At 38.6% G+C, this 56,289-nt stretch overlaps 1 protein-coding gene across 1 annotated transcript; it reads right to left on the reverse strand.

Moving 5' to 3' along the window:
- Positions 1-3,855: 3,855 nt before the first annotated feature.
- PDK3 (pyruvate dehydrogenase kinase, isozyme 3) lies at positions 3,856-39,205 on the reverse strand. Its single transcript, XM_010021414.1, has 10 exons — positions 39,069-39,205; positions 30,169-30,240; positions 21,615-21,799; positions 19,431-19,520; positions 15,884-15,961; positions 13,681-13,757; positions 12,363-12,464; positions 11,645-11,755; positions 6,146-6,259; positions 3,856-5,056 (listed from the first exon to the last, which is right to left on the reverse strand). The coding sequence occupies exons 1-10, from the start codon at positions 39,176-39,178 to the stop codon at positions 4,913-4,915; spliced, it is 1,083 nt and encodes a 360-aa protein (XP_010019716.1). The 5' UTR covers positions 39,179-39,205; the 3' UTR covers positions 3,856-4,912.
- Between the last annotated feature and the right edge of the window lie 17,084 nt (positions 39,206-56,289).

Below are 56,289 nucleotides of genomic sequence, written 5' to 3' on the forward strand. Positions count from 1 at the left end.
ACAGGAAGAGTCCTGTTCCGTAACCAATGTCGGGAACAAACTGACTTGATTTCCACCCCCGTCAGAAACTCGTATCGTATAACCCAACACAAGTTCAGCACACTGTTAAAAGCTCATCCGAGATGGCAAGTGTGAAACAGCTAGCAGGACCCTCACATAAGGGACAACCCTTGCTTAACAGCCGAGAGCCCCAATAGCACGTCACTTGGAAACATGCCCTCCACTGCCTACAGGTCGTGATCTACAAAGGGTATGAATTACAAAGGACTGTCAATCTGGCACCTTTTGGCAGTATTCAGTTCAAAGGAAAGACTTTAATAAAGCAAATAATACTAGTTTGACAATGTCAGAATTATCACAGACATTGATCCTTCTGATACTACATTTGAAAAAAATCTCTAGATTTAAGAAACAAACAAGTTCTCTATGCAGACTTCTGAGATCTTTTAAGGCAACATAATGCTGCAATTAAAGCACGCGGACTATAAATTTTCTTATTTATTTTTAATTAGAAAGCCACTTCAGTTACAGAAATCTTCACTGTTTCAAATTAATGTCAACAGCTGAAGTAAGTCCAGATCCTGAGAACAGATCCATTTAAGTGGGATGACTCATACACTGTTTACCTGTGCAAGTATTTGCAAGATTCAGCCCTGAAGTCGCTACATTACTTGTAACTGTGCTCCTCATTTGTGAATAAACTCACCTTTGAACTCAGTAACACATCCTTCTGCCATGTGCCATCATATTCTCTGAAGTTCTGCAAAAGCATGTTTATATACATCAATTCATAGGCAGGTGAGTTCATCAGAAGAGGTGAAGAGCTATTAGAAACCACAGCATGTAAATGGCAGCCAAGGAAACACGCAAGGAAACACTGCACAGTCACACATGGTTACCCTCAAGAGACAAATACTAACAATAAACGTAGAGGCTGTTTTCTACAAAATTTATACCAATCAAGACTATTTTGCACTTTGCAGCACCTAACATGTATGGATCTAGAAGTGCTTACTGAAAGGTGGCGGGGGAAGTATCTTCCACATCAATGAGGTTAAAATTCCACCCTAAATACTAAGTTTGGGTGGAAGTGAACAGGAGATTGCACTGCACTGCACAATCACTCCTGCTCACTTTTTGGAGAAAGCGAACTGCTATTTCAAAGCAAATTCTACGTGCCACTGAAGACAAAGAAAGTATGTTATCCAGTTGGAGCAGCAAGTATTGCCTACACAGCCAAGAAGTAGCTTGAGTTTTCCAAGAACACGACAATTAATATCCGTACTCTTTAAGCATGTGCCAAGGGACCTGCTTTAAACACTGCCCAAGAGGTAGCAGTCAGCAGCACAAAAACTTCCTCAGTACTATCCTAGGTCACCACAGTCAAGTACAGAGGCAAAGACTACATTTGAGTTGAAAAAGAAGCATTTCAGTATCTTCTGAATGTTTCTTATCAAGTGTAGATTCTGAAAGACCCCTTGTCAGCCTCAAAACAAAGCCTAGGAGAGCAGGGAGCACAAACAAGTATATGATTTCAAGATACTGAAGTATCTATTAATATTAAACTAGGCAGGGGGTTATTAAGATTACGCACAAGACATAACACCAGAAAAATGCACAGTGGACAAAAAAGTTGAACAATTTGTTACACTACAACACATAGAAGTTGTTTGTAAATTCTCAGGAAGAATCAAGGAGCAAACATCTCTTGCTCAGTTTGTTTCTTTTTATCACCAAACACAACAAATACAAAGCATTTTCACTGAAAACACTTTTTCCCTACTTATGTGTCTTGTAACTCAAGACAAGCAGGTTGCAACATTAGCAAGTCATACATCTGAAATCTGTAAAAAGAAACATACTTTTATATCATCAGGAAGTTTGGTATTAACAGCCTCAAGATATTAAAACAAATAATTGGAACAAACTCCCATCAAAGATAGAAATAACTGAACAAAGATCAGTATCTGAAGTTAAACGACCTATACTAAAAATCCACTGAAAAACCCTCTCCTAATCGAAGGTCTGCTGCTGGTGTTTCCCAAGACAGTTTTCAGACTACTGCCCCTATGTAGAAACACGGCACAAGGATTATAAATGAAGAACAATTTATGGCATACCTGGGACCTGCAGTAAAGCACCGGCTGCTTAAACAAGGTTGGAAAGAAAAGTGGCTTCTCATATTCACCATAATGCCCACAAACAGACCTTGGGAAATGGAAAGAAAATACATTCCTTGCGCTCTACCTTCCTGCTTCAAGGTGTTAGTACAGACTCAAGGTTCTTGGAAATAAGTGCTATTTTGGAGCACTTCAGTCCTGAAAGCCAGCCAGTTGGTTTTGTGAACAAAGTGGTGAAATGACTAATATATCATAATATCTTCCACAGCATCTTCAGCTTTCATTCACTGGCTTCCGTGGTTTATACTCATTTCATGAAAACAAGTTCAATATACCTGCATCCTTTCTTTCTGGTCCCTCCTCTCTTCATGCATAAGGAGACAGCCAAAAAGAAGCACCAGGTCAGGATTTACTGCTTCAAAATATGACTTCTAACAAAAGTGAAAACTAGCTTCTTACAAAAACTTAGCAGATTTTAGGAAATGTTCTTGGAAAAACTGACCATACACTGGGAAACAACTGGGAAAATACTAGTTTCATCACAAATTTCTATTTTTAAGCAAGCCCTCCTCTGTGGTCACTACAAAGCATACACAATTTGAAATTAATTTAAAAAACAGTAAGAAGTTACGGGTGAGGGCACAAGTCAAGTGACTAAATTTTAGTAGTTGTGACTTCCAAGTGGTGTATTGGTCAAATTATTACTCTGATTTCACCCAGCAGCATAGCTGTATCGCTTCAGTAGCAATTTGCCTTCTCTGCAGCAGTGGGAAATTATTGCTCCAGAAGCCACAGGCGTTACAGCCTCTCCGTGCCATGTAAAGATCCACTAGCCAGGATCAAATGAGTCTGGTTCAGGAACAGAACAGCCCTATCAGCACGATTCTTCTTCCTATCTGCTGGCAGAGGGGGCTCAGAAGGGCACAGCTTAGCAGGCAACGAACCTGACAGCCTTCAGCAGCTGTCCTGGTATTTCCACCTCCAAACAGTATGGCAGCACTTCAGAGATGTGTATGGGAGCACACTCAAAACAACCTGGTGCTCCACCGTGACTCACCTGTACAGTGTAGAGAAGCCCACAGAGCCTCAAGCCCTGCAAACTCATGAACTAGTCACATACAAATTCTTTTAACTGACTGCAACAGATGGAAGTCAAGGGTTTGTAAGGTAAGGACTCTAACAATGGGGATATGTGAAGTTTATTGCTCAAAGCATGTTGTAATCCTTTGATGAAATGTGCTATTTAAGTGCAAACTACTATCGTTGAGTCAAACTAAGATTTTTATTTTTTACAAAATACCTAGGAATTCCTCAGCATTTCCCTGTTTAATAGATCAATTCTTTATAAAAATAAATACTGGGAGGACAAAAGGGCCAGTTACCCCACAATTTTAGTAAACAAGTTTCATTTTTCCATGCTAAAATCTGCAATATCTTTCAAAAAAAAAAAAAAAGTATCAAAACACTTATGAGAAACTGAGGGTGCATCAGAGTTGCTCACAACTCATCTACTTTATTCCCACAGCTAGGAGGTCACCAGAACTTCTAAACTTCACAATTTTTTCTAGTAGGCCATAGTATCAGAAACATTATTTGGCAAAGACTTGGTTAGGAACAGTTTCCTAATAGTCAGCAATAACCCTTAGAATAAATTTAAAGGGAAAATACTTAGGGGTTTTCTCTTTGATTTTTTTTGTTCCTTAAATCAGGTACAAGCTACCTTTCGTCCCTCTCATTTCTATGGTATCTCCAGTTTCATGTATTTAGACCAATGACACTTTCCAAAAGCTGGTGTACAACATCTTTATATACACTACAAATTCAGGTTACCAGACTATAGTCAGACATTGAATATATAAATAACTTTGCAAACTATTTACAGGTTTTAAACTAATCTGGTTCCAAGCAGCCGACACTCTTAAGGCAAATTCATTTGTATGACTGGCTGTCTGGCCTTTCAGCATTTCTTTCCCCTCCCCAACCAACCCAAAATGATAGGCAATAAACATGAAATTGAATTACCCCCTGCCCCTGGATTAACAGAATTCCTTATACGGAGAGATGATCCAACTACTTTCCACAAAACAAGGAAAAATGTATAGAAATGCTTTTCTGTGTTTGTGTGTCAAGAAAATCATGAAGGTGCATACCAAGAAGTGGAAAACCCAGTGTCTTACAACAACATAACTTTTGAATGCACTTGACAAATGGATCTGGAATTTGGGGAAAGCATCAGTTTAAAGCTGCACAACCCTTTTTAGAACTATGCATTTAGAAGCTCATTTGATACAAGATCTGAAGAGCTCAAAGGGATTTTTTTGTAACAGGTGACACTGTGCAATATAAAATGCAGCAGAGTGGAATTTCAAACATATGTTTAACTACATTAGAACTTTTCTCTTATATCATATTGCTGTGCAAGATACTATTCATCATTTAAAGGTATTCTGCACATCTGGCCAATCCTTACCTTGGAGCAAAAATCAGCTATTTCAAATAGTATCTTTTTGTTACAACATTGCATTCTGAAGTGCAATCAGTGCAATCCCTGTTGTCAATGCATGACTGAAGCAACCAAGCATATTCGGGTGAAGTAGACAGGATTCACATACCAAACATGCTTACTGCCTTTCTTTAAGTCCCAATTATCACTTTGTTCTTAGTATTTTTCAATGCCCTGATTAGGTCTTTGTTTGGAAGTAATTAGCTACTGCGGTTTGAAGGATTTTGGAACAAAGCAGAGACTTTATACTGAATGCAGAGGTCATCTCTAAGAGACAGAAGGTGGCAAATTATCGATTTGCTTTATATTTAGAAGCATCTCTTGGTTCACTGCTAGGATTGCTCCAGTCATCTGCTTCAGGTGTGGTCTTGTAGTGTCGCCACGCCGACTTATTAAAAACGGGAAGTCTTTCAAATGATTCACTTGAAAGGGCCTATGGAAAAACAAAAGCAATGGTGAGATATCATCACAGACACCAAGAGCAAGATGATACTCTGGGGAGTTCTACAGTTACAAGTTCTGTATTGAACAAGCATGTCAATTACCCAAGTGTTACATGTCACAACACTGTTTTGAAAATACTTTAGCTGTGACTAATCGCTCTACTCACAGTCACAGTACTAGTCAAAGTAAAGTTAAAATAAAATAGTAGCAGTTTCAAATATATTGCTTCTTTCCAAGGAGCAAGGTCTACAAAAATAGTGAGAAAAATGTTTTGGTCAAAAACATTTTAGGGAGATTTGTCATTGACATGGGGCAGACAACTAGTCTAACATTTCACTTGTCCAGCAGACTTGGACTCTGTCAGCACACTGATCTGGGAGGGCTGTTCTAGTGCAGCCCATCAGCACGCCTTTTTCCACTGAGAAAGGCCATACCTTTTTCCTCCACACATACATGCACAGGATTAAACCCATCAGAAACTAAGGTTAGCACAGGATTCCACAACTCAGTCACTACATACAGCAAGGCACAGTGACAACACTAAGTCAATAACCTGCATGTGAGCTATATGCTATATTCTTTTAAATTCCCTGATGAAACTCAAGCAGTTAGTTTCAACCTTAAGCCCCTAAGGAGCCTGGGATCTCCCAAAACATGACAACAGGATCAATACAGTCTATTGCACAAACGTCAAGAATTGACTAGAAAAAGAATATGAACTAGTCAGAAGTTAGTCAACAGTCCTGTCAGCTTTGTTGTGGTCAGAACTGTTAGGATCAAAGCATTAACCAAAATTATCTCATCACACAGTTCTTTGGAAATTCAGCACTGATGATGGACTAACAGAATGCAAAGATCCAAAACTGGGGACTGAAAAGTGAAAGCAAACTAGTATTAGTGCCAGGTTAATACTTGAGTTTTAGGGTTCTGTGTAACTGATTTAGATAAGATATAATGAAGATAGCAATTACCAATTTTAAAACAAACTGAAGAGTGAAAAGAGAGAAAGGTCACTTATTCAGCCAGCTATAAACAAATTGCATCACATTACTAGCTTATAAAAGGGTCAAATTCATACCTTCAAATAAATTACAGCATCTGAACCAACACCTTCCATGGAGTACAGTTTAAGGTCACCTTGAAAGTACCTAGCGTACAGACGAGAGATTGGCAAGCCGTAGCCAAATCCAGCCTACAAAACCAAGGAAATAAAAACATTATGGAAAGTTCAAAAAGCCACATATCACTGAAAATAGATGATACCTAAATATTACATTTGCATCAAAATCCTTTTCAAGCTTTATTACTCAGCCTACACTGTAAGCTGGTCTTCAGCCTTTTGAGCAATCTTTTTTCCCCTCTCAGCATCGTTTTTTATTTTAGGTACCAAAAAGGAAAAAATATCAGCATCCTTTCTTAGGACTAACATGACCATTTTGCATTTTCTCAGAGAGGGATAGGTGTAACATATAGTACATGCTGCCTCCAATCAAAGCAAACTGATGCTCTCTTCTTCTTCCTCAATGATTGCCACTGTTATGACACTCCATTCTTTCTTTGGTACAAATCAGGGGTTTGACAGCATGTTTGTTCTCCCCCAAGCCTAGGATTATTGTTCTCAAATGTCTCAAAACTTAGGAGACTACGCAAAAAAGCCAGAGACAACTCTGTTTACTTCATCTAGGTCACGCCATGAAGTGATTTCTGATGCCATATTGCAGTACAGATCAGAAGACCACTGCAGAAGACTACACACAAAGCAATAATCCTCGCTGCTGTTTACCTATCTAGCAGAATATCAGAATTCCACAGCACTGAAGGATCTACCGAGGACTGTGACCCTGTACAGACCACACAATTTTCAAAACATAACAGATAACAGGTACAAATTTTAGATTTTAAATTTGAAGAACTAAATATTCACAAGTGCGGCTGCCACAAAGTCAACACCTGGCACCTTTTCCAACCCGCTCCTGTCAGAAGTTGTAAGAAAAAAACCCAACCCAAACCAAATCACCAAGCCTCTCTCACTGCAGCCAGCGAGTAAGACTGAATTACACAACACCCCTTTCAGATGACTGGATATATGCTGAGAATCACAGTGATCAATTATTCACCCAACCACCCTCTGAATTTTTCATAACAATCCAAAGCAATAAAGGAAGGATTCCAGACACACAAACATTTGAAAAGAACGATATACAAGGCAATACAATTTTTCTGTACGGAGTAATACAATTTTTCTACGAATGTGGATTACAAGAAATCCAAGAAACTCGTTCCACTGTAATATTTCTACAAAGACAACCTGACAGAAAACTGAAAATTATGCCCTTAATCTTCAAAACAAAGCCCTCACATGATACCAAAACCAGGGTAGACCAAGAAAAGACTTGTGAGCATTATATAGAGGTATTATGTAGTATCACTTTAGAGGAAACCCCTTGAGGGAAGGATGAATATTTAAGAACTTTGTACTACAATATCCATCTGTCCTGGGTTCAGCTACAGCAGTCATTTTTTCTCCTTCTTAGTAGCTGGTGCAGTGCTGTGTTTTTGACTTTCAGTCTGGGAACAACACTGGTAACACCGATGTTTTTAGTTGTTGCAAAGTAATGTTTACTCTGACCAAGGACTTTCTCAGTCTCATGCTCTGCCAGAGAGGAGGGGAAGCCAGGAGGAAGCAGAGGCAGGACACCTGACCCAAACTGGCCAAAGGGCTATTCCATACCACAGCACGTCATGCCCAGTATATAAACTGGGGGGAGTTACCCGGAAGGCCCAGATCGCTGCTCGGGTCGGGCTGGGTATCGGTCGGCGGGTGGTGAGCGGTTGTGTCCTTTTCCCTTGTTATTCCTCTTATCATTATTATTGGTAGCAGTAGTGGTTTGTATTATACCTTAGTTACTGGAGTGCCGTTATCTCAACCCGTGGGAGTTACATTCCTCTGATTCTCCTCCCCATCCCTCTGGGAGCATGGGGAAGAAGGGGTGGGGGGAGTGAGCGAGCGGCTGCGTGGTTCCAAGATACCGGCTGGGCTTAAACCATGACACCATCACAAATTCTCTTGCTGTTATCTATTATCTCTACAGTATCTTTTGACCTCTTTGCCTTGTTTTTACAGAAGTCTAAATTTAGTGATCTTAAATTGGTTAGTTTCTTACTCAGCAGTTCTGAGCAACATGAAAAACAGAAATGCCAAAGATGCCCTTCCCTACTCACACTACTTGTCAGTGTCCACTTCCACAGTTAGAACAGTTGCTTAGCGGCACTTCTTCAAATAACAGTGTGCTTTAAGCACATAATTCTCTGTCTCTCATTAGAGATACATGCATCACTTTCAAACATCTGGTCTTGAAAACCAGATGCATTTCTTAACTTCTAAAAAAACGAAAGCTATTTGAGTATCTCAGAAAGATCTAGGAAAAATAGTTCCAAAAGCTGACTTACATCTTTTCTGGAGACCAGATAATACATTACAGGAATTAAAAAGCACAGCAACCAAAAGGCAAACTGTAGATAGTACATACCTCCAGGAACAGCTCAAGTGAAGGGCAGCATTAAGCAATCCTGAAAACACATTATATTTTCCTCTCCCCAGAATTACACTTCCTTAAAATCCATGCCCAACTTCTGTTTGCCTCCTGCCCCTTCCAGCAAAGTCCTTTTACGCTCTGTGCGAGCCCTCATCGTTATTTCATACTGCTTTCTTCCAAAAATGCCCTGTCCACCTTTTCTCTACATTGTCTTCAGGGTATTTTCCAAAACAGGTAACTTACAAGAAATACAAAGACAACAGATCCCAGGTAAGTACCTTGTTAAGGCAAGACCCTGCAAAAGGTCTATTTTGTAAAAGACATTAAGAAGCCATTACTAAGTAGGTCTGTGCTTAACCTGAAGGACAGAATATAGTCAGTGATGGCATATCTGCCTTGAGAGGGAAAATCTTTTTAGAGCCAATTTCTCATTAAATATTACAGTATGCACTATACAAATAGAAAATTATTACATTTCTGTGTTAGTGTCTACAGATTTAATTAAACTTAAGCCACATTTCTCCCACAATAAACAAATGCTGCCGGAGAGAATAATTCTTTAAGAAAACCTAATTCTCATTACACATTACCATGTGTTTCTAACGTTTTCACTATGCGTATAGCAGTACAGAAGAACACAAGACCTAAGATCTGAATGCTTCCATGCTCACAAGGTTTCTTGGAAGTTTTTAACAATATCTGCAATGACATTGAGAAAGAATTTTCACTCATCAATAAAAAGATCCCTCTCTTCTGCTCCCCAAGTCCATGAATGTTTCATAAACTACACAGGGGATCATACAGCAAGGGAAGAGTGTGCTAGAACAGAAAAATATGACTACACTGCACTGCAATTTAGTGTATTATCTAAGCCAGAATGACACAAGCACATACCCACCTACCTTCTGGAGCACCGTAATTCTCAAGTGGTTTGGTCTTTGGCACTAAGCAATTAAAAACCTCTCCTTCTCTATGAACTTTAAAGAGGATGTATGCACAACCTTTCTGCTGAAGCATTATTTCCAGACTAACATACAAATTATAGTTGGATCTGGGCCATAATATGTAATATAGCAAGCTCCACTACCCAGTCCTTTTTTCTCTTACTGAAAAGATATGCCACAGACACCCAGTTCTTGATTTTTGTCTTTCTGCACACACATGTAAATAATGAAGCTTAACAATTGTTCTTGACATTCAGTCATATACAGGCATCGGGTCAGACTCACAGGGCAAAAGCTGCCAGGTTCACAGGAAGGGGGGGTACCTTGCAGGTCTGACTACAGTGACATACAGACAGAAGAGGAAAGCAAGGCCTGAAAATGGGGTACAGCAAAAGAATATTAAGCACAAATGCCACTGAATCAAAGTAAGCGGTCTTGAAGATGAGGAAATAAATACAGGAATGTACTGCTAAAGATGCACAGGGGAAAAAAAAAAACCCACAAAAAATAGTAGTGTCAATCCTAAAAAACACATTTTACAATCAGAGAGCCATAAAGGAAGAGATATTTTAATAGTGAATACAACTGGTAATCAAGGTATAAGTTTATAGTGAGAACAAGTTTCAGGAAATCCTTGTAGGCTGATATAGTAAATTGCTGATCAAAAGTGAGACAGAACAAAGGCAGATTATGAATCAAGATTCTACCATTTGTGACAAAGAAAAAAGGCTGTGTGTGAATTAAGGCCTGTCCCCTATCACACATCCCATTCAAGAAAATTTTCTATGAAAAAGCATAAGTTTGAAATATATTACTAAGGTGTGTTGTAGAGGTAGGAGCTGTGAAGTATTAGTATCAACTCAATGCAGACACAGAACTGAGATTCACACCTACTGTGGTGGCATCAAACACTGGTGAAAACAAGGCAATACACTTATGTGCCACAATGCTACGAACTGTGGACTAATAGTACCAAAGACTTTCTGCTAAAAATCTAAAAAGCAATTCATTATCTCTGAACTGGTTTTATCCTCAGCTCACTCTTAATTATTTTGTAACAGAAATAGTCACATTCTCTCTGTGCCATATTTTAATAGCTGCCTGAAGGCACTTCACACACAGAAGTATCAGCAGGGGAAGGAAAAAACCTAACACGCAAATAAACCAAAAAACTTACGATTATGCTACATGAGTGTTCTTAAATAGGGAAAGGAAATTTCTCAAAACAATCAGCTTTTTTTCTACATGTCTAAAGATAAAGGATTGCATCAGAAGCTATAGAGAACAAGAATGAGAAGAGGCAATAGAGTGTAAGTATTAATCCACTTATTTGAAAACCAGTCAAATGGAACAGTAGCTGTATCATTTCTACCACAATGAGTCAATATGTAATTTAAACAACATAATTTAGAAATAATAATTTAATTTTAACACTAATTTAGAAAATTATGCTTGCTAAAAGTATCTACGTGTTCAACACTGAAATAATTTTATGCTTAGAAGAAACTATGGGGAAATTTGGTTGAAATCTGATGCTGATACATGCAGAAGGGAATATCACATGAGATATTTCCAGCTGAACAGGAACATACCAACTGTGCATATCACATGCACGTTTGGGAAACTCTTAATTTTTAAATGTGTTTTTACAGTCCATAGCTTATATGAAAATAATTTTCAAAGTTCAAATACAGGCTTGCGCATTACCAGGAGGTGCTTCTCAAGTGCTAGAATTCAGACAGTGTGGGCTCACCCTTTCAATACATTTATTACAGGAAACTTAGATCAACAGTAATTTACACACCAAAGAGGAGCTCATTAGGTTAGCCACCTTCTCACTAATACAGCACTAAAAATCCTGTCCACTAAGCTGTGAAAATATTGTGCTTATGCAGGCATGCTTGTTTCCAAGAATATAATGTTAAGACAAAGAAAAGCTGGTTTCTATTCCAAAGATCATGTGATGATAACAGAACCCATTTTCTCTTGTTAAACAATTTCTTCACTGGAAAACCTGATCCAGTAAATTGTAGTGAAAGGAAACATGCAAACAGAGTAGTTTAATGGGACATTTAAACACATACTGCAATTGCTTACCAAAGGCACAGCTCTCGAGGGCTCCAAACTAGGCCTGGGTGCTGTTGAGTACATGTAGTTAAACAATCTGTCTATTTTTCTTAAAGGTACACCTCCACCTTTATCACTTATCTAAGGAATGAAAAGTTAAAGAGTTTTAAACATTATGTTCGGAAAAAACCCTGCGCAAGTCCAGTAGCATCACGTAAATGACTTCAGAAATATCAAAGGAGCAGCTAAGGGCTTTGGGTTTGCCTAGTCTGGGAAAAAAAGGGGTCTGAGGGGTGACCTCATTGCTCTCTACAGCTTCCTGAAGGTGGGAAGGGGAGAGGGAGGTGCTGATCTTTCCTCCCCGAGATCCAGTGATAGGATGCATGGGAACAGTTCAAAGCTGCATCAGCCAGGGGAGGTTTAGACTGGGCATGAGGATGCATTTCTTTACCAAGAGGGTGGTCAAACACTGGAACAGGATTCCTAAAGAGGTGGTCAATACTCCGCCTGTCAGTGTTCAAGAAGCATTGGACAATGCCCTTAGCAACATGCTTTAACTTTTGGTCAGCTCTTAATTGGTCAGGCAGTTGGACTAGGTGATCCTTGTAGGTCCCTTCCAACTGAAAATATTCCGATGTATATGAAGTGTCAGAACTGATACAACAATTAATTTGCCTTTTCAAATTACAAGTCATACTATTCTAAACCTAGCAGGTTTATATGCTGCATATTATTTTTAGACATTTACCTTAATAGACAGATCTTCTTTTCCCAAAGTGACTAAGGTTTTGATTGATGGATAGCCTTCTTTTTTACCTTCATGCAATTCCACTGTAGCTCTCATTGAATTCTACAGATAACAGAAATAACTGGTTTTGATTCTAACTTTAACATAAATGCTTTCTGTGACAACTTAGAATTTGCATTTATTTTGTTGAATCTAGATACTTTTCCCTGCATTTGCATACAAGAAAGAAAAGGCCATATTTAAAACAAATTCAAGAAGTGCTTTCAAGTCAATGAATTGTCTACTTAAACTTTTACATCAGAACTCCATTATACATTTACCTATTTAATACAGAGTCAGAGAACATAAAGCAGTGATTTCCACCCACCCCACCCCTCCTCCCCACTGTGTGAAATCAAGTAATTATATATAATGGATGACAACATCCTTCACCTTGCGGAACACCAACAGTGATGTTCACCACAGAGAACAAGATTGCATTTTCTCAGCCTGGGTCACACAATTGTTAAGTTACCATCTATCAATCTGACTTTATCGTATCTATTAGCAGGGTTTCCACTGCCAGTCCATCACAGATGAGCAATACTTACAGCTACAACTTACTGATTTCACACTGTTGCATGACTTATACCAAAACATACCTAGAAGTAATGTAGAAATTCTCATCTGTTCTGCCCTAGAACTAATGTAACAAATGGCAAAGCAGGGGAAAATTTAAATGAACATACATGACAAATGTATGTAAAAAAAAAAAAAAAACCAACCCCACAATACCATTATTTAGGAAGTTTCTCTGACCAAATGCATTTTTTTCCCCCTGAATTTCTGGTGTTCAATTGCACCACTTAGAGACCACCTGTCTTACTCAAAAACATACAATAGCTCTCATGTTCTATTTTCACTGTTGTTCTAATTATTCAGAAAACACAAATAAAACCAAAATATGCTCTTTACACTATTCAAAGACATAGAAGCTGTTTTCATAATAAAGACACTGACCCTAAGCAGTCCTCAAATATGCAGTAAAGAAGCAAGCTTATGAAAATTGCAAAGTAATGAGCATACCATCGAAAAAACCTATCATGAGTGTTTAAAGTTGCAAAAGTGCTTAAGTGGGAAACCAGATTTTTTTTTCTTAAGTACACAAGGGCATAAAAGAGAGGACTCTAAGCTTTTACAGTTCAAACCCTTTTTGCTTGTTTAAAGATAAGCTTAAGAAGCAAACTGAAATGACATTTAAGAGCTGTAACTGAGCAGAATCTCAATTTCAACAGTAGCGTAAGTTCACAAAACCTTCCAAATGATAAGTGCAACCTACCTTGAATAACTCAAATAACATATGAAATAAATGAGAAGGTACATAGACTACTTGAATAGGCTTGTTTGGAGCTTTAGCTAAAAGACAAAACAAAACAAACAGGAAAATTTTTTTAAAACCAGTATTTTGTAGCATTTCTATCTACAGAACTAACATGAACCTGTAGCCAAAAACAAGTATGTAAGCATGTTCTAATTCTCCATGTGCAACATTAGCCCCATGAAGTAAAACCATAAAATTCAGTTACTCCTTTCCCTGAAGTAACATGTTCTAATGATGATTTTCAAAGACATCTATGTCAACAGACTTTTAGATATGAAACTTCAGGGAACAATGGTTGGTTTCATACTGACAACATATGCCAAGAGAACTTTCCCACTAGAATGTGAAATCTTTTTTTCTTAACACACACAATATTTAAGCATGGTATCTGCTGCACAGAAAGATTATTAAATCAAAAAAACACTAAACCCACAAAACTGCTTAAATAGTCTAAAAACAACTACTAATTTTAATTAAAACACAAAGTGTAAAGTACTCAAAAATTTTCAAAATGTATTTCAAACACTATCACAGTTTTCTTATCCCAAATCATAACTGAATTATTTGTCCACTATTGCCCTGCTGTTAGTGTTTCTGCAGAGGTGTACAGTTTGGCACAGCTCTGAATGCTAGAGTGCTGACTGATTTGGCAAGAAATACTACAGATGCATTTAATACATTCCAGGACAGTCTTGGTGCTGAAGATGCAGTCTCTGAATATCTACTGGCATTCAGTTATACAGTCCTAGCTTGTCAGACTCAGCAGAAGTTCAGGTTGAAGAAAAGTCTTTGAATATCTGCTTCATAAACTGCAGAAAAAACCAAACATGCACACAGACTGATGTGTGCAGACAGATGTGACTGGAGTCATCTTTACCATTTTTGGCACTGAGGGCTGATTAATACCAGTTATTACGTCAAGAGACACAGTAGTGAAAACTCCTAGGAAAAGGAGAAAACCAAAACAATGCTCTGCATAATTAGTTGCAAGGCAACTTGCTGTTTTATTATGTTAATTTCGTCAGAGTCCATATTCCAGTTCTCTTATACAGCACCAAAATGAAGGCAGACCGATTCGCACTGCTTTAAGGCATAGAGTATACACAGAAAACATGTTACTGCTGCTCTTGTGAGCTCATCTGCAAAGCCACTTTCCTCATCTTGATAGTAAGCTAGTTTAAAGGAAATAAGTATTTCTTTCCTCACTTCTTTTTTTGAGATCCACCAGCTTCTTTTCTCTACTGTGGATCTTTTTATTTAGGCCTTCAAATGAATTTCTGCATTGATTCCTCTGCTGCAGCACTCTACTTTTAGCTCCAAAATCACTCAGTTTTGGAGAGGGAAAGGTTGGGTCCTTTGGTTTTGGGAGAGGGGGCTGGTAGTAATGCATCTGACTTGACAATATTGCTTTGTGTAGAGAAGTATTTCTACAGTATTAACTAGCACTTTAAGCAACATACATTCCCATGTATCACTCCAGTGAGTGTTACCCGTTTCTGAGACTTTTGCAATTCTACTGATGAAGTTTGGAAACATCTTAGTCTTATCTTTGGATAGCTATCTAAAATTTGCAAGAGGATCGCTCAAGATGATTTATTTTTCAACTTAAAAAAATAATCTACCATTTGTCAATAGAAATTATGAACAAAAATCTATTCTCATTAATTTTGCAGTGCTGAATTTTCACCTTTGCAATCAACTTGAAACAGACTTTCATGTAAGAAGTTTAAGGACTTAAAGCATAGGCTACACAAAATAAGTAATCTAATTTTCCCACCTTACATAGAAAAGCCCACCACTAGTGCAGAGACTGACAGTGGAATTTATAGACAGATTCAAAATTAAACAAACTTCAGCTCTATTAAAAGATTAATTAGAATGCAGGCGTGTTTGCTTCCCAGTTATGAGGATTCCTGACCACTTTATTTTCCTTGAAGTGACAGCAAATATAGCAGCTAGCACTCCACATTCAGCATCAAGAAGTAAGCATACAGCGATGAGAAGCTCTAATTCAGGTGCCCATGTAGACACATTAGAAGAAAAGTAACTGCAACACAGGACTGCAGAGTTCAAATTGTAACTTACAATTATTCAACAAAACTAGAAGTCACAGCTATTAGAAATGCTTTTTCCCACATACATCACTTAATTTCACAATTACCATTGAATTCTTCAACTTCCAGCTCAGGTGCCACCAGATAGTACTGTTCACATAACATCTTAGCTGTTTCATAAGCATCTACAAAACAACAGAACACTGATTAAAATCACCCAGAGAGGATTAGCAAAGTTCATCCTGTATGTGAAAGACGACAAGCAGAATGTTCACTTTAGTAACTAGTTTACAAGTGTGAAACTGGTATCCACTCTAATCGTTTTCTCTCTGTATGATTACAGCCCTTTTGTCAAGAAAGGGCAACGTCTACTTAAAACTCTGCAAACAAAAGCATGTTAGTAAAGACAAGCTATTTTTCATCTTTGTTCAAGGCTTGAAAACCAGAAGGGTATAATCTTAGGCTGACCGTAACATCTACTTATTTGTCGTGTGCTGATCACAATTTAATGCTTGTTCTTTCCATCTCAAACAAAAAAAGGATGACATTGCAACCACAAATTCATTTTTTCCAAACACAATGCTGTTTACAATACTTGATTTTCAAGGTCTTTTTGGGGGAAAGCTGGAATCTAAGATTCTTCATTCTTTCCTACTGAAGAAAAATTAAAAGCCTCCTCAGAATCCAAATCAGGGTTTATGTATTGTCAAGATACAGCAAGAAAGTTTAAGTCATCTTTTGTTTGAAAGCTTTCTTACTGGTTCTAAATATTCACTGGTATCTCATTTGCAAAAATATTTTAGAAACAAGCAGCAAGTGTTAGCTTAAAGAAACCACAAACTCAAGCATGTTCTAGCTGCATTGCTTAAGCTACCTTTACAGAAGTGGCTTCCTTGTAATAAGTACAAGTAAGTATGGGATATGAGCAAGCACACAAAAAGAGGGGCAGTTCTGCAGACAAAGAACTTTGCTAAGATACCGTAACAATGGCATTTGACCTCACCCCACATGTACCTTCTTACTCCTGTCCAAAGTGACACTACAAAAGAAAACAGTCACTGCCAAGACTCAAAGCTATGTGACAAGCACAAAGAAAGAGAAATCACTAGTCCAGAGAAAGAGCTGGTTACCTACAATTGCACTCCTTGACAATGTCTACAGAAATCATCTATAGCATGCCCTATTATCTGAAAACCATTTCTATCAGTTGTTCTGACATCTGCAGGGCTGCACATATCACACAAGGCTGACACCAATGCTGCTGGAGGTCTAGTAAAATGGGGCTAATCAATACTGGAACTTTTCTTGATCAAGTCCTGGGAATGTCTCACAAAAATCAGCTATCCAGTAGGAATCTTTTGTGTCAAGATGGTCAGCTCCAGCCACTTTCTAAAGGGTCTTGTCATTAACACAATAAAACGTGTCCTACTAAAAAAGATCAAGATCCCATTTAATACCCAAGCAGTACAGAGAACCACAGCCTGGGATGTGCACAAGTTAGGAAAAAAATACGCAGGAACAGCTACATTTACATGACATTCTAAGATTATCTCAGAACTTCCATGGCCTTAGAACCAATTCTGTGCTTTAGAAAAAAGGGGAATAAGAAGCACAGCCACAATCTTTACTCAGTCATCAAAAGCTGAAGACAGCAATAAGCTAGTATAACCATAAGGCCGTCTACACAGAGACAGAAATGTTAGCACTTTTCAAAGAGTTTCCACATCATAGAAGTAAAAATTATGTGGATCCTGGGGGCAGGAGTTGGATTTCTATTGTGGAAAAAAACTTCAAGGCCTCTAAAAAGCAAATCGGTAACTATGAGAATAAATTAAAAAGCCTTAATCCACAGATGTGGATGCAGACACAGCCACTATACAAACCCAGAAAGAATCAAAAGGCTTTGAATAATCCATTTAACCTCCCCAAATTCTGTGCCAAACTCTCATTCATTTTCAAGGAGCAGACATGTTACCGCTCTTGAGATGAACAGAAAGGAGCCACCACTTCATGATCCAGTAAAATACCCAGCCCAGAGCAAAACTGCCAAAACAGTCTGAATGCAGTCTTACATTTTACCTTCCTCTCAAAGCCAACTCTCTGGCAAAGTTCTAAGAAAGAAAGAATGAAACAAACTGCAAAGTTCAAAGCATACTTCATGTTGTGGCTGGAGGTAAGTAGCAACAAGAGTGAAAGACCTATCAGTACATCTAAAATCCTGGCTCCAGGACCAAGATTGGATTTGCTATCAACTCAGAAGTCTTACTGAAAGACAGTCAGTGAGACAGAGACCCACCTCAGGCAGTTACAACACTCAACAGAGCTGCTTGAAATAAGGAGTAACTGTTTAAGTAATTTCTTCAGTGTTTCAAGGGCATCCAGAGCTTGTAGCAACCATATACAGTGCCAAAAAAATCAACATCTTAACTCTGACAAATTGCTCAGAATGCTGCCTGTGAACCAGAACATTTTGGAGCTAGCATGGTATACAGAATGTAAATTAACCCCTCACCCAATGTGTAAGGAAATGGCCTCAATCACCTTGATGCTAAACAGGCTGTTTTTACGGACTTCTTGCTTCTTTGAAAGACAACACTGCATACTGTTTATGATACCCTTGTTTTGTGAAAGATCTATTTCAGCCTCTGGCTTGAAAACTGGGCTGAGCACCTTCTGAGACTATGCATTCCTCTGTCCAAGGCAGCAACTATGAACTTGATGGTCAAAATGGATTCAAACATATGGACTAACACATACAATACTGAGGTCAACGTGGAGTAAGATCAATCAAAAGAAAAGAAAGCTGCTGAAAAAAAGGCTGCCTTAGAGACAAGAAAGAGTTAGAAGCCAAGAAGCCTTCCTAACAGCAAAAGGCATCTACATTACAAAGCAAGCTATCATGCAGGTCAAATTCTGACATAAGAAAGGTTTCCCTCTTACTTCACCAAAGGCTGAGATAAAGTGAAGGGGAGAAACACATTCTTCCCCTCCTGCAGCTGCACAAACAGCAGTGAAGGATAGAGGGTGGAAGTCACTCCTACATAATTACCTGTATTTGTAAATAGATACACTCAAGAGCGTGAACAGGATTTAAGCACACAGTATTTCTAATGCGAGCGCCATTCAGGTCACATACATGTCTTCTGTATAAAGAGAGAACGGGCTGTGGTATGATCAGATGCACATAGCAAAGAGGCGTTTCCCTGGAATATCTGTACATCTGAGGATGTTCTACTGAAAGGCCTAACTAAACAAACTGGAAAACATCACTTACTCTCAGATTTTCTTCAGTACCAGCATCAGATAAAATAAGCAGTACATGAGAACCTCCTTCTAAGTATTTTAGGGAAGAAAACATCTGAAGTTTAACAAAACACTTAAAATACTTCATCTGATATTTAAAAGGACAGATTAAGGTAATTAAAACATTGTTTACTCAGTTCCATTAAAACACCTAAAATTTCTCCATTCTCAATAATGAAGACATAAGAAAGCCTCAATAAGCCCATGGCTTTGCTGCAAGCAACTACAGAACTTCCATCTCTTCTTTTATTAAATTAATTTAAATCACTTTCAGTCTCTTGTATCTCAAAAACATACTTCTGCATATTCTAAGTTGTGATGCTTTTTTTAAACACATTAACATCATCTTACCTTTAACCACCTCTGCTACATTACAATTAGGATCAATACTTCCAATATGTTTGGGATGAGCAGGATTAATATCTCCACCAAAAAGAAGTGCTAAAAGGAAAAAAAAAAAAAAAAAGGCAGTAAATTATCTATCACACTTGAGGCAACCCAGAAAGCTTAAATCTGATGGTGTCTGAAACTTACTGGATAGTGCATCTTTTGTAAAAAGATACTCTAAAAATTGCCAGAATCCTTGTTTAGGAAGACTACCTGCCTCCCTCCTCTGTTTTCTTTTTTCTTTTTCATATTTACAGCTAAGACTAGTTAAAACAGAAATAGTGGTGTGGGGAGGGTTAAAGCAGAAAACTTACATTTCAAAGTGGGCTATCAAAAATTAGGTTACACTAAAATGTAAAATGCTTCACTCATACCATCATGTCAGAACAGAAGCACTCACAACGATGGAAGTGTTATAGTAAAAAGGACTGATGAACTGTAAGACAGCATTAAAAGCCTTTTACACTCACCTAAGCTGCAATTTCACAGCTGGCACAGGGGTGTCTCTCACTTGACTTTCTCCCTGACTCTCAGCAGTATGCTCCCTACCCCCTCCTTGCAAAAGGATCTAGCACTCACCAGATCCTTCAGGGAGAGTTTAGCTCTCAAAGAAGTAGAAAGGCTTTATGCTTTTTTTGCAGAAGTGATTTTCTACTATTTTAGCAAATTAGTCACCTCTGATACGAAACAGATGCAGTGTGAGGTGAGCAAATGACAAGATCTGAAAGCTTTTCCTATTCTGGTCATGGTGAGGTAACACAATGGCACACTGTGCCTTTCAGAACTGCACTGTAAGAAACAGCCTGTCAATGTATGAAAGAAATGGAAACTACATAAAACCTCATTTCTGCATCCTGCTTTCCAATTATTGTCTTCATCAGTGTTTCAAGATTAATATTTGCCATCATGGCAAATGGATGGATCACTAACACTGCTTACCATCAAAAAATTTTACAAGATTAACTAAACTTGAAGCATCTGTAAGTGGTTTTAAGTTTCAAGCAGTTAAATAAGAGTGTCCACAAGAAAAGCCATTTCAGTTCAATTAAGTTTAACGTTTCAGAACTAGTGCCAATTATGCTAGCACTCGACCAAGAATTCTATTAGGAGAATGTTTTTACTTACTGCTAGAACTCTTCTGTGGGAGCCTTTTAACTTAACTTGGTTTTATGCCTGTTATTTGTCTACCCAGGTAGAAGAATAAGCTGCACATTTATTTCATTTTGTGTGCTTTGCCACACTGAAGTTATTTGTACACACACAGCAAGGTATTTGTTAGTCACATTAAAAGTTACTGGAACGACACACATCTTGTAGTAAAGTACTTTCCACTACAGTATCTAGTGTCTGCATTATCTGTAGCGCACTACAGCTTCTAATAGCTCATAAAAGCGGAACACTGGGCAGACAATAAAGCTCTAGAGCTAAAAGACAAAAGATACACTAAAGAGATCACAAGACTGTCCTTAACTTTATATAGATCACTTTCTGCATGGTTGCACATATTGGTTAGTAGGAGCTGTGCAAGTAACAACTTTCACTCTGTAATATGAATATAAAAAAGTAAGTTTATTAGTAACAACAAATGAAACAGAACCTAATGACAACAGACAACTAATTCTAACATTTATTCATAAAGAGTGAATAAGAAGTACGAGAAAACAAGGGATATAACTTAAGTTTTAAGTTAGAAATACTCAACCTTTTTAGATAACTTGCTGGGAAAAAAAAACCCAGTAAAAATCCATATAGTGCATAACCTATTCAAAATTTATGGCATCACTGCATTTCATTATGGAATAAACGTCAGTTCTACAAACTATGTTGACAGACTTGTGAGCAGAAACATACAGCTACTCCACTATCATCTAAAAATAGTTTACACATCACTACCCAAGCTCTCTGCCAACAAAGTTAAAAAGTGACAGCCACACTGACAAAGCCTGACAGTTGTAGAAGAGAGCACACTGCTGGCTTGGATTCATTTCCGATAACTGCAAAGAATAAAATTAACAGGTTGCCAGAATACTTTTACTATAATTAGCACCAAATATTAAGAATTAGTCATAAGTATAAAAACAAGCTACGGCTTCAGGTTTACAAGCAATAACTAATGAGTTCTCAAAGATGAGAAAGGCAATTACTTACTGTGTTGGTTAATAAGCATACGGAAAGAGATGCGGTTCGTGTAGAATCTATCTAGAAAATACTGGATGTTACTGCTAACAAATGGATCAAAGCCGTATTTTTCCTTGTATTCAATCACCCCTTGCGCCATGGTTGGAACCACATCATTGTGCCTGTTCCTGACTTTAATTAAAACATCTAAAAAGCTAGAGGAAACAAAATTAGAAACAGATTGTTAAGACATATAATTAAACTCTACCTCTCACTTCTGTTTTCAACTCCTCCCCAAAGCATCCCTTCAAATTAAATCTCTCTTCACCATTAGCAGAGAACAAAAGGAACAAAAGATTCTCTTTTATTGCTATCATACGCACCATGGTAACTCATTCTCTAACAGTAGCTGGGAGACTGGAGAAGAAGCTTGGGGAAAACCAACCTGACTGCCCTTTGTAATTTGATAAGTTTTATGCTTACTTCCCAGCACCTCAACCTGTGCAGTGTAACTTTCAAATGCATTTCCTTTACCTTGCATGTGTCCTGTAAATTTGAGTAACAGGATGGGTAATTATCATCAGTGTGACTTGTGTTCAGTTTCCTTTTAGACCACTGGATGGCAGAGCGCATACAATGGTGCTCTGATGGGCTCTCTCTGGTATCGGAAAGTTTTAGAAGATCGCATTGCTATTAACAAGAGGCTGTTTACAAGCACACACTGACTTTGAAACAGCTTGGAGGACTTTTGTTTCTCCTACTAAGGCAGCTCAATGCCTATGATCTTGAAAGAGCTCATCCTTTTTGTCCCACACATGCAAACTCTTACATACTTGAAATATTAATTATTAATAGCTTCCTAAAGCCTAGACATGGAAAATCAGTACTATTCAAGTGTTACATGCTCCAATATTAAATAAGTATTAACACCAGAATGATTACATGATCTTGTTTTAAAAAAAGCACACAGTGAAACACAGCTTTAAAAAGAAAGTACAGCAGGGAGACTTGTTCAGCTATGCGTGTATCTACAATTCTACAGATCCTTTTTAAAGAAACATCAATGGCAGAATATTCTCGGTGGATTTATAACGAATATTAAAACGTATTATTAGAATCATAGAATAGTTAGGGTTGGAAGGGATCTTTAACAGATATCTAGTCCAATGAGCAGGGTGAAAACCACCCAAAAAGTAAAAGACTACCAGTTAGTCACATTTAAAGCATCTGCTTCCTTCCTTTCCATAACCCCTTAGTCAAGACAACCTTCTGACAGTACACCATACCATTCTTAACAAGTGATACACTCCCAAAATTATTTCTCCCACTCTACACTGCCAGCTCTAAAGGAATGTAGGTTTCGGTTTCTGTAGTTTTTCATCATCCTCAATTTAACCACCAGTTTTTGCCTGTGTGTTAACTGTTCAATAGTCTTTCAACACTATGTTGTGCATAGAAAGGGGGAAGTTTTAACTGCCTAATTCTCCAGTCTAAATACTATCACGGTACAGAATGGCTGCTCTCTTAGCAAGCTTGCTGACTTGACAGCTCATAATCTTTTAATGTTTAAAAGGTTTCTAGAACTCTTTTTATGGTTAAGTCTTGATTCTGTGTGATCTATAACCACTGAGATTTGATGTTAGTTTTCAAGACAAGACTAGTGGCTGGCTGTACTCATGCTACTTCTCTGTTTCAGAACAACAAGATGCTAGCTAAGAACACAGCAGAGAAGCAACACATCTGAAAGGCAACTCACAACACTCTCTCCTAACTGCTGTTTGCTGACAGCTTTGCTATTTTTTTTTAAATACTTCCACTATCCACAATATATACAACATGATGCTAATGTGCTCCATGAGGGCAAAGCATTCACTGACATCCTACCAAAGCGCTTAAATGCACAGAGTGTGCTGAAGGGCAAACACAGGATCAGGAGGTTCATCTGCTACAGACCAGCACCAAATCATAGCTGAAGCTTAGTGTGCAAATACACACAATAAAGGAATTCTTCATTATTGCAGTGATATGTCAAACCTCCAGTTCCATCTTCGAAGATAACTAGTTCACTCAAGTGTTTCCATCAAGCAGACACTTTTAAAGGACCAAAACACATGAAGTATATATAGGCACATGTCAAAGCAGCAAGGCAGAATTTCCTCAATCTTCCCACTCAACTCCTTACCACACCCCAACCCCACATACCCCTGAAAGACACAGAGTTTTTGCCATACTCAAACCGTGGAAGTCCATATCAAGGATTTCTTAAAATGCTCATGGGATTGGGGGGGGGGGGAGGGAGGAGAAGGGAATACTCCAGAATAGCTCTGAAAATTTTATTAAGCAATTACTGGTTGTTTCGTTTTTTTCAGAAGTCAGTGTACCGTATTCTGAAAACCACAATGAATAAATAATGCAGTTGGTTTGACAGATGAGAAATTACTAATATGAAGCTATTTTAGTCAAGTGAGCTTCAGTGGTTTCTGTATTAACAAAAGAATATTTAAGGCATTACAATTGCTGTTAAATAAGCTAAGCCTACAGACTTCTGCAAAGACAATTAATGTCACAAACCAAGTTATTATTTAACTCCCTAATGACTGTACATATTATTCTGTTTTGATCTATCATCAAAGTGCAAGAAGTCATAAGAAAGTCAATATAAAGACAAAGGGAATTTTGCTGTGTCTCTTTAATGGCTAGCATTATCTGAAAGATGAAAGACAAGAAAGTGATGAGTAGACTGAAAAATAATGCTTTTAAATGGAACAGATATGCAGTGGGGTTTTTTTGATTGGCTGCCCTTTTTTAAAGAAGTGCTAGCTGGAAGCTGAGAGTCATCAGAAAGACAGGGACAAATTCACACAAAGATTTCTCTACTAGAAAACGTAGCTACTTGCAAAGTGCAAAACTAACTGAAGTGGTATTTCACACTACTTGAAAAGTAAAAAAAAAAAATGCAGCCTCTTAATCAAATCTATTCAAATATTTACTTATTTCAAATCGCTAACAGAAGCACTATTTTAATCTTAGTGCTGCTAAAAGGAAAGTTATTCCTTGTTTACTAAGTTCCTTGTCTATGTGTTATCTCTAGACTACTGCCAGCTTATTGCTTAAGTCACTCTCAGTTCCAGGACACTCCCACACACACCCTCCCGCAGAGAAAAACCAGCAAGGAAACTCCACTGCCTGTACCCATAACTGTTCTTTGAAAGTACATGTGAACAGCACGTTTTACAAGCAGTTAATTCTTTAAAAACAACTTCTGCCTCCGCATGCTTTATTGATACCACAGGAAGTTTCCAAGACTTCTGCCAGCTTACCACCTCTGCTGAGCGTGGACACCTTATTTCAACACTCCTCAATCATACTGTTCGACAGAACACCTGACCACTCTGCAGCTTGAGGAAAGATATATGTTATCAAAAAAGCGAAAGTAACCTGACCTTTTGGCATATGCCTATACTACCAGCAGTGACAGTAATGTGGTGACACTGTAGTATGTCTTCATAAGGTCTGCTACTCAACAGAACGTAACAAAGAAACCGAAGCACCTCTGAACCTTCACCACAGAAATGCCAAGACAAAAAACCCCTTTAAAGTATTTTGTCTCATATTCATAAAGGGAACACTCATGAACATAGTATCTGTCCTCAAATTCATACACTAAGAGAAGAGATAAGTTGGGCCACTCTGAGAAACATCAGCTTTAGTTCAGTCTCTGCACTTACTCCTTCTAACCATTCACCCTCTCTACTGCCTTGTCTGTCTTTGTAGGCCAGAGAGCATAACGATTTAGGGACCACAGGACTGAAAGTGGGCTATTTTTAAACTAGATTGATTTCCCATTTCATTTCACTACATGGCTTCAAAGTCAGCTGTGCCAGTACATAGATAATATCTGTTATCCTGTAATCCTCAGAAAGAGTGCCCAAATTCTGAGAATACCAGAGCAGACTCCCCAGACAGAGATATAACACAAGTAGCACTGAATTGATCAATTCCCCTGTTTTAGGAGGCATTAATTGAAGTAGTACTGCCAACACTGATGCAGCACATCTGTGGCTATCAAAGGTCTTTAAAAGAGCATTTTAGCTCCCCTTCTCTCCTGTGCCACTGTCACTTTGATTAGCTGTAACAGAAACTAAGGTCCATCTCAGCTGGCAAGAAGACCACCAAGGCACTCATTTGATTTCCAAAACCTAACTGCTCTGTAAGCCTTCAGGTTGAGTGCTTGGGGTAGGCACTACATTCAGCTCCAAAGAAAACCTGAAGTACTTCCATCCAGTCAAGTCTCACAGCTGAAGACACAAAACTGAAGGAAGAAAAGACAGGCTGAGAAAGTTGCGGCTGTTCAGCCAGAAGAGAAGCTGCATGGAAGCTTGACATGAGCATGAGCTGCATGAGGAGCTTGACATGAGCAGGCAGTGTGTGCTTGCAGCCCAGAAAGCCAACCGTATCCTGGGCTTCATCAAAAGCAGCGTGACCAGCAAGTCGAAGGAAGTGATCCTGCCCCTCTACTCTGCTCTCATGAGACCTCGCTTGGAGTATTGTGTACAGTTCTGGTGTCCTCAACAGAAAAAGGACATGGAGCTGTTGGAGCAAGTCCAGAGGAGGGCCACGAGGATGATAAGGGGGCTGGAGCACCTCCCTTATGAAGACAGGCTGAGAAAGTTGGGGCTGTTCAGCCTGGAGAAGAGAAGGCTGCGTGGAGACCTCATAGTAGCCTTCCAGTATCTGAAGGGGGTCTATAAGGATGCTGGGGAGGGACTCTTCATTAGGGACTGTAGTGGTAGGACAAGGGGTAATGGCTTCAAACTTAAACAGGAGAAGTTTAGATTAGATATAAGGAAGAAGTTCTTTACAGTGAGGGTGGTGAGGCACTGGAATGGGTTGCCCAAGGAAGCTGTGAATGCTCCAACCCTGGCGGTGTTCAGGGCCAGGTTGGACAGAGCCTTGGGCGACATAGTTCAGTGTGTGGTGTCCCTGCTCATGGCAGGGGGGTTGGAACTAGATGATCTTAAGGTCCTTTCCAACCCTAACTATTCTATGATTCTATGGAGACCTCGTAGCAGCCTTCCAGTATCTGAAGGGGGCCTACAAGGATGCTGGAGAGGGACTCTTCATCAATAGGCAATGTAGCAATAGGACAAGGGTTAATGGGTTTAAACTTAAACAGTGAAAGTTTAGATTAGATATCAGGAAGAAGTTCTTTACAGTGAGGGTGGTGAGGCACTGGAATGGGTTGCCCAAGGAAGTTGTGAATGCTCCATCCCTGGCAGTGTTCAAGGCCAGGTTGGACAGAGCCTTGGGCAACAGGGTCTAGTGCAAGGTATCCCTGCCCATGGCAGGGAGGTTGGAAGTAGATGATCTTAATGTTTTCCAACCCAAACCATTCTGTGATTTTGTGAGATAAGAGCCATTATGAAACATCCAAGTCATGTGATACCACACAGGGCACTCCGATGACCAAAAGATGCAAGAGTGGGCTTCTGTAATATGAAGTATATAATACATAGTATTAGTATGTAATAAGCACAATCCTACAGCATGCTCAATGCAGGAATAAGACAGCTAAAAGGAACCAAGAGATGAATGATCCAACCTCTTTTCACATGCTACTATATGCAAGGTACTCAGAGATACACCAGAGATACTGCTAGGACAAGAAAGCCTGTAGTTCAGATGACCAAGCATACCTTAAGAGTGAACTTCCTCATGTCTTTTTCTAAGCAAACCAATCTGGTTGAAGAAAAATACTATTCCTAGTCATGCATCCCTAAATAATGACTCAAAGTCCCAGATAATGACTCAAATTCTGTATTAAATGATACATGCAACTACAAATATTAGAAAAGTGTTACGTAAATACAAGTGAACTCAGATAAGTGGTTTGTTTTGGTCCCCTCTCCATCCCCCCCACTGCCAAGTAGTTCATTAACTAGTAGAGTTCCCTGTATTTCTCCACTGACTGCAAGGCATAAAAGTAGAATAGAGCTAGACAGCAGCAACATGGAATACTGGTACAGGAGTTGAGAAATTTTTAGATTTATTTATCTGTGGGTTATTACAAGATAAACATGGACACAGTTAAGAGTATTTTTTAAATAAACAGTTTGCAAAGAATATTAAAATGGTAGCTATTATGGCTCAATATCCAGTTAAATAGCACAGCTTTCACAAAGCTAGGAATAGATAACATGCAAAGAGCAGGAAAGTAAATCTGACTTTCTAATCTTAGGTAGCCTACCGAATACTGGCAAGAAGACAAATGTGCTCTTTAATGAGTCTTTCATCTTTTTTCCCCACAGACCAAACTCAGTATAAAGGTAACTCTTACTGTCCTAATCCATACCTGGACTACCTTGGAATATAGAAAAAAAATTCCCCAGTGTCCTTATGATATGTACTTTATTACAGAAATACAATAACCACAAGATTTCAAGTATGTTAACAGTTATACTGAAAGAGTAAATATTTGGTTCACCATCATCATTTGGTGCATCATACTAATATAGATCATCTCAAACAACATTTCCAGTTGCCATGAAACAATATCACGAATGTGTGTTATTCATATGCCAGATTCAGGTAATTAATTTTTTAAGTACGAACAGACTGAAAACAGATCTCCAAGAAAACTGTTCATCAACATTTTAAAACATATCGTGATCTACCTCTTGCTTATAGGTCTAGGTCAGCTTATGCCATCTCAAAAAGCAACAGACACCTAAGTTTTGGTAACTTAATCCCACTCAAAATGTTCTTTTAAGTCAAGCAATAGGAAAACTTACTACTGAACTAGTCACAAACAGAAATTCTTGTGCCAACAGCAGAGGCCGTAAATACAGAATAACAAAATGTAACAGCTAGAGGTAATTGAAAAGTTCATCTAATTTATCCACTACAGAAGAAAGCTTGCCTAGAACATCAATAAAAACTAATCTATTCCTAAAAGCTTTTAAAATTGAATGCTCTACAGAGAATACTCCAATTTTTATTATTTTATTTATTAAATAAAATGGAATTATTTATTCCCATTCTGGAAAGCATTCTGCTTTTTCAGAACAGACTGAAACCGTCTTTTTCAGTCTGTTCTTGCTAATACTAGAATTTATTATTTTTTTCCCTGTGTACAATCTCAACTAAAATAAAAATCAGGTATTTTTTTAATTCTCCACTTCTTCACTTTGAGCAACCAATCATCCTTTATTACGGTGACTTTTTCTTTTGGCACACTCAGACTTGCAGTGTCTCACACTTCAATCACTCTCTTTTCCAGTCCAAATAAATGCCTTCAACATTACTCAGAATTGGAACTATCCATGTCTCCAACTGTTGTTCCTTCATATCAATACTATCCACGTGTGTTTTAACTGCTTAATAGGTAAGTACTCAGAACTGAAGACAGTATTCCTGATTAGGACTCGCACTGAGAAAATAGTCACTTTCCCCGTGTTCAATAACACAATTCACTCAGTTTATAAACCTTACAGCTCCTTCTACAGTTCTGCCACGCAGGGAAACCGGTACTCATGCAATTCAGTTTCTCCTGTGTGTACTGCTTGATACTTAAAGTGTAAAGACCTTGGATAACATGACCACAACCAAAAGAGCGTAACATCTAAAACACATTATCTAATAAAACCCTTACTTAGCCTAACATTTCATACCAGTTAATGTGTCTGCAACTACCTGAAGGCAAAACATAATTTCTGCACAGCACAGGCCACATCTTCTACAATCAGAGCATTTGTTGGACTGCAAGATGCTTTATAAAATGCTTCCTATAAAGCGCTGTAAGATTTTCAGAGCTTAAAAAAAGATAAGCAACCCTAAGAAAACTAATTAATGGAACAAAAACCCTGCAAGAAGTAATCACCTGAAACAAAGCTGGCTGCTATACGGTACACAGTAACCATACACCTTCGTGCTGGGAGGGGTTGTTTTGCTTTTTTGTTTTTAAGTCTCTAAGATGTTTGTTATACCTGTTCTCACTCACATGTCGCTGGGGGTTTTCTTAAGCATATAAATTTCAAAGAAACATTCTAATGACAATTTTAATACAATTTTGTTGATAAAGAAAATTGGCTAAGCTTTCCTTCCTTCTCAAAACATAAGCAATATTATTCAGTGAACACCAATAATTGAAGCCCATTAAAAAAGCTTTTTAGATAAAAACAGTGACTGACACACTGAATGTTTTCAAATTGGGGGGGGGGGAATCAAAGTATTAATGTGTTGATACACATTATATGCAACAGTACTAAGCTCAATGTATCCTAAAATTATATTTTAATCCTAAACATTTGATATGCAAGTATCATCTCATGCATGTTGTCTTCTCCATACAGCCTTGGAGGAAGTATTTCACACTATTTCTTAAACTATCAGACTGCGCAAATGCAAAATATGTTGTTCAAAAGCATAAGATTCCTATATCCTGCTCTAGATTACAATTTCGGCCTTTCCTGCACAAATTCTACCTTACAAATAAGATTACTGTTATCCTGTAGTATAAAAACATTTGATGGTTTTGTGACAGATTATTTTAAAATGAACCATCACAAGAAAACAGATTACTCACTCATCCAGAACATGAGGATCCTCAGGACTTTTATTTTCATATTCTAAAAGCTCAAGGAAACTCTGCATGTACCTGAAATAAACAAAAAATATGAAGAAAGAGTTACAATAATTAAATTACTTTTTTTTTTTTTTTAAATCATCTTAAGACTATAACCTCACCTGAAACAACAGCAGTGCACAGCCCTCTGTAAAGGCTTAAATGAAGTGGGATACTACAACCAAGGGAAAGAAGCAACTCCAATATATTATATTGAGTTGTAAGTATTATTTGTGACCCTACAAGTCGGGGAACCTGCTATATAAATCAAGCTGAAGTTAACAGGGGCAAACCCCCTCTTCAGGTAGGTCTGTAATTTCGCACATCTTAGTTTGCCCCTGGATCTTGATTTCCTGGTCATCCACTTATTATAGATGCTAGTTTACTCTCACGCTCCTCAGACAGTGATCCAACCTTCTTTCCAAAATAAAGCTCCAGGGAACACACACCAAAAGCCACACTAACAAGACTGCACCAAGCTGTACTCCAGAAGAGCACACTCCATCCCACACTCCCACATCTCCTCACATCATACCTCAGGCCACCTGACACAACCCTCAGTTTCATAAAAACACCACTCGCACACAATACAGCTCTCCACTTCAGACATTTGCACACACGATATATTAAAATGCTTAGAGCCAGAGATATACCACACAGCATCAAAAAAAAAAGATTTAAGGCAAAGCATAACTCAACATCAACATGGCCAGCCTGTTCCATAGGAAACTAGCCCAGCACCACTTTAAATGTCACCACCTCACACTGCTGGGCCTGAGGAGCAGGCACCATCCCCTGAAGCAGGTGTATCAGCAGTCCAGATACAGCTTTAAAGATTACAGAAATGGGACCTATTTCTTTAAGTAAATCACACAAGGTATCAGTCACACATAAAAGGTAGGGTGGTTTCAACGTTATCGGAAGGAGTTGTCATTCCTCTCCCTTTTGCCCTCCCTTCACTCCTGGTTAAGTACTATGAAAACATCAGCACTAATCAGATGTGTCTCTCAACAGCTGTAACTCCCTGCAATGGTGAAACAGCAAGCCAGATTGATTAAAAAATTCAAACCTTTCTCTCACATGAAAACAACTCACAGAAACGTCTAATCAGCTAAAGCTAGCACAAGAAAGGAAAGATGACCATAAAGCCTACATAAAGAAAAAGCAAAACAGGTGACCTTTTTCAGTAGGCAGCAACCCATGAGACCAGCTCAACAAAATGGCCTGTGCAGAAGCTCAGTGCCTACAAGACTGACCCTAGTCACTGAAGCTTGGACAACTTCACATTACAACAAAATCTCTGTTGGTTGTAATGGCAATTCTTTAAGATCAGCTTAAGGAGGCTGTGAAACTTCACCCTCCATCTTCAAGCCACATCAAAGCTTAACACAGTACTGCTGTCTACATGACTCCCTCCAGCTCCACAGGGTGCTACTCCAACCCCCATTTCAGCTGCATGATGTGGAGGATAGAGGGGCAGGAAAAGAATAATCAGGACCATCAGCAGGGAGAGGGACTGAGTTTCTAAGAGTGAATCAGAACCAATCTCCCTTGAGAATGTGCCCTTGCATGTGCTCAGCTTTTATTAATTATCACTGAGAAAGGTTGCTTTAGTCTGAACTCAGCTGCCTCACCTGCAAGACTTAACATGTCACAAATTATGGTCACCCACTCCTTTGTTTCAGAGAGGTACGTATTCTTCAACATTACCTGTCTCATATGAATCAAGGTCAATCAAGTTAATCATGGGTACAGGATGGGGGAAAAAAGTACCGTTATTACAGTAAGCAAAACACAGTAATAAACAATCAGCAAAGAAACTCCAAAATGAAAGATCGGAAAGTGGCGGGCAAGGCACTGAGTAATTCAGGGTGTCATTAGCTTAACTCCATACAGGCAGTAAGATGAGTTTTTTACTTCTCAGCAAACTAAGCAATGTCATGTAGAAGCAATGCTTAAGACCCATTCCTGTGCCCAATTTTGCTCTGCCTCTAACGCACGCATGACAGTCCACAAGAAGTCTTTGCTACCTACTTCACCTTTTCCTTGATGGGTGATGAGAACGTATCTAAATAATTCAATCTGTAATTGTCTCCAAGAGGAAACTGACTTTCTGGACTTTTTCTGTGGAAAGGGAAAAGGGCATAATTCATGTGACATCCTTGCAAATACGTTTAGTAATGGAAAAAAAAGCCATGTAACTTAAGACCACCAGCACTGTCAGACTGGACTAGTTCCCTCATGCTGTGGGCTGCAATATAACAAAAAAGCTAAGATCTTCCTTTATTCTTCTATAATAAATAAATACTTGCTGTCTTATATTTGCTTGTGTGGCAAAAGGAAATTGTGCAAAATATTTCATTCTATAGAGAAAAGCAATCTACTCAAAAAATACCTGCATGATTTCCACGAAGTTGTCTTACTCCATTCCTCCAATATAGGTTAACCTCACCACTCAATTGCTCTATCTACATTAACATTTTTATTTCCAATCTAAACCTGCAGTATGGTTTTGAAATGACCCCCAATAATTTTCACTTAATCCAGACCACTTATATCTGCAAAGTGGTTTTGGCACTTCTCACAAGAAACTAAACAGGAAGCTGCTGAAGCTGCCCACCAAATGTGTAAAACCCAAGGCAGCCATCATGACCAGAACCAATGAATGAGCCAAAATGCTACAATTTCTCCAGCATAGGCATAATACATGCCAAGAAGTGTACTATGGACTGTCACAAGTACCCTCCACACTATAAAGTGTTTCTCACTTTTACATAAAAGACTAAATGCTGCAGGTGTCAGCAAGTTTGCCAGCAACCACTCCTCTACTCCTTATGCTTCCCTCTCCCATCCTTTCAAACCTTCCTCCTGGTTTGAAGTCCTTTCCCTTCCTACTTCAATTTCTGTTGCCATCCTCCTTGCTTTGGGGTGGCCTTTATTTTTTTTCCCTTATCCTCCCCGTGTTTCCCCCACACCCCCAGTCCACTCTTCTACACCCATTTTCATAAAGGCAACAATAGCCCTTTCTGCCTCCCACAACACCCCGAGCTGCAAGCCAGCTTTTCAAGGAAATTAAGAATCACAGAATTGTTTAAGTTGGAAGAGATCTTTTGAAATTACCTAGTCCAAACTCCTACTCAAGCAGGGTCAGTTGAAACAGGCTGTCGAGGAGGGTTTTGATTATTGCCACAGGAGACTTCACAGCCACCCTGGACAACCTCCTTGTGATGTTTGATAACCATCACTGTAAAAAAGGTTTTTCTTATGTTCAGACAGAATTTCATGTGCTTTAATTTATATTCAATGTCTCTTGTCCTATCACTGAGCCCCACTGAACAGTCTGGCTCCCTCATCTTTATTCTCTCCCATTAGGTACTTACGCACACTGATAACATCCACCTCCCCACCCACCCAAGCCTCTTCCCCAGGTTGAAGAGTCCAGACTCTCATCTTCTTCCCATATGAAAAGATGCTTCAATAAATCTGTGTCATGAGAGAAAGGACAGCTTTCCTCGTAGCAAAGTCAGAGGAGTTATTAGGAAGCTGCTTGCCCCCATGTGTCATCATATAACATTATGGAAGTTCTGTTTCTGACAATCCAGTATAACCGCCACACTTGAGAAGCAACACAGCAGGTGCTTTTTACTGCATACTTCCTACCAGAAATCTCAAACATCAGCAATCCTGTGCTGATCCTGAGGATAAAACATGAATGAGTATTTTTGGTACTGAAGGTAACCAATACCCAATTTTTGTGCTGTGTGGATGTTCAGTTGGTTGCCCACAATTACTGGTATGCTGTACTAAGATTCATACTCTGTTATGGTCCTAAGACTGCAGCCCCTGGAATAATCAAATATCTCTACTCCCATGTTGAAGAATCAGCACTTCTACTAGAGTATCAGTGAGGGGCAAGCCAAGTATTTCTCTCATCTAATGCAGAAGTAATTGAGCAGAAAACTCCCTCAGTCAGAAAAAGACCAAAGCACTTCTCAACCAGAAGAAAGGGTGTCAAACATGGCCACCAGTCTTCAGCACAACCAGCAAGTGGAATAGCTTCTGAAGTCATTATGCTGCAGGCTCAACATAGCGCCAATGAGGTACTGAGAGTTTCTGAAACAAAGGAAAATTACACAAACTAAATGCTCTAAGGAAATTTCTGTATGTGCTAAAGTAACTACTCTCTAATCTCCGTGGTGACGGTGACACTATAGACACAGGCAATGCTTTTCCTTTAGTTACCAACAATATTTTGATGTCTATACCCTGTATATATATATATCCCAAGTCTCTAAAAAGAAAACCTCAGAGCTGCAAATGCTGCCCATCTTTTATCTAGTTGTGACTTCCAGTTCTTACACAAAATTAATTCTCTACCCCCCCCCAAAAAATTAAAAAAAACTTAAAACTCAGGTTAGCTGCAATAAATAATTCACAACACTGTCTTACCCAACAACCACATTACAATCTGTGTAATTGTGACCTGTCAGCAGTGCAGTTCACTCCTATAATAAGCTAGGGTGTGTAAAAACAATCATTCCCCTTTCATACAATCTATTTCCTTAAATTGTCTTTTGATTTGAACTGTGTGTGCAGATATGGATAAATGAAGGTGGCAACTACTGTTTAATCAAGCACTGAAAAGACCTTGTGATGTTTTAAACACAATCTACCAGCCAGCTAGTAAAGCAGAAAAGTACCAGAATAATGCATTACTTGCTATAGTACCAGTAAATGAGTACAGTTATACAGGACATACCTTAGAAAAAAAGAAACCAAATCACCCAAAAATGAAACAAAACAAAATATTTTGCTATCTTCAGTGTGGGTGAGTCATCAAAAGCAGGAATCAAAACCTATGCCCTTCAAATCTGTTGTCCTTCTGGTGTTTAATTTTTTATCACAATACACTACAATTCATTGGGCAAGTTCTTTGGTTTCAAGCAGCCTTTAGCCTAGTTAATTACTGCCAGGTAGACTGAATTCTTGTTAGTCTGCCAAATGCAGTAATTCTAGAATGGCACATTTCACACATAAAATCACTATAAATGCTCAGAATGTCAGCTCCAGGTTTGGTCGTTTCATTTGGGTTTTTTTTTTTTTAGAACTCATGCAAGATACTTTTGCTTTTTGTGTATCTGTATTTCAGCAAGATTTTCCTTTAGGATTTAACAGCAAAGCACTGAAAAGATAAAACATACCTCCATAGTAACACAATCTTGTTAGCATAGTCTGAATGTAAAAAATTATTAATCCCCAAGCTGTATTGATTTCTCTAATGGGTCTTTCCAAGGAGGCAAATAGAAATTCATAGCCTTGTCCAGGTAAAAGTACTAAAGAAGAGGCATTGAGTCAACGTCAATTAAAATACGAGTTTTTGATAAGACTAAGTAGCATATTGTGCAAACATCACACGCACTTTAGATATTTTACAAGCTCTGACCTTATCCATTATAAGGTTTTATTGTAACTATTTTCCCTCGTCACATCACATTAGTGATGATATCCTTTATTATGCAGTTCAGCCACATGTTCAATATCCTAACTGCAGCACACTATAGCTAGAGCGCCCTCTGAAAGCTGGCCTAAAAAAGGCCCGTTTCTTCGGAACTAGGATGCTGCCCATTAATCTTGAAAAACTGAAAACAAGTTGCTGATCCCTAGCACACTGGTTGCTGATCCGTCTGTTATTTGGAGTCACTGCAGCTCACAGTCAGAACACATTAACCGTGCTATTATTTCTATTCACTTCATTCCTTCCCTTGCTATTCCATACAAAACATACACATAAAACAAGCTATAAACTCAAACTGGGACAGAGGTAATATTTTACCTTTGCACAGATTGAAATGCAAAACTATTTTTGTTGTTCATAGTTCACTCTCTGGGTAATGCCAGCTTTATTCAGAAAAGCACAGCAAAGCAACACAAAGGAAGGACAGCTGTCTTGCCTATGCTCATTGCTGCACGCATCAACCTAAAGGAACCCAGAAAGGAAGGAGAGAAAAAAACCCCATACCTTTCCTGAGAGCAATCAAGTAATCAGCTGTAAAATCTGTTAGGCAGTGCAGAGCAGTCAAGAAGCATGATTCAGGAAGCAAAGTGCCTATAGCATGACCATGAAGACAGATTAGAGAACTGAGAGGAAAACACGGTTTGCCTGCAGCAGGGAGCATATTCTCAGAAGTGGCAAGTTGAGTTTCCTTCCCAAGGGACCTATAAGGGACTAGGAAATGCATGTAATCCAGAATGTCACTGCCTGGCTGGACAAAAGATAGATGGGAAAGGAAGGATCCATGCTGTAGAGTACACAGGGTCAATTTGTTTCCTTACTCCACCAAACCTAAGTTCTATTCACAGAGCCACCATACTCTAAATAAAACCTACTTTAAGATAGGAGCTTTTTGTATTTTTTGGCATGCTGACATGAAAGCATAGACTGGGAAATCAAAGTTTAAAGCTTCGGCTAATTTGGAGTCTCACCGAAAAGCACATAAAACCAGGCTTCTAGTGGAAAGTGGTATCATAAATAAATCATAAATATGCTGGTGACTACATAAATTACCGAAAATTAGCAGATAAACAGATTAAGGTGAATAATGCATTAAATTATGTCTGCTCAGTTGTGGCAAATGTACGTCAGATTTTTTTTTTTTGCATTTTAATGAATTACCATTTTACTCTGGCACAGTAAAAATAAACTATCGTGAAATCTGATCTAAAAAAATATTTTTTTCTTGAAGCAAACAAGTGTGTCAAGAAGATGTTTTTTAATTTTACAAGTACACAAGACAGCTATATTTATTTATTCTACTGCCTAAATTCAGGCATCTCTCTAGATATGCCTGAACTTCACACTAAGAAATTATAAATATGTTTCAAAACCTATTATCAACATAGCTGCATAACACTCAAGGTCACTGTTTTATTTTGGTCTTTTCAGAAGCTGATAGAGTAAATTTTGCCTAGGGTTCATTACCAGTATACCACTAGGCCTTATAATCTACAGATAAATGTTTAAAAAAAACAATTAAAAACCTCTAAACAGAAAGATAAAAAATAAGCTCCTTCAAGTCCACATCTACAATCAGGAAAACAACATGCTACGTTTATGTTTGTTACTTCTGACATAAGGTCACAGAAATATTCTTACACAATCTCAATGAACATACTCTTTTCCACAAAAACTGCTACTTAACTAAAAACCAAAATTAGAAGAACACCACAACAAACATTCTGATTTCAAACTTCCATCTCTGGGTTGAATGTCTGCTTGAACTTCTTCATCACATTAAAGTCTGATATTTTGGCCCATTTATCAGAAAACTATCAGTCTACAGCTGTGACAATGCAAATCACATTATCATATAAAGTACATTGTTTGGACAAGTCATTATATATTCTAACACACATGGGACATTTTTGGGTTTTAAGTTTTTAATTTTCCTCTTTTCTAAAATCAGTAGTACCTCTTGTAGCCATAAAGCCATCCCTTGAGTCCTCAAACCTCAAAGCAAAAATTCTGAAGGGGGCATCCACTCTAAACACCCATTCAGTTCCTTTGCCTGAAGTGATCCAATGTTACTTGACTCTCTATTACCAGGGCAGAAGCTTGTGCACAGAGCATATACCTGGACTACCGTTATGCTGAAGAGTCACTATAGAAATATTATTTTCTTTTCTTCATTCACCCGCGTGTCCATATTTCACTGAAAACAGCTATACAAGTCATCTGGATTAAAAAAGCCTAAAAGACCTGCATATTATCCACTCTTTCCTATTTGGCATAACAGCTTCTGGTAACATCAGACAGATGATACAAGCCTTCAAACCTTGCAAGCTGCCATTTAACCACAAAATGATTGTTATTGTGTGGCTGCACAGCATTTTCAGTTATATGAAGCACTTAATCACTATGTTTGAAGTGGTCATCAAGACAGCTAGTGCTACCCTTCATCGACAAACATATTTAAACCAAAGTACACAATATCACATATACTAATTTATATTTCTTAAGTATGAAGCTTGATAAATGAGAACAAATCCAGCAGCAAATGTACCGTCAACATGAAATTTCTTAGTTCAAGGGCTAGACTGAACAGAAGCCTACAACATAGCTGCTGTTACAGTTAGATAAAACTGTTACTCACAAAGGGAAGTTTATTGTATACTGCGAAGATGTTTTTACATAAATTCTTTGGATCAAGTATTTGTACATAGAAACACACTAAACAACCCATGAATAACTATTTTTTAGAACTTAAAACACACAAGGCAGTACTCTCCAAACCACACTGAACATGCAAGTAACCTAGAAAATAATTACTGTGGAAAAGATGACAGGACTTTAAATAATTTTGGGTATACACTAGTTATTACAATGCAGAATGTTAATTACTGGATGACACCAGAGTTTTGCCCCGTTCCATAACTTCCCCTGAACACCAGGTCATTTTATAGATTTAGCAATGAAAAGTACAGATGAGGTTTAAATTTTCTTTTAGTATTTTTGATAAAGGAAAAATAAGGAGAAAGAACAGCTATTTCAAGAAGTCATGGGTGCAATACAGTAAGGAATATTGAACAAGCTTGCTCTTAGAAGTTGCTGACTGATTCTAGTTATCTGGGAGACAACAGTATTCTTTTACTAACTTCAAAGACTAACAAATTCTTATCTCTAAGATCCATTTTAGAGTATTTACTAATGTTAGACGGAAGAAAATCAAACTTCAATTTGACAAGAAACATGCACTATAAACAGTTCAAGGCAGAAAAAGACTTCAGTTCAAAACAGTTCAAGTCAAGTTGAAAGTAAAGCAATACAGTTTTACACTAATTCTTCAGTCCACTTTTAAACTTACCAACTCTGCACTAGCCCAACTGAAGGCCTGTTAAGTAAGTTATCAGGCAACAAATTGACCTCTCTCATGGTGTTAGCTAGTCGCACTGGAAGTTCTTTCCGCAGAAACATGTATGAAGTCTTCTCACATGCATTGTCACGACCTGTTGGAAGGAAAAAAAAAAAAAAACCAACCAGATGTCTACTGAAGCAGAATTTTAGACTTCCCAGGCTTGTGGAATTGAAAACATTTTAAGTATGGTTTCTTTCAATACACACCTTTACTCCTTCACCTCCAAAATGCATATTATATATACTTTTAACTTCCTGGAGCTTAACCCCTTTTATTTGACATTCTTCCCCATTTCATATCACCTCATCCTCTCTTCTATGAATAAAAATCTCTCATGCTACAAATAAAATTCATCCAATAACAAAGACTTGATATCAGCTGGAAATAAGACCGCAAAATACTAGCTTTTATCAGTATGATTTTTATACTAAAGGAAGCTTTTAAAAAGTGCATGCCACACATGTAATGGAGAGAAGAAAACAAAGAGACAAAACAGAATGGCAACAGCTGGCTGATGTTTCATGCCACAAGCTCTTCAAAACTACTGAACATAGCAGCAGCACCTGGAAAGACCAGCAAAGGTCATCATCCCTCCTAGGACTAGCCTACAAAGTGCTCACTAGCCACTTGGAAGGAAAACGCAGTGCTTGTCACTACACTCCCATCTGGAAAAGCTGCAGTTGGGATTACCAGTCAGAAAACAAATGAAAGGGATCCAGCAAAATAACAATACTTTGTTGCAGACCTACTTTGAAAGGTGGTAATCCTCTGGAGCCACCCTATAGGACCTAGAAGACTGACATAATTAATAGCATTCTTAAACTAAACTAGTTGCTGATGATACCTATAAAACTTTAACTACAAGTATTTGAAAGTGTAAGATGTTAAGACTCTTGCACAGATAGTTCAGATGCAACATCAGACCTGACATACCTTTTTGTATTTTGCAGCATTTCACAAGTGGGGAACTCCCCACCATAACTAATTTCTAAAGAGCCCAGGTAAATTTAAAAAATAAAAAAACCCTTTTGCTTGTAATGAACAGTCAGTATTCTGCTTAAATCCCAAAAGACAGTGAATGTCTTTTGTGATGATAACCAGTAAAAGTGCCTGCAAAATTTGCGAGTGAAGGCATAATACAGGAGCTATAAATTATGTTCAAGCAAACCAGTGTTAAAAGCACTGCCAGGCACATAATCACCGAGATTTGCAATTTGAAAGACTCAAGTACAATGCAACCAGCACAATCAAGGTGATCCTTTAAAACAGTCCCATTATAATCAGCTGAACAGAAGAGTTTTCACCTTCTTTGCATAGGTAACATGCATTGATGGATTAGTTCCCAAACTGTAACAAGCTTGGGGGAATATGCAGGAAGGATTAGGATTTCCCTTTCTTCTTGCTCATTTAGATATCATCAGTCAATGGATCATTAAATTCTATTAGTGTCAGCAATTCTATTATTGTTCTTCCAGCAAACATTTGGATCTATTTCACTTACTTGCATTTTCACATCTTCAATTACAAATACACACATCCTGTCAAAATTAGACAAAGGAAACAGACATTACATTGTTGTTTTCTGTGAAGCACAGTAATGATTTCAGAGTTCAATCCTTCAATTAAGTTAGATACCAATTCACCTCCAACAGATAACAGATACCTGTTTGTTCACAGGTCGCTGTATATAACAGGTCTTTAGGAAGACTGTGGCTGGACAGCAAGACTCTCAGACTAGCTCACGCTACAGCTTCTGTGCTGGAAACCCCTCAGGAACAAAGACTATGCTTCTTCCCCAAGAGTGACCGAGAACAAGTTTAAAAGCAAAAGAGAGCAATAAAAAGCAAAAGGCATCAAAGGCAGCCCAAACAGAGGAGGAGGAAATGACAAACAAGAACCCACGGCCTGCAGAAGTCTGTGAAAGGGCATGGGAGCCCTTCATGGACACAGTCCCCCAGGCTTGTGACAAGGCAGAAAAAAGCTGCAGGACTGGCAGAAGAAACCCACTTCCTCTCTTCCCATGAGCAAGGGCACATCTCTGTTCAACCTGTCTCACCCCAGCAGTTCCAAACTGTCTCTTTCTAAAGGAGTTGCCTTGCTCTAACGCACAGCTACATTTTATGTACAGAGCCTTTTGGGATCCCTTTGCATGCTCAGTGCAGGAAAAGGAAAGAAAGTTCTGTTTTAAGGTTGCCTAACTGGAAGACCTGCTTCACCATAACTTCAGTACATCTTTTTGGTTTGGGGTACGCAGTCAGAATACCAGCTGCTTAGCTGTATGCAATTTACCTGAGAGCCTTCAAAGAGCTGCTTCAGCTTCTACTGTAAGGTCAGTTATCTGCTTGCCAAACAGCATACACAAGGGAAGAGAGAATGGCTATTCACTAGGATCAGTAACAACTTAGATATCTCCCAGCTTCAAAGCAAAAATCATACCAAATACCCTAACAGTTGCTCCTTGACTGCTGTACCTCACAGCAACATTAGTCAAAATGAGGGACATCCTACTAAGTACGAAAATAAAATCTGAGTCTGTATATTAGGTGTTTTCTTCATTAGAAGTTACTTCGACAGAAATGGCAATAAAAAGCAAGATATTACAAGAAAGTAATCTTCAAGTTAATGCAAATTATTACTACTGCATGCATACCTAGGGCAAAATCTGAGAGAAGTGTCAAGTGTTATTACAAGTCTTTAAAAAGGTTTAAAAAAAAGGGGGTTAACAAATGCTCAGCCATCTTCAATCTTCTCTGTCTGGGCTAATCGGTCACCCTCTACAACTGATACAGAAATGCAAATTCATGGCTGCCTCTCTACCACCTTCAGGTCTTCAGTTCAAAACTAGCACCAAAGAGAGACTGTGATGCCAATCTTGAGATTCTTAAGTAAACGTCACAGGCTGACAACAGATATGCAACTTTCAACAAGAAAACAGATTAGTCAAACAAGTATCTAAGCAGTGACCTCCTGGATTTCAGGGTTATACATCATTATCATCACTGGTGGACCTTCAATCCAAAGAAAACTCGGGAAGCAATTTTACCTGCAGACAGTTTTCTCTACTAATCTGTTTTCCCCCTCTCTGGGATTCAACTCTTCTCTAACCATTTACTCATATCTTCCCTGTTTTTCTTTCACCTTTTACCCCATAGTGCTAAGAAATGCAGAACAAATCTAACATTGATAAAAAAGCCCATTCAGACCCTAGGGATCATACGCCTGTAGCATGCAGGGGAAACAAAAAAAATCCCAAAAAACACCACATTTTCAATTGGAAGGAGTGAACAGTCATCACAATGTTCCCTCTTTTCAGTTCCTCCTATTGCAGTGACAGAATTAGACAACTGTTGAAAAGCTGGACCTAAACTGTTGTTCTGGGTCCTGCAACAAGAGGTGATAACGACGTAGAGGCTATTCACACACATGCAGCAGGCCGTGATTCAATTCTGGCAAATTCTACAAATTGCCAGAGTAATATGCTGTCCAAGATTCAGATTACAGAAGGATTAGTTCCATACAGAAGGCTGTACATAAACCTCGATTTTGCTGCAGAAAAGGGCAGAAACTCAGCATGGCACCATGAACTCTTCTTCCTCTAGAACATCATCAAATGCTCTCAGTTCAGCTGCCAGATTCCCACATTCATGAAATACCCCTTTGAGAACAGACTACAGCAGCAGTCCTTCACAGACAATGACCAAAGTCATCTGCTTAAAAAGCCTAACATGGCTGTCACATCCCTAGCAGGTACTGGACTGCCAGGGTCACATCGTAAAAGCATCAGTAGTTTCTGACTATTAACACTTATCTGTCAGAGGAGACAGGAAAATAAGAAGCTAAGTGATTATTTTAGTCTTTTCACTGCACCCAGAGGTCTAGTTCTCTCTGTTAACTGTGTAGTTAACACTGAGCTGAGACATTAGATACCACACTACTTTATGACTCAAAAGCCACAAAGTTCTACCTGTTGTAGAGAGGGGGGACTCCATTCAAAATCCATTAAAAAAAAAAAAAACAACAAACACCACCAAACAAAAAAACCCACACAACAACAAGATCAGAAGCCTTTCACCTCCTATCCCTGTGCAGCTACTACTGCTGTCTAGAGCAAAATAAGGGAAGACAGACAGGAAGGCCCAAGTGATGGACCCTATCTACTCTCTTCTCTTGAGCTTCCAAAATACATGTTATCTCCCGTGCAAGCAAATAAAACAAGGCGAGGGGGGGTGTGAGATGGGAAGGTGAAGCACAAGGATAGGGTGATCTTCAAAAGAACACACAAAAAGATAAGGTATTGGAGCAAACTGAGCAGAGGCTAAAGCTGGTAACTTTGCTGCTGAAGCTAGGAAAACAAAACTCAAGGATCAATTAATTCCACTGACTATCTATACACCATTTCAGGAGCATAGGCTATATATTAAAAGGCAAACAAGCTATGCTTGCACAGCCCCAATAAATGTGGCTACAAAATACAAAACAACACCCAAAAACCAAGCTAACCTCAACTCCAAAAGCATTCCTGTTCCCAAAAGAAATAAAGACATTTTCAACAAACTTTCTAGGTATTTATCTCCCCAACCACTAAAACCACCAATCCCACAAAAACAATAGAGAGTTGGTTTGTTTGGTAGAAGACAGGGCTTTGTGAAACCCAATGAAAAGAAAAGGAACACACACAATGTAACTGTAACTGGAGATGCCCACTCTTGCTGACCCTCATGCTCTACCGCAGGCTGCCTCTAAGAAAGCTGCACATTGAAACTGGTTTCCCTTTTCCAACCTACCAGGTTGTGCTACAGGATACCAACCACAGCCTGCACAGCAGATGGCCATATCATGGCCCACATGACGCACTCAACCTGGTTTTTAGACATCACAGACCTAAACTTCAGCCCAAGTTCTGTCACTGCTCTCTAAGGCTACTTCCACCAACAACTGCATTTTTTTCATTGCACCCTATTTTAAGGACATGCTTTCACTTGGCGCATTAAGAGACTGACTTTATGTCATTAAGTAAACCCAAGAAACTCTTAAGTTTCAAGAAAATTAAACTTGAAGAATTAATGGCAGGAGAATATTTCTACGGCTTACTGAACTATAATAAACATACCACTTACGAAGTTTGAACAATTAAGTTTTGTTCAACAACTACTGCCAAAAAAGCAGCTAAAGCCAAAGGAATTAAAGTCTGCAAGTAAGCTTTCCCACATAGCTTGTTTCTGTTCTTCAGTCCAGTTCCCATTACTAGTTGCACCTTTGCAGTCCAAGGGAAAGTACACTCATAGAAGTGCTCAAGTCTTCTCAATTCAAACTCTTTACGTTCATAATTGAGAATTTAGTTAATTTAGTACAACCACTGATTTCTACTCTGTGCCATTTCATTGCTAAGCACAATCCAAACTAGGAAACTCACATGCTAATTTGCTTTCCAGTTAAAGTTTCCAATAGTCATGTTGAAAACACAACATACAGGTAAGTTACCAGAACTGAAGTACAGGAACAGTTGATCTTAGTAAATCACTTCTGGTTTACGCAATTCAACTAACAGATTTAAGCTCTGTCTGTCAGGCCAACTGCACCACTTTCTTTCTATTCCAAAGGAAAATTTTAGGATACTACTAATGAGAAGGTGTTAGCCTCTATTTTGTCCTCTAAATAACCAGTCCAAATCACATTCACGAGAAAAAAAAAAAAAAAAAGTCCAGACTTCAATAAGTAAGTATAACTACTCTTCAATTTGCACACAGAAAAACCATACTTATCCCCAGTTATTTCCAAAATCCCTGAAAGAGTCAGCTTGTATCTTCTGTGTATTAATTACTATAGCCATATAGATGAATACTAGTGCCAAGAGAAAGTCAGTTCACATCTTCTGTAAATGCAGGTTAAGGACAAAATGTCAAATAGTTGTCATTAGCTCAACATGGACAAAACCATTAAATTTATTATTATATTAGCTGTACAATAATGTAATAATAAATAATGTAGAAATAATAACATAATAAGTTATGACATATAGCTTGTGAACTCCAGTAAACAAGTTTCAAGTAAATGGTCTTCCACATGCAACAGACTTGTGCGGGGAAGCAGCTTAACTTACTGCTGAACTGGAAGAGATAAACAGAAGGAATTAACAGATGCACAATCCATTGCAGATCTATGAAAATCTTAGTCAAACTGCAATCATTAATTTTAACTCTTAAAGCCACAACTTTCCTGTCATATTAAAAGACTCAAACGAAACATATATCGGTCTCAGGAGGAATGGATTATCAGGCAATCACTTGGAAAAGCTGTAAACCAGTACCACACATTATGTAGAACTCAAATTAAAGCACCCATTTTTAAAATAAGCTTTCCTCATCTAAAACTGATGTTTAGTTGCTTACCACTGTTCTAATGAAATAAAGTTTTGACTTATTTTATAGCATTTGCCAAGTACAGTAGTCAAAGGGATCCATAAAGTTTAATGCAGAGATGCTCAAGCCATTACCCACAGGCTGTACTATTTTTCAGACACATTGGCCAAAGGTTGTCTTTCCCTGGGGCAATTTCAGAGTAGGCTGAAAGTCAGATGAATCATTTTAGCAGCTGAGCCTTGTCTTGCTGTATCGCAGGCACTCCTCACAGTACAAGACAGGCAAAGACCCAAATTGTTGTTAGAAGAAACCATGGCCCTGATCATGGATCATAGAGCTGTATGTGGATCCCCAAAACTTCCTCCCTTACCAAGCCAAGGAGCCTCTAAAAAAAGTGGCTCTTCAGAGTACCTCAGCTCCCCTTCTGCTAATGCTCCTGAGACCTAAGCAGGGAACAGTCCAAGAGCAGTGAAAAGGTGCACATAGTGTGCACACATCAAGCCTGGCCACACTGCAAAGGGGCTCTACAGCTTTCAAACAAGAGATCATGCACAAATGTACTGTTTTGTTCCACTGAGACCAAAATTTTAAAACAAAATTTTAAGGGTTTGGGTTGTTTTTTTTAAATGCAGATAAGGCTTAAAACACCCAGCCAAAGAAACTTACTCCCCATTTATTGCTCTCTGATCAGATTCTGTTACAATAAACTGACCAGAGAAAAGATAAATTTTGCTCCTGTGAGAGGTGAAGACCTATTTTACACTGAAAGTTATAGTTAGATATTCCAAATTTTTAACACTCTTCCCAAGTTCTCACAGCTTTGCCAACTTCCTCCCTAACCTTTATGGAAAACTTCCATAATTCCCACTAGCTGTTCCAGAAAAACACAAATCTCTGGTTTATCCTGTAGTTCCTATCAACATGCCAAAATTATTCCAAATCTCCATGATAAGTAAAATTAACGTTTACGACCAAACACTCAGACAGTTAATACCCATTACATAAAATACTACCAATGCCACATGGTCCAGTTTCCCTTCAGTCTCAGTGAAGTGAAATGTATTAGACTGTTAAAACATCCTGCTACAAAATGCTTTTGATGATTAACAAGCCACATTACAAAAAAAGGATAAGAGGATTCCTCTATGCCACTGCCAGTTATGAGGGTCCAGATGTATTATGCAGTCTATACAAATTTTTAAGCATAGAGAAGGACAAAGTAAAATTTGAATTTTTTTTTAGCAGGAAGTAATTTTTAACTTTGCCTCTTTCTCTTTTTACAGAGTCTTCAACCTAATTCTGAAGAACACTGACTAAAATTTACACAAGTGCACTATTTGAAGGAATTAAGTCAGTGTATTATAAATACTGCATTACTTATTATACATTGACTACAAATTAATGTGCCCCCCTTTTTTTTTTCTAACATGCACACACTTTTACATATACACATAGAGTAAGAGTAGCCTCTTCCCAGGCAAAGAAAATGATTTAAACAGGGCAAAGACACAATGTCACATTCGCTTAGAAAGGATCAGAGGAAAAAAGGCTCAATATAATAGTCTCTAACAACACACAAAGCATCAGAAAAAGAAGAAGAATTGTGTATCTCAGTAACAATTCAGTGCTCTAATCTGTCCTTTCAACCTACTATTCTAAGAAGAAAAATTACATTTAACTGACTCCAGGAACACATACAAAATCATAAACATATTTTAATAAGGATAAGGAGCAGCCTGTAAAATATTTAAGCAATCCTGGGGGGAAAAATGCCTTTAAAAACTCTAATATGTTAAGGAGAACTGGCATCAAGAAAAACTGCTTTAATATAGTAACTGTGGAATTAGATAATACAATTCCTAAATCTATGCCTAATTCTCCTACAGATTACATTGCATTGGGCCTTGGAGAACTGGAGAAATACTAATTACTCTCCACAGAACAGGACTGTGAAGATCAAAGACTGCTAGCAAAACACAGAGTATATATGAAGTGCTTTTCATAGGTGTGTCTACCAAGTCTGGCTCGGATGAAGTCAGCTTTCCTCACGGCAACACATAAGGTTGTGCTGTGAGGGCGCTGTGCTCTGGATTTGTGACTGTAAGTGTTGATGACACAGCACTGGTTTTGGCTATTGCTGGACAGTACTTGCATAGCACAAATGCCTTCTCCTTCTCCTGCACTCAGCCCCTACCCCAGCAAATAGGTTTGGGGGTGGGTAAGAGGCTGGAAGGGAACAGATCCAAGACAGCTGACCTAAGCTGGACAAAGGGATGTTCTGCATAACATCATGTCATGCCCAGCAAAAAAAAAAAAAAAAGATGGGTCTGTCTCCCAAGACAGCCACTGCACTCAGACGGGCTGGGTGAGAGGAGGCAAGTGACTTCCTTTGCATGACTTGTTTCTCTTCCTCTTTCCTTTCTTATTAAACTGTCTTTATCTCAATCTACGAGTTTTCTCTCTTTTGCCCTTCCTATTCTCTCCCCTGGCCAATGTGGGGTGGGAGGAAACTAATACTTGCATGGTGCTCAGTGGCTGGATGGGGCCAACCCCCAGAATACTGTACATCTACTCTATAGCAAACTCATACCTCATCTTCAAGGTATTCCATAGCTTTTTGTGTTTTGGGTTTTTGAGGTTTGTTTGCGGGGGGTGGGTTTGTTGGGTTTTGTTTGGTTTGGGGGGGGGGGGTTTGGTGGTTTGTTTTAATTAAGAAATTCACATGGCCTGTGCCAAAACTTCATAAAAAGCCAGGTAGAGCATCTACTGCTACAGCCTTAGCAAAGACCTAATTAACCTGGAAATCAGAGTACCTCAAAACATCTTATTGTTTCTTTACCACCTTATTATCTCTTGATGCTTACCTATGTATTACTTCATTATTAGTTCTATAATTTTTCAGCTACTTCAGTGAACCCCACTTACTCTACTGTCTTCCTTTTTAACACAAGTAGTGCATTTTCCCACTTCCACAACCCTGAAGCCATCATCACAGGTTATTTTCATGAAGCTTATAAGCAACAGCTGAGCTGCACCAGGCTGCTCACATTTGCAGAAGAGTGTTCAGCTACTCACAAAACACATTACCGGCTTATTTCTATTGAAACCCACTAAGTCAAGAGGATCTAGACATATTTCAGTTTATCTAAAATCAGGGGCAAGGAAGAGCTGTGATTTCCTTTAAGTTTCTGGATACAAGTTATCTTTCTCTGAGCATCAAAGCAAAGATGAATTCAGCAGCCTTTACCATTACATAATTATTTTAATCAACTAAATGCTGCACTTCCTCATTCTCCCCAATTACTATAAATTATCTCGGCATCTTTTCTCTGCTTTTCTATACCATGACTTTTCACCTCAGCTGTAATTTGTACTGCAACCTGACATGCATGTCCTTGCTTCCAGTTTTCATGTGATTCTTTTAATGAGCAGTATTTCTGGAATTCCTAACACTGGTCTACTACTCTGTTTTGCCTGCATCAGAAACTGACAGGTCATCTTCCTTATGTCTTACGAGAGACCCTATCTACCCATTTCCTTAGCTTGTGAAAGTTACGGTACTTTAAAAATCACTAGCTATTATTTCTTCCATTCCTGAGAAGGAATACCACCAATTCATGATCATCTTCACCAAAATTTAATTACATTTCAGATTTTCAAGCACCTCCTTTTTTGTCCAAATCTAGTCTAAAGGAGGCACTGCAACTATTTCTACCAGTTTCTGGAAGAAAAAAGTGTCCAAAACATCCTTAGATCTTCAAGAACTACAAAACCTTTTTGTATTTCCAGAAAGTGGTTTTGCCATCAGTCCATTTCTGTCAAGCTGTATTCTCTATCACTTCTGCCACCTGATAAAAAAGGGGGGTGGGGAGGGGTGGGGGGTGAACCCACCAAAAAAACATGTTTACTGCTTCATGCAGACTTAGTGTTCTTGTCCTCTTTCACCAACAGACATTCAACAGTCTGCTTCAACACCATATATAGCTTCAGGAAAAAAGTTCATGAATATGCATACCTGTACATATGCAGCATAACATCGTCTCCCCTTCTGAGCACCTGAAGGCAGAGGGCTGCAGCAGCACCTTTGGTCAGTCCAAAGACAAACAAAACACAGACTACAGAATTTTCTGCTCTTTAAGGAAACAAAACAATAAGTCATAAGATGCTCACTTGCAGGCTACTAGCCTACTCTTGCAGGCAAGAAATGACCAGTCAAATCACCTTCTGAAGGCAGAATTTCCAGTGCTTAGGACTGATCCTGTTCAACATCTTTGTCGGTGACATGGACAGTGGGATTGAGCGCACCTTCAGCAAGTTTGCTGATGACACCAAGCTGTGTGGCTCAGTTGATACGCTGGAGGGAAGGGATGCCATCCAGAGGGACCTTGACACGCTTGTGAGGTGGGCCGATGCCAACCTCATGAAGTTTAACCCAGCTAAGTGCAAGGTCCTACACCTGGGTCAGGGCAATCCCAGGCACAGCTACAGGTTGGGCAGAGAAGAGATTCAGAGCAGCCCTGTGGAGAAGGACTTGGGGGTGCTGGTTGATGAGAAGCTTGACAGTTTCAGTGTGCGCTTGCAGCCTAGAAAGCCAACCATATCCTGGGTGGCATCAAAAGACGCATGACCAGCAGGTCGAAGGAGGTGAACCTGCCCCTCTATTCTGCTCTCTTGAGACCCCACTTGGAGTACTGTGTGATACTGACTGATACAGATAATTCTGTACATGAAATGCACCACCATCTAATATTACACAGTACTACACACACACACAAATATCTGCATTATCACAGTTCAATAGTGAGTTATGAAGAAAGTTATTTAAACTTTATGACTCTTCCAGACCTCCACAATAATCAATATTAGGCTTTATAAAAATATTCAATATTACGTACAGTAGTGGAATACCACTGCCTGCCAAACAGGCAGAGTTGCCACTGTTGTTATTTATAACCTGTTACAATTTACATCAAACAGAGGCTTCCAGCTACTTGCTGTGTCACAGCCCATTCAAAGAACCCCCTCTTTTATATTATGATATGAAAACTTTATCCATGCTCAGATCTAGAGAATAAAGGACTGAATACAGAAAAGCAATAACCCCAAAATAATTCAAGAACAAAACCAGGCAGACAACCCTGCTTGCACATCTAGCCTTCACTGTGGCAAAAGGCTAGCCTTTCAAGGTAAAAACTGAGTAGTAAAATGCTTCTATTCCAATGTTACACAAAACTCTATGGGATTCTATTTAAAACTCTAACAGACATTTTTTTTTTAAGAATAATATTGAAAAATCTGGAAAAGCCAAAAAAGATAATTCCATGGTATTTTCATAAGGCTTAAAATAACTCATGTAAGGAATGTATTTAGCTTTACAAAACCAAAACAAAATACTCCATCACAATGTACAAATACCCCACAGTGAAAAAAATTCCAGGCATTAAAGGATCCCAACCTACCAATGAAAACTTTAACAAAATTGCTGGTTAGAAGCTGAAGCCAGTCAGATGAAAATAAAAGACAGTAATGTCTGACTAGCATCCATCTTTCTGATCTGACTCAGTGCTCAGCACACTATTGGTTAACATTCACATTAAGAGGACACTTTTTTTGAAGGTGCATTGAAATCAAGAATAACATTAAAGGTCAATGCACAGATAGCAGTACAAAAAAAAAAAAAAATCACAACAAAGCTGCAGGGAATAAATGGCAGGTAATTATTTAATAGTATCTTTTAGCCCTAAACTGTGCAAGTGCCTTAGATGCACATTCTGTTTAAAAAAAAAATAAAATTAAAAATTAAAAAAACAAACTCCACACATAACTTCCACTATCTTTCTGTGTAAAAAAAAAAAAAAAATCTTATAATGGTAATCTTCCATCAGAAAAATAATTATGTTTAGAGACATAAGACTGCTTTCAATCTCTACTTTCCTACCCCCACATCTTGCTGTTCATATTGTACCTGCAACCTTTTCAATGACACGTCTTCAGTTCCAGTGCTGACACGTGCCTGCTGCCAACAAGACAACACGAAGTGTAAACACTCTTGCAAAAACCTGACCTAACACTGCATGTACAACTGACAGCAGTCAACAGCAATGCCAACACTTGGTTTATTCTTTGAATTGGTTTTGGGAGAGGCCTACAAGTCCTCAATACAGGTACCACAAACTAAACCATATCATAATAGAACTCCTAAATATAAGTGGGGTGGATCCATTGCTCATCTTTTCCTCCAGCTATGCCCCAGGACACAAGAGTTCCCAAACTGCATGCACTCACTGTGATTATCTGTTGCATGCTCAGCTGTTCACAGTACAGTAAAATTACTAAATTACAACCTTTGTGATATTTTTCAATGCCAGTAGCTGTAGCAGTTACCACAGTTATTTTGATTATAACCTATGAAGTCAGGATCTCCTAAGTCACATTTCACAACAAAAATTCACTGTGATTCACCATCTTCTATCTTAAGTATATACATGTCTTTTTTGTCCAAACTCATACTATGTGGCACATGAACACTAACATATACCAAATAAGGAAGAGGAAGTGCCATTTTGTTAAGTTTTATCTGTATGTGCAAAGAGCTAAGAAAAGCAAAGTTTAACCCCACAAGCACAAAAATTCACCCAAAACATTTAGTTTGAGACTTAAAACAGAAAAGGCTAGAACACAGTTAAGTACAACTGGCCAACATAGCTTCAGTACTAACCAAGCTCCAAAAGCACATGGTACATGTTTTTCACACAACAAACCTCAGACTCAAAGAAGCCTCAGGTACTTTATCAGCTGAGCAGCAGCAATGAGGGTAATACATGAGAATAGTATACTGGCATACATTCACAATACAGCACCAGGGCAACTTCAAATGACTCTTTCATGCATGATCAAAGGATTACATTTCACCTGCATCTTTATTTGTACTTAATTATATGTAACCTTTTCAGTATAGCCATTCATTTCCTGAAACATTCATTAATATCTTCACTGTCAACTGAGTTACCCCAACAGGACCCAAACTGAGTAGCTGCATGGAGCTTGCCACCTCGGGCAGGGTTCAGCATTAGCATGGCTGTAAGCGTTTTGGCTCACACCTAGCCCTTATCAAGCCAGGTTGCAGTGTGGGCAGAAGAGAGCTTAGAAAGAGCTTAGGTCTCCCTTTTTTTTTTTTTTCTTCCTTCTAAATGCTAGGACACTCCTAAACATAGGAACTGCACTCTCCTCAAATAGACCTGTCTGATGAGTTATTTACTTTCCCCAGGCATACATGACCAACTGGTTACCCATGTACGTAGCTGCTGCTAGCGACTACTGGGTACTTTGTATTTTCCTGTCACCCCTGAAACAAAATCTAAATTGAGATGCCATATCAATACATATCCCCAGTATGAGCTTTTTTTTTCCCCCCCTCAAACATCCTAGCCCCCAAACCATACAAAGATTAATGTACCTGAATGTTAAACTACATCTCTACTTACAAGTGCATTTCAGATAAGATATTTTAGTAATTATATCAGACTGGGTCACTTAGGAATGCCTGCACTTGAAAATTTACCAAAATAATTTCCAGAGTGACTAGTTTGAAAATACACAGCTGAATCCAGTTGGTTGATTTTGTTTTTTTCCAGACCAGAATAACTATGGAGGCCTGGAAAAACATGGAGCAAACATGCTAGCATTAAACAAGGTCAAAACTTGTTTATATTAAAACACACTTACAAAAGGTGGTCATTTTTTTGCAAAGGAATGAGACTGCACAAGAATCTTGGGAAATGCACTCCGTAAGAAACTGAACGAACAGAATCTGAGAGGAGCATGCAAAGAGAAAATGAACACACGGAAAAAAGCAGCACATAATCCAAGCACTCGTACTTTGTGACAGACATCATAAACTCATGACAGAGTAACTTCTTTCATAGTTATGGCAGCTACAAAGATAGCTGCAAGCTCAAAGTAAATCACATATGGCAGAACATGATATGTAGACACAAATAGGTCTTAGTTATGAAAATCAACTAAGAATCACTCCTTTAGGCATTACTTTCTATTTTGTTTCACAGGTTTTTAGTACCAGGGAGTTAGCTTAGACAGCCAAACTGTCTTTTACAATGGTTTAATTAATTGAATTAAGGTACCTAAGAAAGTTTTAAACATCATTAATTTCTCACTAAAAAGGAGACTCTACAGCCACACTATGCATACAACTGTCCATACAACCTTATTTAGTGATTAAAAAAAAGTTTAAGCTGTATGTCAATACACACTGCCACCATCCTTGAATAGATTCTTCAGCCCACAAGAAACAAAGTTTTTCTCCCCCTGCTCACCAGATTTTGTGAAGAGACAAATTTAGAAGCCAACTTAGTCTACAATATTATAAATACAAAAAAGACAAAGACCATATCGTAGCTACATTATTGTCAGAAATGAAGTAAAAAAATCTTTCTCCAAATAAATTTTGAATTACAGTAAGTGCAAATTCCTTTTTTTTTTTTAATACAAGAAACATACATCAGACAAAAACCAGACTTCTATGAGACAGTTATTCACATATTTCCTTTGGGCTTATACTTCTTTTACATTTGTTGAAAATTTAGTTGTTTTTGTAACACAAGCACTACATTTAGGTAGCTCTAAGTGAGGCATTAGGTAGCCTCTATAAGCTGACTACAGTCTTCTTCCCATCAAACATTCAGGCTAGGTAAACACAACTGAACTGCACCTTGAGGTATTGTGCTCCTTATGCTTGGTGCATTTGCTCTCTTGAATACGTGTCCTGTGCCACTAGCAGATTGTGTTTTGGGTAATTCTGGTATAAGTAACGTAGCTCCCTGATACTGTGCAGATAGTCCAGGCTTTCTAAGCCTCAAGTGACAAAACTCTTGTACCAACATCTTAGGTTTTATTACCAACTTCTCCTCTAGGCCTCTGAAGCCTCCAACAGAACCTGAATTACCCAAAGCTGTCAATACCCAGGATCACACAAGTTAACTGCATTGGTTTTAACCTATTTGATTAAACTGCTGAAATCTCCCTACTTGAGTTTTCCCAAGGAGATGTTAGGAGGCCCATAAGGCTCATTAAGATCAAGCTGATAGTTTCAGCAAGGCTGATACAGCATAAAACTACTAATCTTAGAAACTCTTGGTGATCTTAGATGCCTAGATCATAGGCATTTTCTTCTTTAGAGGTTTTAAATGTCAATGACTATATAGTTTTCTACCAGTCTTAAGGCATGACTACACTTTAAATACATAGCCTACGCACATGTAAGATTCCATAGCACATCCAGTGACAACAGACTGGAACACATCCAAAGAACAGGGTTGGCCAGCCTGTAACATACCATTCTTACCACGTTCGTTGCCACCAACATAAACCAGACTTAAAATCATAAGATAAGACTACTTCTTGCTGGAGAATCACGAGATGTGTTTCAAACCACAAAATAAACCAGATACTACAATGTTAAAACAAACAGCATTATTAAAAGGCTGCCACACGAGAGATGTCCAGAAGCAAGCAGTAATGCAGAGGAAACTTGGAACAGTAGAAATCCTTACCAAAAAGCAAAGTTTTGCCAGAATACCCAAGTCATTAAAGCAAAGACTGAAATCTTTACATCCTTCTTCTAGCCACAACCAAAAAGCTACACAAACATTTAATACTTCCCAGCAACAATTTACAAACCCAACGTTCAAATAAAAAAAATGGTGAAATTATTTGTTTGCTGCCAGGACTAAAATACAGATTAGGTTATTGGAACTAGATGATCTTAAGGTCCTTTCCAACCCTAACTGTTCTATGATTCTATTGCTCTTGCCAGTACAGACAGACATGGTGTAAGGAGTACAAATGCTAGAGTAGGGGAAGCACAGCAGCGAATGAGGGGGTGATGAAGAGAGAACAAACTCACTCACGTGAGCAGAGACCAGAGAAGAAAAGCATGGGTTCTAGTCAGGTTCTCCTTTTAATTTAACACAGGACAAGGTATGACATGTTTTTAAAATGGTAGAAAACCCTGTCTCACTGAGACATGGTAGCAAGCCCAGCGCTGGCTCTCTACACTTACAGCATTCTTTAACTAACACCATTGACATAAATGTGCAATTGCTTCCACTTTTAATCACTTTCTGGCTTAACACCACTGGCTCATTTTTGTCTTCCTGTACCTTTAGTGTAACAGTGGAAGGAACACTGTTCACCTTCATGGTGTACGCACAGCCTTTATATTTACCTTACAAGCAACACTCACAGGCTACTAAAACGTAAACAACTTTTGTGTCACAGGGCAGGAGACAAATAACCTCTGACACAGATATGGGTTTACTGTTATTTAGATCAAAATGTCAGTTTTCTAAGAGCAACACAAGCCATTCCTGGTTTCAGTCCAGTGCTTCTGACATGAAAAATGCTGTTTATTCATCAGCAAGGCTTCCTAAAGCACATGAATTTTCCTTGAACGGGTCTCCCACACAAGTACTGTCAAAGTTCACGTAAAATAATCTCCGCATGGTGGATTAAAATTTTCACATTCGGGATCTGTAACTTACTCTCTCCTTCAGCCGCTAACCTCCACACAACTTCAGGTCAGAAGCCCTTATCGCGACCTTCTTCCCCACGGTACCCCCCGTCTGCGAATAACGCAAGGAAGGAGAGTCAAGCCTCCGACGCCTCGCCTCGCCTCACCTCACCTCAGGACGCCGAGGCAGCGCAGCGGCGGCGTTCACCACGGGGTGCCGAGGACCAGGCACAGCTGGCTGCCACCGCAGCCCTGTACAGCACGGCCCCACCAACCGCCGGAG

Source organism: Nestor notabilis, unplaced genomic scaffold (genome assembly GCF_000696875.1).
Source record: "Nestor notabilis isolate BGI_N333 unplaced genomic scaffold, ASM69687v1 scaffold10569, whole genome shotgun sequence".
Taxonomy (NCBI): domain Eukaryota; kingdom Metazoa; phylum Chordata; class Aves; order Psittaciformes; family Psittacidae; genus Nestor; species Nestor notabilis.

Bases quoted from the DNA above. Each gene is read 5' to 3' on its own strand.
- PDK3 (XM_010021414.1), bottom strand. From the start codon at position 39,178: ATGTTTCTGCGGAAAGAACTTCCAGTGCGACTAGCTAACACCATGAGA. The intron at 13,758-15,883 runs GTAATTGTGAAA...TTTGTCTTTTAG, and splicing joins GGAAGTTGAAGAATTCAATG to CTAAAGCTCCAAACAAGCCT. The intron at 5,057-6,145 runs GTATGAATTTGA...GTTTTTCCATAG, and splicing joins ATGCTGTAATTTATTTGAAG to GCCCTTTCAAGTGAATCATT.